This window comes from Copadichromis virginalis, linkage group LG14 (genome assembly GCF_057382275.1).
Source record: "Copadichromis virginalis isolate Kocher_CV1m ecotype Utaka linkage group LG14, C_Virginalis_male_GT1.1, whole genome shotgun sequence".
Taxonomy (NCBI): Eukaryota; Metazoa; Chordata; class Actinopteri; order Cichliformes; family Cichlidae; genus Copadichromis; species Copadichromis virginalis.
The window spans coordinates 42,570,456-42,641,519 of NC_140631.1; the positions used below are offsets into that span (position 1 = coordinate 42,570,456).

At 45.9% G+C, this 71,064-nt stretch overlaps 6 protein-coding genes and 3 pseudogenes across 10 annotated transcripts; 4 read left to right on the forward strand and 5 right to left on the reverse strand.

The window, feature by feature from the left end:
• Window positions 1-11,517: 11,517 nt before the first annotated feature.
• On the reverse strand, window positions 11,518-12,444 carry LOC146694745 (olfactory receptor 4S2-like). Its single transcript, XM_085431047.1, has one exon. The coding sequence runs from the start codon at window positions 12,442-12,444 to the stop codon at window positions 11,518-11,520; it is 927 nt and encodes a 308-aa protein (XP_085287173.1).
• Window positions 12,445-17,656: 5,212 nt separating this feature from the next.
• Window positions 17,657-26,916, forward strand: LOC146694746 (uncharacterized; annotated as a pseudogene).
• On the reverse strand, window positions 26,859-27,830 carry LOC146694747 (olfactory receptor 11A1-like). The gene has a single exon (XM_085431043.1). It carries the CDS (start codon window positions 27,828-27,830, stop codon window positions 26,889-26,891), a length of 942 nt encoding a protein of 313 aa, XP_085287169.1. The 3' UTR covers window positions 26,859-26,888.
• An 8,885-nt stretch (window positions 27,831-36,715) lies between these two features.
• Window positions 36,716-37,586, forward strand: LOC146694748 (olfactory receptor 11A1-like; annotated as a pseudogene).
• Window positions 37,587-46,431: 8,845 nt separating this feature from the next.
• On the reverse strand, window positions 46,432-47,358 carry LOC146694749 (olfactory receptor 4S2-like). The gene has a single exon (XM_085431048.1). It carries the CDS (start codon window positions 47,356-47,358, stop codon window positions 46,432-46,434), a length of 927 nt encoding a protein of 308 aa, XP_085287174.1.
• Window positions 47,359-59,053: 11,695 nt separating this feature from the next.
• On the reverse strand, window positions 59,054-62,712 carry LOC146694750 (olfactory receptor 11A1-like). Of its 3 annotated transcripts, none has more exons than XM_085431053.1 (2): window positions 62,098-62,712; window positions 59,054-59,394 (listed from the first exon to the last, which is right to left on the reverse strand). In XM_085431053.1, exons 1-2 carry the CDS (start codon window positions 62,696-62,698, stop codon window positions 59,054-59,056), a joined length of 942 nt encoding a protein of 313 aa, XP_085287179.1. In that variant the 5' UTR covers window positions 62,699-62,712. The 3 variants fall into 3 exon arrangements, with proteins under 3 accessions (XP_085287179.1, XP_085287180.1, XP_085287178.1); XM_085431054.1 differs by having other exon boundaries at window positions 59,054-59,335; window positions 62,039-62,712; XM_085431052.1 differs by having other exon boundaries at window positions 59,054-59,204; window positions 61,908-62,712.
• Window positions 60,302-61,784, forward strand: LOC146694751 (uncharacterized; the record flags this gene model as incomplete). The annotated part of the gene is made up of 1 exon (XM_085429695.1): window positions 60,302-61,784. A coding segment is annotated over one exon (876 nt), but the record flags the coding sequence as incomplete, so codon positions are not given.
• A 2,737-nt stretch (window positions 62,713-65,449) lies between the features above and the next one.
• Window positions 65,450-69,109, reverse strand: LOC146694752 (olfactory receptor 11A1-like). Of its 3 annotated transcripts, none has more exons than XM_085431050.1 (2): window positions 68,495-69,109; window positions 65,450-65,790 (listed from the first exon to the last, which is right to left on the reverse strand). In XM_085431050.1, the coding sequence occupies exons 1-2, from the start codon at window positions 69,093-69,095 to the stop codon at window positions 65,450-65,452; spliced, it is 942 nt and encodes a 313-aa protein (XP_085287176.1). In that variant the 5' UTR covers window positions 69,096-69,109. The 3 variants fall into 3 exon arrangements, with proteins under 3 accessions (XP_085287176.1, XP_085287177.1, XP_085287175.1); XM_085431051.1 differs by having other exon boundaries at window positions 65,450-65,731; window positions 68,436-69,109; XM_085431049.1 differs by having other exon boundaries at window positions 65,450-65,600; window positions 68,305-69,109.
• Window positions 66,698-68,218, forward strand: LOC146694753 (uncharacterized; annotated as a pseudogene).
• Window positions 69,110-71,064: the final 1,955 nt, after the last annotated feature.

Sequence of the window (71,064 nt, forward strand, 5' to 3'; positions counted from 1 at the left end):
ACGGTCTCCTCCACGGCTCATGATTGCAGCAAAATTAACTGTGCAACTCAAGACTCATTCTCTTAGGGCTCTGATTGACTCTGGGGCAGAACAGAACTTTATTGACGCCTTGCTGGTGCTTAAGTTAAATTTTAGCATGGAGCCTCTGCCGCATTCACTTCAAGTTACAGAGCTTAGTGGTTAGCGTCTCCCAGACATCACTCATATCACAGAACCTGTTTCCCTGACTCTCTCTGGTAAGAACTCTGAAGCCATACAGTTGTATGTGTTCAAAGCTCCTCTCACGCCGCTAGTCTTTGGTTATCCCTGGCTACATCAACATAACCCTGTGATTGACTGGAAGAAGGAGAGTATCCTGAGGTGGGGAGAAGAATGTCACATGTCCTGCTTAAAGGCCGCCACACCTTCCGTGGACCCGCTAACCAATTTCCCGTTCTCCGAGCCGCCAGACCTCTCCTCCGTACCGCCTATTTACCATGACCTTAAGCAAGTGTGTAAGGATAGGGCACGTTCGCTTCCCCCTCACCGGCCATATGATTGCAGGATTGACCTTCTACCGGCCGCACCACTCACGACCAGTCACTTATCCAGCCTGTCTCAGCCTGAGCGTGAGAGCATGGACAAGTACATCAACGAGTCACATACAGCAGCTCCGCGTTCGAGCTTCTCCAGGGGGTCACCATCTTCATTAAGTTGGACCTGTGCAACGCCCACCATCTGGTAAGAATAAGAGAAGGGGACGAGTGGAAAACAGCCTTTAACACTCACCTCAGCCATTTTGAATATCTTGTTATGCCGTTTGGTCTCACCAATGCTCCAGCTGTTTTTCAGGCCCTTGTGAACGACGTGCTCCGAGACTTCATCAACCTCTTTGTCTACCTGGATGACATCCTCATCTTCTCCCGCTCTGTCACCGAACACCACCGCCATGTCAGGCAAGTTCTTCAACCCCTCTTGAGAACCATCTCTTCGTAAAAGGGGAGAAGTGTGAGTTCCATGTCACTACTGTTTCCTTCCTGGGCTACGTCATCGAACAAGGTAATCTCAAAGCTGACCCTGTTCAAGCAGTTGTTAACTGGCTGACCCCGTCTAACCGTAAGCAACTTCAAAGTTTTCTGGGATTTGCAAACTTCTACCAACGTTTCATCTGCGACTACAGTAAACTTGCCTTGCCACTGAATCGTCTCATTTTACCCAAGGTTCCTTTCTGCTGGGATGAACCGACTCAACAGGCCTTCACTCACCTGAAAGAACGCTTTGCCTCGGCACCCATCCTCGTCCAACACAACCTCAGCCAACAGTTCATCGTGTAGGTGGACGCCTCAGATGCGGGAGTGGGGCGGTGCTCTCCCAGCAACAAGGCGGTAAGCTTCATCCATGTACTTACTTGTCTCACTGCCTCTCCCCCGCAGAGAGAAACTATGACGTGGGAGATCGAGAACTACTGGCCATCAAGCTCGCCCTGGAAGAGTGGCATCACTGGCTGGAGGGCGCTGCCCAGCTATTTGTGACGTGGACTGACAACAAGAACTTGGAGTACATTCGGTCGGCTAAACAACTCAACGCCAGGCAAGCCAGGTGGGCCCTGTTCTTTACCAGATTTACCAGGTTCCAGTAATGTCAAGCCCAACGCTCTCTCATGCCAATTCACCGCCTCCGAAGACACAGCTCAGGACTCCCCCATTCTTCCTCCCACGTGTGTTATTGGGGCCCTGACCTGGGAGATCGAGTTGGCGATTAGAGAGGCTCAACAGACTGAACCAGATCTCGGAACGGGCCCTCCAGGGCTACTCTTCATCCCCTCGTCAGTAAGGTCACGAGTGCTACATTGGGCTCACACTGCCAAGTTCACCTGTCACCCTGGGGTCCACCCTCCCGGATGGCCGAACTTCTCACCCTATCTCTAAGGGAGAGGCCAGCCACCCTTCGGAGGAAGCTCATTTCTGCCGCTTGTATCCGCGATCTCGTTCTTTCGGTCACTACCCACAGCTCGTGGCCATAGGTGGGGGTAGGGACGTAGATCGACCGGTAAATTGAGAGCTTCGCTTTTACACTCAGCTCCCTCTTCACCACGACAGACCGGTGCAGCGTCCACATTACTGCAGCTGCAGCCCCAATCCGTCTGTCGATCTCCGGCTCCCTCCTCCCATCACTCGCGAACAAGACCCCGAGATACTTGAACTCCTCCACTTGGGGCAGGAACTCATCCCCGACCCGGAGTGGGCACTCCACCCTTTTCCGGCTGAGAACCATGGCCTCAGATTTGGAGGTGCTGATCCTCATTCCCGCTGCTTCACACTCGGCTGCGAACCGTTCCAGTGCGAGCTGGAGGCCCTCACCCGATGAAGCCAACAGAACCACATCATCTGCAAAAATCAGAGATGAGATTCTGAGGCCACCTAAGCGAAAGCCCTCCGCCACTTGGCTGCGCCTAGAAATCCTGTCCATAAAAATTATGAACAGAACCGGAGACAAAGGGCAGCCCTGGCGAAGCCCATCACCCACCGGGAACGAGTCCGACTTATTGCCGGCAATGCGAACCAAGCTCTTGCAACGGTTGTATAGGGATCGAATGGCCCGTAGCAATGGGCCAGACACCCCATATTCCCGCAACACCTCCCACAGGACACCCCGAGGGACACGGTCGAATGCCTTCTCCAAGTCCACAAAACACATGTAGACTGGTTGGGCAAACTCCCATGCACCCTCAAGTATCCTGGAGAGGATAAAGAGCTGGTCCAGTGTTCCGCGACCAGGACGGAAACCGCATTGTTCCTCCTGTATCCGAGGTTCGACTAACGGACGAACTCTCCTTTCCAGCACCCTGGCATAGACTTTCCCAGGGAGGCTGAGGAGTGTGATCCCCCTGTAGCTGGAACACACCCTCCGGTCCCCTTTCTTAAAGATGGGGACCACCACCCCGGTCTGCCAGTCCACAGGTACTGCCCCTGATCTCCACGCAACATTGCAGAGGCGTGTCAACCAGGACAGCCCTACAACGTCCAGAGCCTTCAGGAACTCGGGGCGGACCTCATCAACACCAGGGGCTCTGCCACCAAGGAGTTGTTTAACTGCCTCAGTGACCTCGCCCCCGGAAATTGGCGGGTCATTCCCCTCATCCCCAGACTCTGCTTCCTCCTCAGGACCTTCTATCACTGTGCCATTGAGAGCATCCTCACTGGATGCATCACCACCTGGTATGGCAACAGCACCGCCTACAACTGCAAAGCTCTCCAGCGAGTAGTGCGGTGCTCTGAACGGATAATTGGAGGTGAGCTTCCCTCCCTCCAAGACATCTACAGGAAGCGGTGCCTGAGGAAAGCGGGGAGGATCATCAAGGACTCCAGTCACCCCAGCCATAAACTGTTCAGACTGCTTCCATCAGGAAGGAGGTTCTGCAGCATCCGGTCCCGTACCAGCAGACTGAGAGACAGCTTCTTCCACCAGGCCATCAGACTGCTGAACACGTCATAGACACCTCAGCTTCACTACTGGAACTTCAACATTATGCACTCCATACTGTACAGTAATGCCACTGTTTTGCACATATTCAACTCTGTATATTTATATATTTTATTATTATTATTATTATTATTATTATTTTACTATTTAATTTGTAAAAATGTGTATACACACACACACACACACACACACACACACACACACACACACACACACGTAGGAAAATATTTAGTATACACATCCAGAAATGCATACACTATTATATATTGTACATATATTTATTAGTTTCAGGTTGGCCATTCTTGTATTTTGCTCGTTTGTGTTGTTGTGTTTGCACATCTCTGTTGCTTGTGGGGCTCGCACACAAGAATTTCACTCGCATGTGCTGTGCCAGTGTGCCTGCACATGTGATGTGACAATAAAAGTGATTTGATTTGATTTGATTTGATTAGCATAGGGACGCTGAAGGTCACTATTCGCGTTCTTATGGGGCCGAGGCATCCCATAAGAATGTGACAAATCTTTGGTATGTTATGCGTTTAGTATGTTGCTTTGTTTTTGTTTTTTTTTTGTCTTTTTTGCTTGTTTTCTATTCAACAGGTGATCCAGGAGATTTTTATTTCTTTTCTCCCCCCCTTTCTCACTGTCCCTCTCCCCTTCTGTTTTTCCTTTCCTTCCTCTTTCTTTCTCCCTTTCCTATCCCTCACTCATGTCTAATTGGGACTAATAAAGGTTATCTTATGTCTGTCCCGTCTGTAACATCTGAAAATAAAATATAATAAATAATAAAAACAAAGATCGACCAAATGGACCAATACGGCAATGCCACGATGATCCATTTGGCAAAGTAAATCCATTGGGTATCCTTGTTGGTCTTCAGACAACAATTCTGATGGCTAAAGAACCAAATGGGACAGGCGGAAAGAAAAGGGAAAAAAAAAAGGAAAAAAAAAGAGAGAAAAAAGGAAAAAAAAAAGGAAAAAAGAGAAAAAAAAAGAGAAAAAAAGAAAGAAAAAAAGAAGAAGAAAAAAAGGGGAAAAAAAAGAAAAAAAAAGAAAAGAAAAAAAAGGAAAAAAAAAAAGAAAAAAAAAAGAAAAAAAAAGAAAAGAAAAGAAAGGAAAAAAAAAAGAAAAAAAAAAGAAAAAAAAAAGAAAGAAAAGAGAATGGTCTCGGTCAATCTGACCACTTTTCTGTGCTCCTCATCCCTGCCCACAACCCCCTCAGGAAACAGAGTGCTCCAAGCACCCAGGTCATTAAAACATGGCCAGGTTATGCTCTCCTCCAGCTACAGGACTGTTTTGATCTGACAAATTGGTCCGTCTTTGATCAGCGGAACCTGGAGACGTGATGCTTTAGCTCCGCTGATTAAGATGACCCTATTAACTGCCATTCAATCTCAAATAAGGCATTTGTTCTCAATGACCTTTTTATTCGGAATAACTTGTATTTTATGTTCCTAACCGAACCTTGGCAGCAGAATATGGAACGTGTTCATTTTAGTGAACTGTGCCCAGCAGACTGTAATTGTCTAACCACACTGCACCTTTCAGTACGTGGAGGTGGGCTGGAAGTTATTGCTAGAAACTCCTTTTTCTGTTGTCTGGTGAAAACCCCCTTCCTTTAACTCTTTTGAAATTCAGATGATGGAGCTCAATAGGACTTATCCCTTCTATGTGATCTTAATCTATAGGCCACTGGGACTAGCCAGGAGTTTCTTAGTGGAGTTTGTGGACTTTCTATCCTCAACCATCAAGCTGGAAAGAATCCTTCTGCTGGGGGATTTTAATTTCCATGTTGCTGACAGTTCATGTCACGCTGCTTCTCATTTTCTTACTCTCTTAGACTAGACTTTGCCCAACACACAGCGGAGGCCATAATTTATCTGAAACCGATGATATAGATATATGTGGCCTCCTTCAACTCGCAATGTCAAAAAATTCTAGATAAAGTGGCTCCTCTTAAATCAGAAAAGGCAGTAGTGCTTAATCCCTGCCCTGGTTCACAGAAGCTATCCGCAGCTTTAGGCAAATGTGCTGCAAAGCTGATCGCCTGTGGAAAACCACAAAACTTGAGGTTCAGAAGCTCCACTTTCTGGGCACCCACATCTCAGCTGATCTCACCTGGACCCACAACAGCATCGCCCTGGAAAAGAAGACCCAGCGGCAGCTGTACCTCCTCTGTGTCCTGAGGACGAATACCCTGGACCAGAAGCTGCTGCTGGCCTTCTACTGCTCCTCAGTGGAGAGCGTGCTCTCCTCAGGGGCCACGACTGAGAGCAGGAAGGCTGCACAGAGGGTCATTAACACTGCCAAAAACATCATTGGCTGCCCTCTGACACCCCTGGAGGTCATCACCTGATCCTCCTGTCTCAGGAAAACTAGGTCCATGTTTGCTATTTATTGCTGATGTTTGTAGTATTTATCTATATTTTTTCACTCCTGCACAGTTGGCATGGGGCAACCAAGATAATGAAGTACTATTCAATTCTATTCTATTTTATTCTATTCTATTCTAACAAAAGACAAATATACATTTTTCTGAAGGCCCATTTGCGTTTTCGAAACCACTAGTTTGGGCGGACCGGGCAAGCAGCGATGCGGTGACCGGGCCTCCCACAGTACAGACATTCTCCAGCCCGAAATCGGCGTTCCCTCTCCTCCGGAGAAAGCCGAGAGCGTCCGATCTGCATGGGTTCAGGCGGGGGCGGCGACGGAGAGCGCGCACACGCAGCTGGGGGCGGGGGCGGAGAAACGCGAAACCCGGGGCGCAATACGGAGCCCATAGGCTTAGACCGCCGCTCGGCATCCCTCTCCCGCAAGCGTCTGTCAATCCTACGGGAGAGGGAGGCCAATTCATCAAAGGATCTGGTCTCCTCGTGAAAAGCTAGTTGGTCCTTCATCTGGTCATTTAACGACCGTAAAAAAACCCCACGAAGAGCCGAATCGGGCCAACCCACGGCGACCGCTCGAGTACGGAATTCAACTAGGTACTCCGCAATACTGCGCCGCCCCTGACGGAGCCCCAGCAACTTCTGCGCGGCATCGTCCTCCGATACCGGAGGGGAAAACGTAGCCTGGAACTCCTCCAGGAAGTCATCGTAATCGCAATCACGAATGGGGTGAGAATTTAAGTAGGCTTCAGCCCATGCTAGAGCACGCCCCCGTAACAATCCCACGAAGTGGGAGATCTTAGCAGTATCCGTGGGGAACGCGTGAGGCGTGCGACTGAAAAACAAGGAGCACTGGAAAAGGAACCCCCCACACAGGTCCAGCTCCCCGTGGAAGGGTTCCAGCGGCGGAGGCGACACGCCGCGGTGCACGGGGTCGGACGGCCTAGTTTGTAATTTATTCTGAGTGTCACTGAGCTCTTGACAACGGTCTTGGAGAGACTGGAGCTGCTGATCGTGGCGACCGAGGATAGCGCCCTGTTTATTAATAGCGGAGCGGAGTGGATCTGCTGAGTTTACCAGTCTCACTGTCATGGCGTATGACCGCTACATTCAACTAATAAACTCACAACATAGAAAAGCATCAACATTTTTTTGTTTTCTCTTATCTTTTTATTTTAATTAATAATTTTTATGGAACATAAATGTATTCTTGTTGAAAGGCCATTTTTACAGTTCAAAGTTAATTACTGATTTTTAACTTTCTTCAGGTTTGATCTTTGGCATTGTTATGATCCAATGTTGTCAGTGTTTGTTTTATGTGTGGTTCCTCCCACCAGACGATGGCTGTGGGTCTTTTTCCCCTTTTCTTTCTTAGGGGTGGACACCTGGGCGTGCCTGCTGAGTAGTTGGGTGGAGTCTCTTCCTGTCCTGGGACTGGATAATTGGTTGATCACCTCCAGTATTTAACATTCCCTGATCTGTAAACGTGTATTCATAGCCTAAAAACTCTTCACCTACTAAGAACTGTTATATTTCCGTCATATATATAACTCGAAAAGCTCTTGATAAACATGTGAAGCACTAATGAGCTAACAGTGTTTTTAATGTTAGAAGTGGTTACACATCACAGTGTGTTCAGTTACATCTCTGAGAGCAACGATGTTGCATTACAAACTAAAAATGTACAAAGAATTTAGTTTCCTTTTTTAACTTTGGGGGGAATAAAATATATTTATTGATATATTATGAAATTCTTACTTGGTTCCCAGTCAGCCGAGGATTTAATATTTTTGTTTGGAAAATGGAAAAAATATGTTTTTTTATGGTTTTGAGTTGAGTGTATTTCCTATAAACATGTGGTTTGTGCCCCAGCTGCAGGGGAGGCTGGAACAGCTAGCAGCCATGAGCTAATTAAGCCTCTCCTTGTTTTACGCTGGGACTGGGCCAGAAGGAGAGAAGCTGACAGCGAGGAGGCTGGTGCTGTACACTGAAGCTGACCAGGCATTAGTGCAAAAGCACTGAGTAAAAGCTGTATAAAACAATAAAGAGTTATACTGGACTGGAAATGCTGCATCCTGTTTGTGGTCAGCCTCTAAATTTAGAAGCTCGTTACAGTGATGAAAGCTGTAGGTGCTGGCTTGCTGGTACCTTTGCTAACCTTCAGTTATCACCACACTTTATTTAGCTTCCAAGACATGATTTGTTATCATTGTTGAGCTATTTCAGAACTTGTATTTGGAATTACTTGTCACATGAAAAATGAGTTTAGGCTCTGTGGAGTCTGGAAAGAGAGTAACTGGAATTTTGTTTCTGTTGTTTTCGAGAAACTTACAAAACCTCCTCAGGCTCATCCGTGTCCTGTAACACTTTCTAGCACTGGATTTACTAACCCTGGGCAAATTTGCTTAAAAGTACAGTGAATGCAACTTTGACACCTGTACCTTGAATGCATCACCGATTAAACACTTAACAATATTATGTTATTATCTCCCTGGCATATTGAATCACTTATTTACTGAGGGGCAACCGATCCGGCTAACTTTGCCCTGAGCTGTTAATGTACATTCAGGACAGTAACTAAGACAGATGTTTATTGCTGTGGTTATATTAGGCAGAAAACACGTAAAACATAAAAAAGCCACCATGAGAATAATCATAGAAATAATCTGAGTTATTTTCCCAAACAGTCAACCCATTTTTTCAACTCCTGACAGGAACATTTAATAAAAACATATCCAATTTTGTCAATGTTCATTCTGATCTTTTTATTTCAACTTATTGAATTTATTTATTTATTTATTTTAATATATTTTGATACTAAAACATGTTTATTTTTACTCATGTACAGGTGTTAAAATTGAAATTGGCAGGTGGGGAACCCTGAGATAGATGAAGCAGTGCCAAAAGGGGGATTTTTATTTTCCCCTTTACTTACTTCCCCAGCTTATTGAATTTAAAGAAATATACCACAGTTTCCACATCAAGCATTTGCATTTTACCAAAAATCAGAATTTTACATTCGATGCGGACTTTGGTCAGATTCAGTCCGTAGAGCACAGGATTGAAGAGCGGCTGAAATGTGAGCCAATATAAAGATAAAAAAAATACGCAACAGATTTGGGACGTGTTTCATATCAAGTCTGTTTTGCACAATTTAAAAAGAAAAGTAGAGTAGAGTAGAGAAGTGAGGTGAGGTGCTGACGGCTTTCTGTCGGGTCTGTTTGGACCCAGAAAAACAGACTTTGAGGATCCTCATGTAGGTGTAAAGCAGCGGTTCCCAAACCTTTTTGCAAACATTCAGTAAACAATTAAGCAAATACAAGTAACGCTGTGGCCACGTTATTGTTTACAGGAGATGAATCACAGAATGGCAGATAGAGACGAAATACTGTTAATCTGACTGTCTGCAGGTTTTACACGCAGTTACTGTCCCTCCATCTACAAAGGCAGAGGCGTCACAGTGTGATTATTTTACTGTTTTTTCCTGTGTAATAATATTCAACATTGCTGTCAATACATTTTTCAAAAAATGCCTCTCTGTGCAAAATGGGTTTAAAAACATAAACAGCTGTGGGATCCTGTTTGTCCGTGATTTGAACGGGGGAGCAAATCGTGGCAGGATCAGCCTGATGTTATTTGTGTCCAGCTGTAACTTTACTGTATAAAGAGCAAACATCTCCAACATGTCAGGAGCAGTTAGTCATTACAACAAGTGTTTGAACTAAAGATCAAGAATGTGCGACCCCATCATAAGACCCCCACGGTGTGCTGCAAACTCTGTGTCTCTGTGTGTGTGTATGCACGTGCACGTGAGTGCCTGTGTGTCTATGTGAGTGCACGTGAGTGAGTGTGCATGTAGGTGTGGGTGTGTCGTAACAGTCAAAGCACTGTGTGTGTGTGTGTGTGTGTGTCTGTATACGTGACTTCCTGGGGTCATAAAAGTAATCTCCTCACCCAAGCTACACCAGATTCCTCTACACAACATAGAAAACACAGTTAACATATTAGAAACACTGAGACTCCCACTCTGCATCCACTGGGCCAGTGGCCTCTTGTTGTCTTACATTTACAGATAAGGTGGAGAGTCTCCTGCAAACCTGCTTCTAAGTGTAGAACAATTATGAGTTTTATTAAAGGTACAAGCATCAGCAACCCCCAACTGTAGCTTCCTGTCTCCTTCTATGGCAGGCTGACCCCAGTGTCCATAAATTCCTTTCCTTCTAAACAATTACACTCTCAGGCTACAGCTAAGCCAAACTAAAACACAGACCAATCCTTCCTTATTCCTCTGATCTAAACAAATTTAGCACATCATATTATAATAATTATTTTCTTGAGCTAATCTGAAGGCCACATGAAGTTTGGCTCTGCAAAAAGTTGGTGACCTCTGCACACTGTGCATCTCAGCATCCACTGACCCCACTCTGTGATTTTACATGGCCATCATGGCTGAGCTGCTGTTGTTCCCAATCACTTCCACTTGGTTATTATCCCACTAACATCTCACTGTGGAATTTTTAGTTGCGCAGGTGTCGTCCTATCACAGTAACACACTGGAGTTCACTGAGCTCCTGAGAGCGAACCATTCATTCACAGTGAATTCAGTGATTTGGATGGGGGAGTAAACGTGTATTAGATGTATTATTGTGTATAATTACTAACACCTCTATGTGTTATCGTAGGATTTATCTTACATTATAAAGCACTTGGACATAACTGTTATTGTGATGTGACACTATAAATAAAATGTAACTGGACTAAGTATCTATTAATGTTGTTGTGGCTACATAAGTGGAAAAAAATAAGCAATTCAATGACAGGGTCAGAGGTTTTACTCCCGGCCCAGACCTTTGTGATAAATGACTTTAATTACAACCTAACCCCATATACATGTGCCGAGCTGGAAGCTTCTACACTGTATCCCACTCCCCAGTTTTAAACCATCACAGATTTAACAGTTTTTATGGAAAACCATTTTTAAGGGAACCATCATGGATTCTTGTGATGGATGTTTCTACCAATGTTTCTGTGAGTGTCTATCAGGCCAGCTTGAACTATTGAGGTCAGCGTTGATCGCTGTTCAGCTCCACATTTGTAATCACGGTGTTGCAAGAATTCAGCTGCCTCAGCAGAGTACTGTGACCACTGATAAACCTGCAGCTGCACAATGCTGTTCATTAACACGGCATATTATAATCAGCAATTAAAAGACAAAGATGAAGGCGCTTCCAAAGAATACTTTATTGGATTTCTTTTAATTTTAAATTAAAATGTTTCCATTCATTTATCCTGTTCGTTGAGACTTTTATGGACCGTTGTTTCCTCTAGTTTACAAAATCCTTGATTCATCATTGAGACTAGAAAAGTTTTACATAAACACCACGCTATGTACCATTCTGACTAATGTGCTTAAATATGTTTTATTCTCTGTTATGTGAGAATTGATTGTGTAAATAAATGTTTCATTTATAAGATTTCTAAATATCCTTATTGTGAAAGATTAGCATTTCATATTATTCAAAGTGACAATATGTGACAAAGATTTAAATAAACTAGTTTTGTTTGAACTTGTTTTGAAAAATGTAAATGTAATGCCTGTTACAGTCACACATATTCCAAACAGTTCCAGAAATCAACTTAGTAAAGTATCTATTAACTTTTTAAATTCATATCTTACCAAATAAAAGACTTTTACATATGAGTCGGATTTTGGTTAGTTTGAGTCCGTACAGGACGGGGTTGAAAGCTGGTTGGCAAGTGAGAAAATATATTGATAGGAAAATGCGTAAAATCATGGGAGCTCTGCTCAGGTTAAACCTGCTCTGCACTATTTCAAAGAAGCAACCAAATGAAAAGTTGAGCAGAGAAGCGAGGTGAGGCGTGCAGGTGCTGACGGCTTTCTGCCGGGTCTGTTTGGATCCAGAAAAACACACTTTAAGAATCTTAACATAAGTGAACAAGTTTAGCAATGCAAGACCAATTAGTACAGTGAATGTGTACATGAGTCCATAGATGTTATTAATTGTTGTGTCAAAGCAGGCCAGTTTCACGACAGAGTAATTGTTGCAGTACAGTGTGTCAACAGTGTGTCCACAGAGCTGCAGTGAGGCATTCAGTGATATCATCACGACTATATTCAGAATAGGGAACAGCCATGTGAGAACGATGAGCTTGGCAACCTTGTTAAACGTCATATGTGTGTGATACTGTAGAGGACAGCAGATAGCAAGATACCTGTCATAAGACATGATGGCTAAGTTATAAAACTCTACATTTGCATAAGTGTACAGACAGAAGATCTGCAGGAAGCAGAGAGGAGCAGAAACAGTGTGAACATCAGAGAGGATCTGAAGCAGGAGGAATGGAAACAGCCCTGTGCTACCATACAGCTCATTCACAAACAGGCTGCACAGAAACATGTACATAGGTTCATGTAAGCTTCTGTTCACACAGATAACCACAATCAGCAGCAGGTTAGATCCAAATATAAACACATACAGAGACATGACAATAGTGAAATATAAGTATTTGAATGGCCCAGTGTCAAAGTAGGCACTGAAAGTGAAATATGAAACCTGTGAAAGGTTCGTCATGATCAACAGTTTGCTTCTCGGAACTATGAAAGTTAAACGAGGATCACAGTGTTATTTAATAGAACTGCCAAACAAAAGTAGTTTTCAGTCTACTTACAGCATGTTGCAGAAGTGAATTAGCATAAAACTGACTGACATGCAGACGTTCCTTCATTTAAACTCTTCAACCGGGTGATGTAATAGTCTGAGCTCATTGCCAACGGACACTAATTGTGTCTCACCGCTACTCTCAGCATGAAAACAACTTTTGCTGAAATACAAAAAACTGTAATTCTAAACTTATTAAAGGGTTTTATATGTGGAGCTGTTATATTTCTATAATTTTTGATCTTTTGATTGGCTGATATGTTTCAGTGTGAATGCCAAAATTATATAGTTTAACATTCAGGACTGCCCATCCGCCACCTAGTCTGGATCTTTGTAATATATCCCACTTTATACGTGAATGCCTGTTAATCCATATGAATGACTCGAGCAGAGCACTTTTTTCCAGTAATCGACTGGGGGGGGGCTAAAGGAAACATTGAACTTATAAAATGAATTCTTGGTAATACATTCATTTTAACTACAGCGATCCGAGCTGGCACTGACGCATGCGTCCATCTATTAACATCCTTTTCTATCTTTATAAAAATATCACAGCAGTTGTTCTTAACAATAGAGGCTACAGACATCACTACCTAAGTACCTAAATAATTAACCTGTCCTACAATGTTTATATCTGGTGGGGTATTGAGAGTGTTCCAGTCTAATTTGAGTAACATAAGAGCAGATTTCCCGAGGTTAATCTTAAAACCTGATAGCTTACCAAAAGTATCTATTAAGTTCAATAGTGTGGGTAAGGTCGACTGGATAGCCGACATGTCGTCCGACAGACATCATCGGCATATAATGAAATATGGTGTTTTGTACACCCTATAGAAACAGGGATGAAGGTGTTGTTTTGCCATGTTGACTGTGCTAAGGGTTCTATAAAAAGGTTAAAGGAGTGGGGAGAGTTGACATCTGTTAGGTTTATATTGCTGGATTGTCATTTATGCTTAGAAATATTTACTCATATATGCTTACAGTTATATAATCAATTGCATATTGATAGGATGTCTGATCCTTAGCAGCCTGCAAAGACTCTGTGTGCCTCCCAGAGCACTCTGGCATACACACACATCTTAAGGTCACAAGAGAGGTCGTACCTTCTCTTACTGCAGGCATGTCCAAAGTCCGGCCCGCGGCCCAATCACGGCCCACAGCTTCAGTCTAATTATGTGTAATTTATGGCTCACTTTCTAAGTCTGAATAAATAAATCCTGGCTTTAAAGGTGTAGTTCCTTTTTTCACCACATGGTGGCTGCACATTTTTTCTGCTACTTGCGCCTGTGCGGCGAGCCCGCCCTTTTCTGCTCATTTCTGCCATGGCGACTGTACAAAAAAAGAGAAAGGTTGATGGTGAGGGCCGCTGCTTTCAGGAGCGGTGGGAATTGCAGTATTTTTTTACTGAAATTCGAGGCAATTGTGTTTGCCTGATTTGTAAAGACACTGTTGCCTTGTTTAAGGATTTTAACATTAGGAGACACTACGAGACTAAACATGCTGCAACATATAACAAGCTAACAAGGAGTGAGCGCGCTGAAAAAGTGAAGCAACTCCAAGCTGCTCTGGCTTCGCAACAGCGGTTTTTCATGCGGGCCTGTGAGACACATGAAAATATCATGAAAGCCAGCTACGAAGTGGCTATGTTAATAGCGAAACATGGCAAACCTTTCACTGAAGGTACGTTTGTCAAAGACTGTGTCATGAAAATGGTGGAGAACATTTGCCCCGAGTGGAAGCAAGAATTTCTGAATGCTTGCTTGGCACGCAACACTGTGGCACGAAGAGGTGAGGATATATCGTCAGACATTCACAGACAGCTGCGGGACAGAGGAGTGGATTTTGATTATTTCTCATTAGCCTGTGATGAAAGCACCGATGCATCTGACACCGCGCAACTGCTGATTCTTTTATGAGGAGTCGACGACAAGATGAACGTGACAGAGGAGCTGCTGGATCTCAAAAGCCTTAAGGGTCAAACCAGAGGATTGGATTTATTCATTTCTGTTTGTGAAGCTGTTGATGATATGAAGCTACCATGGAGTGAAGTTTCTGGGATCATTACTGATGGTGCACCTGCCGTGGCTGGTGAGCGAAGCGGATTGTCCACACTGATCTGCAATAAAGTCAGCAAACAAGCAGGTAACGGTGTTAAACTTCACTGTATCATTCATCAGCAGGCTCTCTGTGCCAAACATCTCAAATTTGATGATGTTATGAAACCAGTAGCAAAGACAGTCAACTGTATTCGCTCTAAAGCTCTGTACCACCGACAGTTTCAGGAGTTTCTGCACGACATCCAGGCTGAATATGGTGACTTAATTTATTACAATGATGTGAGGTGGCTCGCATCAAGTCCTTTGGAACCAAACTGCAACTTTTCCAAAGACACTTGTCCCTAACAGAGCCACTTCCCAGCTTTGAAAGAGGTTATTGACAGTTTCCCAGAGGACATTAATGTTCAAATGAAGAGGTACGCAACAGCTATCGCGTCTCTTTCTGGAGAATTTAACAAACGCTTTCAGGACTTTGCAGCTATTGAAAAAGACATGCTGCTTTTCTCATCTCCCTTCTCCGTGGACCCTGATGATGCTCCAGCTGCAGCTGGAGCTCATTGAACTGCAGTGTGACGATGAGTGGAAAACACCGGCAGTCTTCTCTTGTTGACTTTTATCGGCAGCTAGACAAAGACAGGTTTCCTGAAGTGCGATCTCTTGCCAAGAAAATGCTGAGCTTATTTGGTTCCACATATTTGTGTGAGCAAACTTTCTCTGTCATGAACTTAAACAAGAACCGATTGAGATCAAGGATGAGTGACTCCCACTTGCGTGATATTTTACGCATCTCAACCACTGCCCTCAAACCAGACCTAATTGCTTTACTAAAATCTAGATCTCAGTATCACCCCTCTCATTAGTCCAGGGATGCCCAAATTCTGTGCTGGAGAGCTGCTATGCATGTTTTAGTTCCTTCTGGTTTAGCACAGTTGAATCAAATGAAGAGCAGGCCTCCAGGAGTGACATCCCTGTATTAGTCATGTGTTCCTGAACAGTAAAAAGCATAAAGCATGCTAATGCAATCCACAAAAGGAAACGTATTTTGTTAAACTCTTAAGATTTGGTTTTAACTGTTGATGTTATGCTCTTAATTCATAGTTGAGTGTGTTGTGTACATATTGTGTAAAATTACAAATGTGGTTATTTCTTGCGGCAAGTGAACTTCCAGTTGTGCAATCTTCCAGTAGATGTGAAAAACCTTGGCTTCCTGAATAGTCTTGCAAAAGTCAAGGGCGAAATTCACTTTAAAAAAACGTTATTGATAACAGAACACTTTGCATTACTTATAACTCCTGTTTAAATGTTCATTAGGCAAAGATATGGCAAACTCATGGAAATTTAGGGTATTCTATACAGTTTGTTCACTGTTGTCTGACTCTCCAGATATAAATGAAAGGCGGAATTGTGTCTTTAGAGTTGTAAATGCTTGAGTGTCTTTTATTTAGGTACATTTCTATTTTAAAAATAAAGGTAATTGTGACTATTAAAACTGTTCTTCATTATATTTTCATGTAACTTTGTTATGAAAAAGAAAGTCAAAAGGAACCATTGGCCCCCAGGCATCTTAACTTTATAAAATTTGGCCCTCTTTGCAAAAAGTTTGGACACCCCGTCTTACTGATTTATGGTATTGGAGGCCACCTACTCTGTGTCTGGTTAAGTATAAGAGCCCTTTGTTTAGGTGGACGGATGGACTCCTGGCACCAGCTTTAGGGAGTCCAGCGTCATATCTTGACACACACACACACACACACACACACAAACACACACGCATCCCTACACGACATACGGACAAGGTACACTCTCTTCACATGTATGCCTATGTAAGACGTCATATGTTAATGAACTTATGCATAGTCATGAAACTGCAATACAGAGCAGTGCTACGAGGGAGCAGACGGGAGCAACTGGGGTCAAGCGAAGGAACAGCGCTCGTCAGCCCTCCCTCGTGCACGAGTAACACAAAGAACTTTGGTGACTTGCGTCCTGCTTTTGCTGTTGTAGTAGAATTGTCTCGTTCCAGCGGTGGGACAGAACCATCAACATCCCTGTCTTGTCCTGTGAAATATACTAAATGTAGATGAGGGACTTTCACCAATACAGACATTGGCTGAAGGCTCGGTGTATAAAATTTTTATCATCTTAATAACTTTTGGGCCAAAGTTAAATTTTCTAATACTTTCTACAAAAACCTCCACTCCACTTGGTCAAATGCATTCTGGACGTTCATAAAGAAAAGACCAATCAGAGATCGGGACCTACTAGATTCATCAGTAATATGGCCTTAGTCGGAAATAGGTCGATAGTTATTGCACTCCAGGGGATCCTTGCCTTACCAGACTTTGGCAAGACTGTTATTAAGGCTGTACTAAAGGTTGTTTAGTCCCACACATGGGAAATTTGTTTTGTTACAGCAGACAGTGGACAGTGCATAGTTAGATCGCAAAAATAAGTAAAACACTGGAATAGGATAAGAATAAGATACTGTACACAATACATTAGAATAAAATAAAATAAAATACTATATACAACTGAGTATAATACAACATTGTCAGAAAAAGAATATTGCACTTAGTGTTATTGCTATTGCACATGTGGAGTCTGACAGTAGCTGGAAGGAGACCTGCGTCCCACATGCCAGGTGGGTGCCGCAGTCTCCCACTGAAGGAGCTGCTCAGTGCTGTCAGAGTCTGCTGCATGGGCTGGGAGATGTTGTCCAACAGGGATGACAGCTTAGCCGCCATTCTCCTGTCACTCACCACCTCCACTGGGTCCAGAGGGCACCTGTGTTCCACAGTGTCCCCCTGTGTCACCCTGTGTTCCACGGTGTCCTGTTCCTCGTCTGCGTCTCTCTGCTTCTCATCCCTTTATCGTATGCTCCCAGGTCTGTTATTTTTAGTTCCCCCAGTTTAGGTGTCTTCAGTTATTTGTCATGCCCCACTGCTTGTTTGCCACTACACCTTTGTAAATAAACCTCACTAGCATTTCATCCACTGCCTGCATCTTGGGTCCTTCTTCCAACTCCACACGGCTCGCCTCGGCAGCCGTGACAGTACGAACCGGCCACAATGGACCCAGCAGCATTCAACCCGCCCGAGGAGCTCCGGGAGGATATTATTTATTCTGTGGACCGTCTAATTAATTTATGGCTGGGGCATGAGGAGAAGGGATTCCGCCAAGCCATAACTAATCGATTGGAGCGACTGGTTTCCGGTCTCCCCAGGCTGCTCAGCTCACTCCACCCACTTGTTCAGAATTTCTTTCTGAACGAGCTGCACCTTCACCCCCCTACCGCTCGTCTGCTCAGCCCACCGGAGGATAAGCAGTCTGAACTGCCGGATGTGGAGTTACCCGGCCTGTCGGAGCGTTCTCCGAGGAGGAAGCAACGTTCGCGTTGTAGGCGCCTCACCCCACAGCCGGGTGGTGGGACTTCAGAACTGCCAGCTGTGGTGAGTGAAAAAGACACTCTTTCTGTTTCTCCAGACTTTGGGACTGTTAATTCTGGGGCTGTGTTTATTCAGTTAGCCGCCCGGCCTCAAGCTCAGTTAGCCGCCCGGCCTCAAACTCAGTTAGCCGCCCGGCCTCCAGCTCAGTCTCCAATTCCACCACCGTCGTCATCCCAACCATTATTTCAGTCACCCTCAGTTCAGCCTCCTGTTCAGCAGCCACTAGCCCTGCATCCTGTGTCACTTGCTACTCCGGTACGACAAGCTCAGTCAAATCAATCTGAAAGGAACTGTGTTTCGTCCGTTTGTTCTAAGCAGAGAGACGAACCTAATAATAACGTAATCATTCCTAAAAAGCTGGCTAGTTCAGAGACTGTGATGCGCTCCAGGGCCTCCCCAGAGGCTGAGTTTCAGCCCTCAGCCCACTCTGGACCCCTGGAGGCTAGGAACCCAGCTGAGGACTGCACCCGTCTGTCACTGCCTGAGCAGAGTCAATGCTCTGCGCAGCTGCAGTCTGCTATGTGTTTGCCAGAGGCCACTGTGGCTGCTGGTCCTGTTCTGTCCCTGCCAGAGGCCCGTGCGCCTGCTGGTTTTGTCCTGTGTGTTCCAGGGGCCCCTGTACCCACTGGTCCTGAGACTGTTCTCGCTGGAGGGCCCGAGGAGCCCGTCCAGCCTTTTGCCTCGTCAGCTGGAGGGCCCGAGGAGCCCGTCCAGCCACCAGCTGCTCCACCAGCAGCCTCATCCACGCTTGCAGTGCCTCCGTCTCCAGCTTCCACGCCGCCGCCAGCTGCAGCCTCATCAGCGCCGCCTGGTCCAGCTTCAGCATCCTCATCAGCGTCGCCTGGTCCAGCTTCAGCAGCTTCATCCTCACCTGGTCCGGCCTCAGCAGCTTCATCCTCGCCCGCCTCGCCTGGTCCGGCTTCAGCCTCCGCCTCAGCTTCTGCCTTGTCTGGTCCAGCCTCCGCCTCGCCTGGTGCCGCAGGGATCACGCTACCTTCAGGTCCCAAACTGCCGCCTCAACATCATCGAGCATTTGTCAGGCCGCTTGTTGGGCATCATCACCACCGTGGCCGCCCTCCGGACTTCTGTTGCCGCCCCCGCCTTCTGCGTGGACGACCTCCTACACGCCGCCACTGCCTTCCGCATGGCCGGCCTCCAGACTTGCATTCCCGCCGCCGTTGCCGTCCGCACGGTCGGCCCCCAGAACTGCATTCGCGCCGCTGTTGCCGTCCGCACGGTCGGCCCCCAGAACTGTTTCCACGCCACTGCCTACTGCGTGGCCGGCCTCCGGACCTGCCCCACTGCCGCTGCCATTCGCATGGTCGGCCTCCGGAACTGAACTGTTTTGGCCTCCTGCACTGTCGGCTCCCTGAACTTGGCCATCTGGGCCTTTTTTGGACTCTGTCCCTCCGTCCTGGACCCTCTCCGCCCGCCCTGGTCGGGTCGTTTTCTGTTTTGTTTTGGTCCGTTTTTGTGTTTCTGCTGGGCTGTCTGGAGCCAGCCCTTGAGGGGGGGGGGGGGGGGGGGGTACTGTCATGGTCCTGGGTCGGTGACCCAGTGCTTTTAGTTTGTTATCATTTTCTAGTTTATTATGATGATGATGATGATTATTGTTTGAGTTCTATGTGTTATATTCGGTCTGCCTTTGAGTCTGAGTCTGTATCTCTGTCTATCTATGGTGTCACCCCGTCTGTTTGTGAATCTGTCTGTTTAGTTCTGTGTCTTGTTTGGTTCCCCGTGTTTGAGTTTCCTGTTTTATTGTGAAGGTCTCTGTCTGATGTGAGTGTGTTCAGTTTATGTTTCCCCTGTCCCGTCAGCTCCGATTCCTCCCAGCTGTGTTGCCCTCCTGTCTCTCATCCCCTGATTACTGGAGTGTGTATTTAAGCCCTGTGTGTTCTCCTGCCTGTTGCCCGTTCGTCTGTGTTACTTCGTGTCAGTCTGTGTTACCCGGTGTCCTGTTCCTCGTCTGCGTCTCTCTGCTTCTCATCCCTTTGTCGTATGCTCCCAGGTCTGTTATTTTTAGTTCCCCCAGTTTAGGTGTCTTCAGTTATTTGTCATGCCCCACTGCTTGTTTGCCACTACACCTTTGTAAATAAACCTCACTAGCATTTCATCCACTGCCTGCATCTTGGGTCCTTCTTCCAACTCCACACGGCTCGCCTCTGCAGCCATGACATTTTCAGTCTCTTCCTGTCCACAGCAGAGATACTGCCACACCAGCAGACCACACCTTAAAAGATGGCTGAGGCCACCACAGAGTCATAGAAGCTCTTCAGGAGTGGGCCCTTCACTCCAAAAGACCTAAGCCTCCTCTCCAGGAACAGCCTGCTCTGCCCTTTGCCAGCAATATGGACTAAGCTATCACAACAGTTAAACACAGGGATTGATGGACACCAAAGCTGAATGAGATTGTATCTTTTCACCAACTCCATAAAACATGTAGACTGGTTCGGCAAACTCCCACACACCCTGAAATATCCTTTACAGAACAAAGAGCTTGTCCATTGTTCCATGACCAGGATGAAAACTCCATTGTTTGTCTTTCTTCCCAGTACCCTGCCATCAAAATTCCCAGGAGACTGAGGAGACTGAGGAGTGTGATGCCGCTGTAATTAGAGTGCAGAGTGTGAAGATGGCGCCCGTGCGGTCGGCTGCCGTCACGACTGCTCCGACCACCTTTTCTTTGTTTTTGTTTTTTAAGTTAGTTTTCAGCGTTTTTAAATGAGCAAAATCATCACCATGCGGTACATTAGGTATGACAGAGACACTCTTGTTTCTATTGGTATACAATGTACTCACAATTTAAAGTTTTTAACTCTGGATCCGAGCTGGCCGAGTGAGATCTTGAGGGAGAACAAAGGACGCGACGCGAAGCGGCAGCCTCGAGGGAAACGAGCCGGCGTCAGGAACAGGCTGAGAGCTCGTGCACACCGCACACCTCTGCCTAGCATCCTGCTCGCCAACGTCCAGTCACTGGAGAACAAGCTTGACGACCTCAGGGCCAGGATAAAGTTCCAGAGAGACATTCGGGACTGCAATCTCCTCTGCTTCACCGAGACATGGCTGAACCCAGCGGTGCCGGACCACGCCATCCAGCCGGCCGAGTTCTTCTCGGTTCACCGCATGGACAGGACACGGGACTCGGGGAAGTCAAGGGGAGGCGGCGTGTGTTTAATGGTGAACAACAACTGGTGCAACAGTGCGAACGTTGTTCCTCTCACACGCTCCTGCACACCAAATCTGGAACTACTGTCCATCATGTGTCGTCCTTTTTATCTACCTCGGGAATTTACATCGGTCATTGTAAGTGCCGTTTATATTCCACCACAAGCGGACACGGTCACCGCCTTATGCGAGCTGCATGAGGCACTCACACAGCACCAGACACAACACCGGGACGCTGCGCTTATTGTGACGGGGGACTTTAATAGCGCCAACCTCAAACGCGCAGCGCCGAACTTTTATCAACACATCACCTGCCCCACCAGGGGTGAAAGGACACTGGACCACTGCTACACTACGGTCAAGGACGGCTACAAGGCACAATCCCGCCCTCCGTTTGGCAAATCCGATCACGCCGCCATCTTCCTCATGCCAAAATACAAACAAAGGCTGAAACAGGAAGTTCCGGTTCAGAGGAAGGTCGCGCGCTGGACGGACCAATCGGTGGCCGCGTTACAGGACGCACTCGATGACGCAGACTGGGGCATGTTCAGAAACAGCTCCAATGATGTCAACGTGTTTACGGAAGCGGTTGTGGGATTCATCGGGAAACTAGCGGATGATACCGTGGAGACAAAGACTATCACAACGTTTCCCAACCAGAAGCCGTGGGTGGATAAAACCATCCGCGACGCTCTGAGATCCCGCACCGCTGCCTACAACACGGGACTCATGACGGGGGACATGGACCCGTACAAAGCCGCGTCATATAACGTGCGGAGGGCGGTGAAAGAGGCGAAGCAGCGCTACGGGAGGAAACTAGAGTCACAACTCCAACAGAGTGACTCTAGGAGCCTGTGGCGGGGACTAAGGACAATAACGGACTATAAAGCACCAACAACCGGTATGACGAACGTGGCCGTGACTCTGGCAGACGAGCTGAACGCTTTCTATGCTCGCTTCGAGGCTGCAGCTAAGGTCTCCAACAATGCTAGTGTTAGCGGCGCTAACGGCTGCAGACAGGAAGATACTGCCAGCACCGGAAACGTGCTCGTCATCTCCGAGCATGAAGTAAGGAGAGCCTTCAAGAGAGTGAACACCAGGAAAGCAGCAGGACCAGACGGCATCCCAGGTCGTATCCTCAGAGACTGCGCATACCAGCTAGCTCCTGTGTTCACTGAGATATTCAACATCTCTTTATCTCAGTCGGTGATCCCCACATGCTTCAAAGAGTCCATCATTGTTCCTGTCCCGAAGAAACCCCACCCTGCTTCTCTCAATGACTATCGCCCTGTAGCCCTCACCTCAGTAGTGATGAAGTGCTTTGAACGCCTGGTCAGAGACTTCATCATTTCTTCACTACCAGACACACTGGACCCACTACAGTTCGCTTACCGTCCAAATCGTTCCACAGACGATGCCATCTCTCATCTCCTCCACACATCACTCACTCACTTGGACACTAGAAGGGGGAATTATGTTAAAATGCTCTTCATAGACTACAGCTCTGCATTTAACACCATAATTCCCTCCACACTCACCACCAAGCTGGAGCATCTGGGACTCAGCTCATCTATGTGTCAGTGGATCTCCAACTTCCTAACTGGCAGACCACAGGCAGTAAGGATGGGCGGACATGTCTCAGCTTCCACCACTCTCAGCACTGGAGCCCCCCAGGGGTGTGTTCTGAGCCCCCTGCTGTACTCTTTGTACACATATGACTGTGTGGCCACTACCAGCTCCACCACCATCATCAAGTTTGCTGACGACACCGTCGTGGTGGGCCTGATCTCTGATAACAACGAGACGGCCTACCTGAAGGAGATTAGGAATCTGGAGAACTGGTGCCAGAGGAACAACCTCCTTCTAAACGTCAGTAAGACAAAGGAGCTGATAGTGGACTTCAGCACTAAGCAGAAGAGGAACTACCAGACCCCCGTCATCAACGAGTGCCCAGTGGAGAGAGTGGACAGCTTCAAATACCTCGGAGTTCACATCACGCAGGACCTGTCATGGTCCTGTCACATCAACACCGTGGTGAAAAAGGCCCGACAGCGTCTCTACCACCTCAGACGCTTGAGAGACTTCCAACTGCCCTCCAAGGTGCTCAGGAACTTTTACTCGTGCACCATAGAGAGCATCCTGGCGGGAAACATCTTAACCTGGTTCGGGAACAGCACCATGCAGGACAGACGAGCTCTACAGAGGGTTGTGCGGTCAGCTGAGCGCACCATCCGCTCCGAGCTCCCTGACCTGCACTCAATCTACAGCAGGCGGTGCTGGACCAAGGCCAGGAAGATGGTGAAGGACCTCAGCCATCCCAACAACAGACTGTTCTCTCTGCTGAGGTCAGGAAAGCGATTCCGCTTCCTGAAGACCAACACAGAGAGACTGAGGAGGAGCTTCTTCCCGCAGGCGATACGGTCTCTCAATCACACCACCACACAGTACTGACCCACACATATGGTTCTTACACACACACTGGACTTTCTGGACATTTATTTACACTTGTGGCCACTGCACAACTACACTGTGTGGTCATCTAATCGAATCCCTTTATCACAAGTTACTTAAATAAATCACTTTAAGCATATTTGCACTGCACAAGACACTTACACATGTGGATTGCACAACCCTGGACATTATATTTCTTCATTAGCATTTAGTATTTGTACAGCTGCTGTTACTGTTCTATATTTCCTCATATATTCTTATATATGTTCTATATTGTGTATTTGTGTATTTTGTTGTACAGTTATTTTATTTTTAACTTAAATTTTTGAGAAAAATGAGAAAAAGAGAATAAACAAAGCAAAAATGAAAGTATTTGAAACATAGTTTTACGTTCTAAAATTATTTTATAGGCTAACAGTAAACTGTTTTCAAACACAGAGCATGAGCATATACAGAAGACAGAAGGAGCCTGGATCCTCTCCACATTTCCTCTCTGCTGTTGCACTGACTGGTCCAAGTTCTAACATCAAGCATTTAGACTTTACTTAAGATTAGACCTTTATATATGATCCGGATTTTGGTCAGACTCAGTCCATAAAGTAAAGGATTACAGAGCGGTGGGCATATGAGCCAATATAATGATAAAAAAATACGCACCATATTTGGGACATGTTTCATGTTAAGTCTGCTTTGTGCAATTTCAAAAAAGGCACTGCATGAATAGTTGAGCAGAGAAGCGAGGTGAGGCGTGCAGGTGCTGATGGCTTTCTGTCGGGTCTGTTTGGATCCAGAAAAACAGACTTTCAGGATCCTCATGTAGGTGTAGAGAATCAGAGAGACAGCCGATATTGTGGTGAGAGAAGTGGAAATAAGTCTGGCTGGCAGCCAGTATCAGCAGCTCCGACCTGAACAAATCCTTCTTTTTCTCTTTAATATATGTTTCTTTGTTGTTTGTGTTTATTGTTTTTGTTTTTCTATTGTGGACTGCTGTCCCCCACAATGGAGCTCAGAATTCTATGGACAATGGTGTTCGTTATTACATTTTTTACAGCGTCTTTGTCCGGAGAGCGCGTGGAGGTCCGACCTCCCATTGTTTACAGCAGCTGTTAGCCCTCGGAGCCTCCGCTGCCCTGCCTACCGCCGAGCAAGCTAACATCCCCCGTGAGGTGAGGAGGAAAAGACGCGGTACTCGGGCCGGGATCGGGCGTCGCAGTAAAGTTAGGAGGTACCGGCCAGCGATTCCATCTGTTATTATGGGGAATGTGAGATCTCTCCCCAATAAAGTAGATGAACTGGCAGCCCTTACCCGACATCAGAGGAGCTACAGGGAGTGCAGCCTGATGTGCTTCACAGAGTCGTGGCTAACTGCGCTAACTCCGGACTCACACGTAAACATGGATGGTTTTCATCTGATCCAGGCCGACAGAACAACGGAGAGTGGTAAGAAGAGAGGAGGGGGTCTGGCTGTGTTTGTGAACGATAGATGGTGTAACTCTGGTCATTTATCTATCAAAGAGACGCTATGCTGTAAGGACATTGAGCTGCTAGCGGTTAGCATGAGACCGTACCGCGAGAGTTTTCATAGCTAATAGCTGTGTATGTCCCACCCTCTGCTAACGCTGCAGCAGCCTGTGAGGTCCTGCACACTGTAACCAGCAGACTCCAAACACAGCACCCTCAGGCCCTTTTCCTGATCTCTGGGGACTTTAATCACATCTCCCTGTCCTCCACTCTCCCCACCTTCACCCAGTATGTTACCTGCCACACCAGAGACAATAAAACATTGCCAACACCAAGGAGGCATACAGCTCATCACCTCTCCCTCCCCTGGGGGGCTCAGATCACAATCTGGTTCATCTCCAGCCTGTGTATAAACCTCTAGTACACAGGGAACCAGTAGTGAAACGCACAGTAAGGAAATGGTCGGCAGAGACTGAAGAGGCCCTGAGGGACTGTTTCCGCTCTACTGTGTGGGACAACCTCTGCAGCCCCCTGGAGGATGACCTCAGCAGCATCACAGACTGCATTACAGATTACATGAACTTCTGCGTGGACAACACCGTACCCATCAAAAAGGTACGGTGTTTTTCTAACAACAAGCCATGGATAAATCCTGAAATTAAGGCTCTCCTCAAGGAGAATAAGAGTCTTTAGATCTGGAGACAAACAGGAGCTGAGAGTTGTTCAGAAGAAGCTGAAATGGAAGATAAGGCAAGGAAAGGAAAACTACAGGAGGAAGATGGAAGAGCAGCTGCAACAGGACAACATCAGAGGGGTTTGGAACAGCCTGAAGACAATCTCAGGACAAAAACCAACCCCCCAGGCTGCAGGAGACTTGGGGTGGGTGAATGACCTAAATAAATATTTTAAAAGGTTTGATCAAACACCCACCCCTCCCACAGCATCGTCCCCCCCTGCTGCAATCTCCTTCATCTTCAGGGACGTCCTGTCCTTCATCTCAGGACTTCACACCTCCCAGCTCCCAGCCATTACACCCACCCCAGGCTTCTGTGGACTCCAACATACACACCACTCCCCCAAAATCCACTCTTACTATCTCAGCACTTCAAGCGAGGAACGAGCTTCGCAAGATCAAGGTGAGGAAGGCTGCAGGTCCAGATGGCGTCAGCTCCAGGCTCCTGAGGTGCTGCGCAGATGAACTGTGTGGCATCCTAGGTTATCCCTTCAACCTGAGCCTGTCACTGGGGAAAGTACCACAGCTGTGGAAGACCTCCTGTGTGGTACCGGTACCAAAGACCTCCCATCCCAAGGACCTCAGCAGCACTGTACTGCCCTATATTGCATCTTAATTTGTTTTTATATAATTGCGTGAAATGAGTCTTGAGTTGAATGTTTTTTAATAGGCAAAAAATACTTAAATAAGAAAATGGCGAATTACATTTTTGTCTTCTTTTTTTTTCTGCTGATCTGAAAATTGATCCGATCAGTGACGAAAAAAACGTGATCCAATCCAAACTATGAGACTTTTGATCCTTTGCACCACTAAACATCACTCACTGTAACAGTTCAAAATGAAACAGATTACCAGAGTTACTGTACCACATATTAAAACCCTTATTTGTAGCGCACCTGCAGAATTTTGCCTGTTTTTGTTTTGTTTCATTTTTTAACTATGAAGACATCAAAGGTTTTACTGTGTTCAGTTCATGAAATCTGTTCATACATCAAGATTTGCTGCAGTTAGTTTTACTATTAGCACGGATATAATAACAGGGTGTTACATGTCAGCACAGAGTAGTTTTTTGCAGGTGAGAGAGATTTTGGACAGGGTCAGTCCATACATTAAAGGGTTGAATACAGGTTGACATGTTAGAAAGTATAATGATAGAAATATCCTCAGCATGCTGGTTACACTGTTCATGTTAAACCTGCTCTGCAGAATTTCAAAAAAGCAGCCGAAAGAGAAGTTGAGCAGAGAAGCGAGGTGAGGCGTGCAGGTGCTGACGGCTTTCTGTCGGGTCTGTTTGGATCCAGAAAAACAGATTTTAAGGATCCTCATGTAGGTGTAGAGAATCAGAGATACAGGGCATAGGATAACGAGAGGAGTGGAAATGAGTCCATAGATGTTATTGACTGTGGTGTCAGAACAGGCCAGTTTAACAATGGAGTAGTTGTCACAGTACACTTTGTTAATGATGTTCCCACACAGCTGCAGAGGAGCACTCAGAGAAATCAAAACAGTGATTACAAGAAATGAGGAAAACCACGTTAGAACAATGAGCATGGATACCTTGCATGGACTCATACGTGTGTGATATTGAAGAGGAAAACATATTGCAAGATATCTGTCATAAGACATGACGGCTAAGTTAGCAAGCTCTGCAGTTCCATATGTGTGCACACAGAAGATCTGCAGGAAGCAGAGAGGAGCAGAAACAGTGTGAACATCAGAGAGGATCTGAAGCAGGAGGAATGGAAACAGCCCTGTGCTACCATACAGCTCATTCACAAACAGGCTGCACAGAAACATGTACATAGGTTCATGTAAGCTTCTGTTCACACAGATAACCACAATCAGCAGGACATTGGCAGTAATGATTAAAAAATATAAAGACATAACGATCACAAAAAATAAATATTTCAAATGCCCGCTGTCAAAATAGGCACTGAACACCAAGAATGAACTCTGAGATGAGTTTACCGTCATCCTCCTCTCCATTCAAAAAACAAAGGTAATACTGTTTGCAGGATCCATATTATTTATCATCACATCATATAACCACAGGTTTTCAAAACAGTGAAACTCCAACAAAGCAACAGACATGAAACAGTTGGGGAAGAATTTCACTGATGATAATCCATCATGGTAAATGTCCAGCACTTACCATTCAACAGAGTGCTTAGGCAACGTGGGTTATGACATTGTACTCAGACCCCTGAATCACTCCCCACTGAGCTAAAGTTCTGCTTCTGCTTCTTCACAAACTCTGTTCTGAAAACACGCCCACTGTGGCACACTGACCTCATGACTGAAAGAATGCCCCAAGGGTCAGAAAAAAAATCCTTCATGAAAACACAGGTGGAAAAATTATCAGGTCGCCCAATCTTTTAAGCTATGAGTGCTCAATTCACCTCCTCAGAGACTTCATATGATCACAAGAAATCAATGTGTAAACTACAATTCAATAAATAATTAGATCAAACACATGTGAGACTAGGAAAAGTCAAACAATCAGCTGTACTCATTTATGAAGGAACAAAAATGAATTCACACAAGTCACTGAAGGTGTTTACATCACGACATTTGAATATTTATTGTATAGACTTTATTCGAAATGGCGCCATGAAAGGGAGCCGGAGATCGACAGACGGATTGGGGCTGCAGCTGCAGTAATGTGGATGCTGCACCGGTCCATCGTGGTGAAGAGGGAGCTGAGTGTAAAAGCGAAGCTCTCAATTTGCCGGTCGATCTACGTCCCTACCCTCACCTATGGCCACGAGCTGTGGGTAGTGACCGAAAGAACGAGATTGCGGATACAAGCGGCAGAAATGAGCTTCCTCTGAAGGGTGGCTGGCCTCTCCCTTAGAGATAGGGTGAGAAGGTCGGCCATCCGGGAGGGGCTCAGAGTAGAGCAGCTGCTGCTCCACATCGAAAGGAGCCAGCTGAGGTGGTTGGGGCATCTGACAAGGATGCCCCCTGGGCGACTCCTGGGTGAGGTGTTCCAGGCATGTCCCACCGGGAGGAGGCCCCGGGGCAGACCCAGGACACGCTGGAGAGATTATATCTCTCGGCTGGCCTGGGAACGCCTTGGTGTTCCCCCGGATAAGCTGGAGGAGGTGGCTGGGGAGAGAGAGGTCTGGGCCTCTTTGCTTAGGCTGCTGTCCCCGCGACCCGGCCTCGGATAAAGCGGATGAAGATGGATGGCGCCGTGAAAGAAAACTTGCCTTTACATTTGGTCTCAACACGCCATTTAACTAGTCACCTGACCTCTCCGCTGATTCTGTTTCACTATAACTTCAGTGTTTTGAATGAAGTTGTGCAAAACACTCAGAAGACATTAGAGCATCTCAAAGGAATCATTTTTACCATTTGTGATATCAGGATCATCTTCAAGCATTGGATGGTGGTGGAAAAGCTAGGAGGCAGGTGCACAGAACTGAGCTTGTCCCTGCTACCTGGCACTGACGAGTGGGTGGAGCTAAAAAGTACGCAGTAGCTTTTTCAATTGGAGCTTTCATTTGCTTCTGCATGAAGAAGACTTTGGATTAACATTTGGTTAAGTAGGTTAAGAAGCAGTTGAAACCGAGCTACTCTGGAGACCTTACGTAAGCGTGGGTACAGCGTGGCTTCTGGGTCCTGTGTTGGCATCCGTTGGCTTTTCGGCTAACTGGCCCGGCCAGTGGGCCTGTTTCCGAGCAATGTGAGTGGAGCTGTGAGCTTTGCTGGTGGTTGATCTTGCTGAACTTCGTGGAGGTGGTGAGCAGCTGGAGTTACTTCATAAATGGATTTAGCAGAAAGGAGATGACTAGATGGATCAACGAAGCAGACTGGATTGTTGTGCGGCGAGAAAACTGCTCGAAAGTTTCCCTCGATGGTCTGCAGCATTCAGCACTCCCTGAAGCACCGCAATGACATTCATTGTGTTCGATATTCTTGGACTGCCTGAAAGGGATGCGATGAAGCAGAGCTGAGCAAAGCAAATGGAAGGGTGGATGACTGGATATGTAAAGCGCTTTGGGGTCCTTAGGGACTAGAAAAGCGCTATATAAATACAGGCCATTTACCATTTACCAAATAATGTTACTCTTGTGAGATAAGCTGTGTTAAAAACCTTCTCAAAAGGTGTACGTGGGAGAACGAACAGCTTCCTAGGGGGATCATATAGATAAGAACCGGAAGGCACTTGTTTGGAGGCATGGTCTCACTCCTGAAATTCAGATATTTTATCTCCAATTCTGGTTCTCTGGATTCTGATTTATATTCATTATATTATTCCTGCCTCTCTTGTGTTCCCGATTTGTAATTAACTTGATTGTGACTACCTTCATTATTCCTGGAATTCTTAGTCTTCTCTGTTTCTTTTGGATTGTGGGCTTTGCTTGCCTCTGTCTTTAGATTTATTTTTAGGACCTAAACAACCTTAACAAAGGCTCACCTTTAATCACGAACTTGATTAATGAAAACATTCTTTTTTTTTTTCTTTTTTTTTTGCCTGTCCCATTTGGCTCTTTTGCCATCAGAATTATTGTCTAAAGGCAAAGAAAGATGCCCAACGGATTTACTTTACCAAACTGACCATCCCAGCCTTGCCGTAATGGTCCATTTGATTCACCTTTTATTGTTTATTTTATTTTCACTTACTGAATACGGGACAGACTTGACTGGGGGAAAGAGAAACAGCTGAGAAGAGGGACGGGGGAGAAGGGCAAAAACCAAAAACCAACAGAATGAGCAGAAAAAGAAAAAAAAAGAAAAAAAATGCATCTATCAATCACCTGGATCACCTGCTGAGAAAGAAAAAAGAAAACAAGCAGAAGAGAACAAGAGTAATAGAATAAACAACATCACGATGATATATGGGAATATGACAGTAAATACTAAATATTAAACATTATTGTGCAGCACATAAGATCAACAGAACACAGTGTGCTTTGAGGTAGGAGCCAAAAACGGTGTAGTTTGTGGGTGTGATCACCCGTGTGTACACCTGTGAGCATGGACGCGCTTGTTTTTTGTTTTTTTAAAAGGTTCCTTCATGTAATGATCTGCTAGAGGGTGTGGGGGGGGCCACAGCCCCGTCCTCCAGGGTATGAAGCAGGTATGGAGGAGATCAAAACTCCAGACATCCAGAGGCCCCCAGAACACAAGAGACCAAGGAAGACCAACAGAGGGGCAGCCGCGCCACTGTCCCAGAAAGAGCTGAGGAGAGTCCCAGATGAGGGCTCACTCAGCAGCCGCGGAGCAGAAGCCAGGGGGAGTTGCAGTGACGCGCCCGTGAGCTCCGCCGGCAGCCAGCTGTGTCTGAGTGACCGAAGTTACCGTGTCTGAGTTACCCGCCAGGGAAAGGGGGCCCAGGCCCATCCAGACCGGGGCCCAGTACAGCAGCGCCTCCCGGCCCCACAGAGCCCGGGACAGTCCACCCGACCCCACCACAGAGAAAACTGCACCCACCCCACCATCCACTCATCTTCCAGACTACATAAGACAATAAACACCCATGCTGAGATCTTCCTCCACCTCTCCTGTATCTCCCCCTCCTGCAGAGGGAGCCCCTGAGGGGAGGAAAGCTCCTGCAAGATGTGACAATCTCCCCCACCAGTTGAAGAGCCCCCCAGGTGGCTCGATGCACCGGCGGCATCCTGCTCCAGGGCTGGGCCCCCATGCACCCACCCGCCCACAACCCCAGCAACACACAAACCAGGACCCAAGGCCCCGATGCCCAGCCAGAGCCCCAGCCCAGAGACGGAGCGCCCCCAGAACCTCACGCCCATCCCGGACCCACCCAGGGGCAGCCAGGCTACCAGGTCAGTAACCCACGTCCGTCAGCACAGACCCTCCCCTAGCCCCGCTGCATGCAGCCGCGAGGAAACAGTCACCTGAGAGCCAACAGAGCCCCTAACCGGACATGACCGCTACCCCGGGTTGAGCCCCGCAAGGAAGATGCCTCCGGGGAACCCCCCGACGCCCTAAGCCTGTCCCTACCCCCACACCAATCACAACAGTGAAGGCGGGACCAAACTATGACCCCCCCACCCCACCCCCACTAGGTGATGGAGCTGATCAAAGGAGCCCAGAGCAATTGATCTGATGTGGTGGCAGAGGCTGTATCAAGACTAATGTAATCTAATAGATAATTTCTATATTGGTTAGAATTAAGATTATTTTTATTTTTCCAGTTCATGAGGACTGTTTTCTTGGCTATGCATAGGGCAGTGAAAACCATATGGGCGATATTCTTTTCTGAAGTGACATTATCTAAGCTGCCCAACAAACACACTAAGGGGGAAGTTGGAATGTTACATTTCAGACACTTCGATAAGTCTTCACATATCTCGCGCCAAAACTTCTGAACTGGTGGACAGAACCAAAGAGCGTGGATATAATTGTCCGGTGAATTGGTTTGGCAGTGTGAGCAGTTGTTGGTAGACGTAAAGCCCATCTTGAACATCCGATGACCTGTATAGTGCACTCTATGTAATATTTTGTATTGAATTAATTGAAGACTGGGATTTCTGATTAGATGAAAAGTTTTTAAGCAAGTCTGAGACCAGAAGTTTAGGTCTAAGTTAACTGATAAATCCGCTTCCCATTTTGCAATAGGAAGTGATATTGATTCATCTGTTTTAGAAAGCATTCTGTATATTTTAGATAGTAATTTGGGGGGTTTAAGAGTAAGAAATTGAACCACACTTGGTGGTGTTTGTAGTTCAACTTGACCCGGTTTAAATTTCTTTTTTACTATGGATTTAATTTGTTGATATTCTAAAAATCTTTTCTTGTTGATCCCATATTGTGTAACTAGTCCGTCAAATGAAATAAATTCTGTTCCTTCTAGTATATGTTCTAAATATTTGATTCCTTTACCACTCCAATCTGAAAAGTTTATCATATTATTGTTTTGTAATATGTCAGGGTTGTTCCAGATAGGTGTACGTTTGCATGGGATTAATGAAGACGCCGTCAATTTTAGAAACTCCCACCATGCTGTCAGAGAAGAGCTGATGTTGATGCTTTTAAAGCATTCATGTCGTTGGATGTTTGAGCTGATAAATGGTAGGTCTGAGATCTCTAGATTATTGCAGAGTGCTTGTTCTACATCTAGCCAAGGTTCATCTAAGAGGGTGTGTTTTAGCCATCCTGAGATAAACTGAAGCCTGTTGGCTAAGAAGTAGTGCTGAAAGTTAGGCAGTTCTAGTCCTCCTTTATCCTTGGTCTTTTGTAGTGTTTTTAAGCTTATACGTGGGGGTTTATTTTTCCAAAGGAATTTGGACATACATGAATCTAGAGATCTGAACCAATCTTGTGGCGGTTTAGTTGGGATCATTGAGAATAAATAATTTATTTTTGGTAAGACCATCATTTTTATAGCGGCAACCCTTCCCATGAGTGATATGGGTAGACATTTCCATCTAGCCAGATCATCTTCTACCTTCTTTAAAAGTGGGATATGGTTTAATTTAGTTAGATCTGCAAGCTTGGGAGAAACATTAATACCTAAATATTATATATTTCCCGATTGCAGTGGTGTAGAAGAGGAATTATGGAGGGAGCAATTAATCGGTAGGACTGTAGATTTTGACCAGTTAATTGAGTAATCTGATATTCTTGCAAAAGAGTTTATCAATTCAATCACCCCAGAGATATTGGTTTGTGAATTTTGGAGAAAGAGTAACACATCATCCGCATAAAGGCTGATTTTATGTTCCACATTCTTGCATTTTATGCCCTTAATTACTGAATTCTGTCTAATTGCTGCTGCTAGTGGTTCAATAAAAATTGCAAACAGTGAAGGGGAGAGTGGGCATCCCTGCCTGGTGCCCCTCAAGAGACAGAAGCTGGAGGATGTCTGGTCATTTGTTCTAACACAAGCTGTTGGGGGATTATACACTGAACAAAAATATAAACGCAACACTTTTGTTTTTGCTCCCATTCCCCATGGGATGGACGTAGAGACCTAAAATTCATTCCAGATACACAATATAACCATCCCTCCCAAACAGTGGTCACAAATCAGTCCAAATGTGTGGTAGTGGGCACATCTGCTATATTGAGATAATCCATCCCACCTCACAGGTGTGCCACATCAGGATGCTGATCTGACATCATGAGTAGTGCACAGGTGTACCTCAGACTGCCCACAACAAAAGGCCACCCTGGAATGTGCAGTTTTGTCTCACAGCAAAATGCCACAGATGCCACAAGCAATGAGGGAGCTTGCAATTGGCATGCTGACAGCAGGAATGTCAACCAGATCTGTCGCCCGTGCATTGAATGTTCATTTCTCAACCATAAGCCGTCTCCACAGGCGTTTCAGAGAATATGGCAGCACATCCAACCGGCCTCACAACCGCAGACCTCGTGTAACCACACCAGCCCAGGACCTCCACATCCAGCAGGTTCACCTCCAAGATCGTCTGAGACCAGCCACCCAGACAGCTGCTGGAACAATTGGTTTGCACAACCAAACAATTTCTGCACAAACTGTCAGAAACCGTCTGAGGGACGCTCAACTGCATGCCCGTCGTCCTCATCGGTGCCTTGACCTGACTCCAGCTCGTCGCCGTAACAGACTTGTGTGGGCAAATGCTCACATTCGATGGCGTCTGGCACGTTGGAGAGGTGTGCGCTTCACGGATGAATCATGGTTCACATTGTTCAGGGCAGATGGCAGCTGAGAATGTCCCAGTTCTTGCATGGCCAGCATACTCACCGGACATGTCACCCATTGAGCATGTTCGGGATGTGCTTGACCGGCGTATACGACAGCGTGTACCAGTTCCCACGAATATCCAACAACCTCGCACAGCCATTGAAGTGGAGTGGACCAACATTCCACAGGCCACAATTGACAATCTGATAGACTCCATGCGACGATGTGTTGCACTGCATGAGGCAAATGGTGGTCACACCAGATACTGACCGGTTCTGGGTCCCCAGACCCCCAATAGCGCAAAAAACTGAGACCTTTTTATTCGGAATAACTTGTATTTTATGTTCCTAACCGAACCTTGGCAGCAGAATATGGAACGTGTTCATTTTAGTGAACTGTGCCCAGCAGACTGTAATTGTCTAACCACACTGCACCTTTCAGTACGTGGAGGTGGGCTGGAAGTTATTGCTAGAAACTCCTTTTTCTGTTGTCTGGTGAAAACCCCCTTCCTTTAACTCTTTTGAAATTCAGATGATGGAGCTCAATAGGACTTATCCCTTCTATGTGATCTTAATCTATAGGCCACCGGGACTAGCCAGGAGTTTCTTAGTGGAGTTTGTGGACTTTCTATCCTCAACCATCAAGCTGGAAAGAATCCTTCTGCTGGGGGATTTTAATTTCCATGTTGCTGACAGTTCATGTCACGCTGCTTCTCATTTTCTTACTCTCTTAGACTAGACTTTGCCCAACACACAGCGGAGGCCATAATTTATCTGAAACCGATGATATAGATATATGTGGCCTCCTTCAACTCGCAGTGTCAAAAAATTCTAGATAAAGTGGCTCCTCTTAAATCAGAAAAGGCAGTAGTGCTTAATCCCTGCCCTGGTTCACAGAAGCTATCCGCAGCTTTAGGCAAATGTGCTGCAAAGCTGATCGCCTGTGGAAAACCACAAAACTTGAGGTTCAGAAGCTCCACTTTCTGGGCATCCACATCTCAGCTGATCTCACCTGGACCCACAACAGCATCGCCCTGGAAAAGAAGACCCAGCGGCAGCTGTACCTCCTCTGTGTCCTGAGGACGAATACCCTGGACCAGAAGCTGCTGCTGGCCTTCTACTGCTCCTCAGTGGAGAGTGCTCTCCTCAGGGGCCACGACTGAGAGCAGGAAGGCTGCACAGAGGGTCATTAACACTGCCAAAAACATCATTGGCTGCCCTCTGACACCCCTGGAGGTCATCACCTGATCCTCCTGTCTCAGGAAAACTAGGTCCATGTTTGCTATTTATTGCTGATGTTTGTAGTATTTATCTATATTTTTTCACTCCTGCACAGTTTGTCATGAACCGAAGTTCCGAGCGCAGGCAGGACCCAGTAGCAGAACACACACACTAGGGTAGGAGCGAATAAAGAAAGTAATTTTTATTGCAACTAAAGGTGTCCCGTGAGGGTAGCCAGAAAAACAACGTATGAAACCAGAAGAAACCGAGGGACCGCACAGGGAACGCCGAGAGCGGGGCTGTGAGAGGCTGTAAAACAAAAAGAGAGACAGATTACTGGGGTGCGGAAAAAAGGCAGCATACGAGGGAAGGTGGAGTGTGCGTCTCACGGTGATAGCCGGGCCGAGTGAACCAGAGGGGGGTGGAGCTCCAAAAGGGGTCGAGACGGCGAAGCTGAATGTGAACCAAATCTCAGGCGGACAGGTGGACAGGCAGGTGGCTCGAAAACAAAAACACGCCAAGTTGTGATCGCTGAGAGGCGACTACGGACTGGCGTGGAGCAGCAGGTAGGGCAGGATTAAATAGTCCACCTGGTGATCGCCTGGGATGGGATGCAGGTGTGGGGTTAGCAGCCACGCTCGTGGGCGTGGACATCCCAGCAGCACCCCGGACGCCGGGCCGCGGACCATGACACAGTTGGCATGGGGCAACCAAGATAATGAAGTACTATTCAATTCTATTCTATTTTATTCTATTCTATTCTAACAAAAGACAAATATACATTTTTCTGAAGGCCCATTTGCGTTTTCGAAACCACTAGTTTAAAATCTCTCCGGTGTGTCCCCTGATGATGACGTCATACTGCTGCAGTGAAAAGGATAAAACAAGAAGTGATTCAGTGCAGTTGGGAGGGACTTACAATCAGGCCGCTGTTGGGTGATTCTCATCCTTAAATGTAGCTCCGTTTGTGCACAGTTTAAGTGATGTATGGTAAAAACAAAAAGAGGATCATGATGAACTCTTCACAGGTTTCATATTTCACACTCACTGCCTACCTCGACAGCGGGGCTTTGAAATATTTATATTTCACAGTTGTTGCATTTTTATATATTGTTATTGTTACTGCCAATGTCCTGCTGATTGTGGTTATCTGTGTGAACAGAAGCTTACATGAACCTATGTACATGTTTCTGTGCAGCCTGTTTGTGAATGAGCTGTATGGTAGCACAGGGCTGTTTCCATTCCTCCTGCTTCAGATCCTCTCTGATGTTCACACTGTTTCTGCTCCTCTCTGCTTCCTGCAGATCTTCTGTGTGTACTCTTATGCAAATTTGCAGCTCAGTAACTTAGCCGTCATGTCTTATGACAGATATCTTGCAATATGTTTTCCTCTTCAATATCACACACGTATGAGTCCATGCAAGGTATCCATGCTCATTGTTCTAACGTGGTTTTCCTCATTTCTTGGAATCACTCTTTTGATTTCTCTGAGTGCTCCTCTGCAGCTGTGTGGGAACATCATTAACAAAGTGTACTGTGACAACTATTCTGTTGTTAAACTGGCCTGTTCTGACACCACAGTCAATAACATCTATGGAATACTTGGTGCTATTTTCATAACCATATCCTCTGTCACTCTGATTCTCTACACCTACATGAGGATCCTCAAAGTCTGTTTTTCTGGATCCAAACAGACGCGACAGAAAGCCGTCAGCACCTGCACGCCTCACCTCGCTTCTCTGCTCAACTTTTCATGTGGTTCCTTCTTCGAAACTGCACAAAGTAGATCCAACATGAAACACGTCCCAAATATGGTGCGTATTTTTTTATCATTATATTGGCTCATATGCCCACCGCTCTGTAATCCTTTACTTTATGGACTGAGTCTGACCAAAATCCGGATCATATATAAAGGTCTAATCTTTGTAAAATGCAGGTGCTTGATGTTGAAACTTAGACAAGGCAGTGCATTAGTAAAGAGGAAATGAGAGTAAGAGGGTTGTGGGCTGCTGGCTCATGCTCAATTTACTGTTGACAGTTTATGAGAATAAAGTCATCTCTTATTATCGCTTTATTTATCATAACTCACTATTAATTTATTGTTTAAATCCTTTGATCATTTGCTCTCATGTCAGCTACCATAAAGACACCTGCTTACAGACTAAATCTGAACAAAACTGAAACAAATGCAAACTTTAACCTGTAATTCTTTGCTAAAATATACATCGGTACTTTAGTCATTAAATATGTGACCTCAGTTTTTAAAAAAATATTTTTTCTTTTCCTGAATTTTCTGAGTTTAAGACTTTGAAGCGTGTCACATCTTGTTTAAGAAATCACTGTGATCATTTCATTTTGCTGCTATCATCAAACACAATGTTTGAATAATTTATTTTTTTATGAATAAAAATTTGTTGTAACTATGTGCCTGAAAACAAAAGCAGAATTACATTTTACTTTCGATTTGTAGCTCAAATGCAATTATATTTAAAGCAGTGTCATTGGTAGGCAGCTACTAGGCCAAATGATTTAAGTTTTATTCAGTCATCACAAATTACACATATTGCTCTTTAGTTTGAAGCCTAATCTTGAAAGTAGAGATAGTGTCTGTCTCCTGAATCCAAACTGAAGCTGGTTCCACAGAAGAGGGGCCTGAAAAACTTAAAATGGCGCCGGTGAGGTCGGCTGCCGTGCTGGATGCTCTGCCCTAACTTCTCCACTTTTTGCAGTTTTTCGTCACTTTTTGCTATATCTGCGATAATCTTGCATGGGCATCATGCAAAACACACGAATCCGCTACAGTAGAGACACTTTGGTTTCTATTGGTCTGCAGTACACGAACATTTCACCATGTTTAACTCCGGACCCAAACTGGCCAAAGGAGATCCTGAGAGAGAACAAAGGACGCGACCCTAAGCGACGGCCTCGAGGTAAAAGAGCCGGCATCAGGAACAGGCTACGGGCTCGCGCACACCGCGCACCCATGCCCAGTATCCTGCTAGCCAATGTTCAATCCATCGAGAACAAGCTTGATGACCTCAGAGCCAGAATCAAGTTCCAGAGAGACATTCGGGACTGCAACCTCCTCTGCTTCACCGAGACTTGGCTGAACCCAGCGATACCAGACCACGGCGTGCAGCCGACGGGGTTCTTTTCGGTTTACCGCATGGACAGGACAATGGAGTCGGGGAAGAAAAGAGGTGGTGGAGTGTGTTTGATGGTGAACAACAGATGGTGCAACAGCACAAACATCTCCCCACTCACACGCTCTTGCTCGCCCAATCTGGAGCTTTTGATCGTTAAGTGTCGCCCTTTCTATCTCCCTCGGGAATTCACTGCGGTCATTGCCTGCACTGTTTACATTCCGCCTCACGCGGACTCGGACACTGCCTTATGTGAGCTACATGAGGCTCTCACACATCAACAAACACTTCACCGAGATGCCGCACTCATTGTTATGGGAGATTTTAACAGAGTGAATCTCAAACGGACATTTCACAACCTTCACCAGCACATCAACTGCCCCACCCGGGGCACGAGGACATTAGACCACTGCTACACCCCGTTCAAGAACTGTTACAAGGCTCAGCCCCTGCCGGCATTTGGAAAATCAGACCATGCCGCCATCTTCCTCATGCCTGCTTACAAACAAAGGCTAAAGCAGCAACCGCCAATCAGGAGGGAGGTCGCTCGCTGGACGGACCAATCGGTGGCCGCGCTGCAGGACGCACTGGATGACGCAGACTGGGACATGTTTCGGCGCAGCTCTGATGACATCAACATGTTTGCGGAAGCGGTTGTGGGATTTATCGGGAAACTAGCGGACGACACAGCAGAAAGAACTATCATCCGAACGTTTCCCAACCAGAAGCCGTGGGTGGATAAAAACATCCGCGACGCTCTGAGATCACGCACCGCTGCCTACAATGAAGGGCTTGTCTCCGGTAATATGGACCTATACAAGGCTGCGTCCTACAACGTGCGCAGCGCGGTCCGAAAGGCAAAGCGGAGCTACGGGGAAAAACTAGAGTCACAGCTACGACAGTGCGACTCTAGGAGCCTGTGGAAAGGACTGCGGACTATAACGGACTATAAACGACCAGCTTCTTCAATGATGAATGCCGATGCTTCACTGGCTGATGAGCTGAACACGTTTTATGCTCGCTTCGACGCCGCAGCAATTAAAACAACAAACGGCTGCGCGCGCTCGGAGTGCACCAGTGAAGAAAATGCATTCGTCATCACAGAGCATGCCGTGAGGAACACCTTCAGGAGGGTGAACACCAGGAAGGCAGCAGGACCAGATGCAATCCCTGGCCGGGTCCTTAGAGCCTGCGCTGATCAACTAGCACCGGTGTTCACGGAGATCTTCAACCTCTCCCTGGCCCAAGCTGTGGTTCCCACGTGCTTCAAACGGTCCATTATTGTCCCTGTTCCAAAGAAACAACAGCCCGCTTGCCACAATGACTACCGTCCAGTAGCACTGACTTCAATTGTGATGAAGTGTTTTGAAAGACTGATGAGAGATCACATCACTTCTTCACTTCCTCCCACCATCGACTCACTTCAGTTTGCTTACCGGACTAATCGTTCCACAGACGATGCCATATCTCACCTGCTCCACACATCCCTGAGTCACCTGGACACTGGCAGAGGGAATTATGTTAGGATGCTGTTCGTGGACTACAGTTCAGCATTCAACACAATAATTCCCTCTAAGCTTTTCACCAAGTTGACGGATCTAGGACTCAGCTCAGCACTGTGTCAGTGGATCCTCAACTTCCTCACAGACAGACCCCAATCAGTGAGGGTAGGAAAACAAGTCTCCCCCTCCATCTCACTCAGCACTGGAGTGCCTCAGGGCTGTGTTTTAAGCCCCCTGCTGTACTCACTGTACACTTATGACTGTGTAGCCACATCCGACACCACCTCCATTGTCAAGTTTGCTGACGACACTGCTGTTGTGGGCCTGATCTCCGACAACATCGAGACGGCCTACCTGGAGGAGATTAGGAACCTGGAGACCTGGTGCCAGGAGAATAACCTCCTCCTAAACATCAGCAAGACTAAGGAGCTGATCGTGGACTTCACTACAAAGCAGGCGAGGAATTACAAACCCCTCATCATCAGTGGCACGCCAGTGGAGAGAGTGGACAGTTTCCGATACCTGGGTGTCCACATCACTCAGGACCTGTCATGGTCCTGTCACATCAACACCCTGGTTAAGAAAGCCCGTCAGCGTCTGTTCTTCCTCAGAAGACTTAGAGACTTCCATCTGCCACTGAAGGTGCTCAAGAACTTCTACTCCTGCACCATCGAGAGCGTCCTGACGTCAAACATCTGCACCTGGTTTGGGAACAGCACCAAGCAGGACAGACGAGATCTGCAAAGGGTGGTGCGCTCGGCAGAACGCATCATTCAATCAGAGCTCCCTGACCTGCTGTCCATCTACACCAAGCGGTGCAAGTCCAAAGCTAGGAAGATTATGATGGACCTCTCCCATCCCAACAATGGACTCTTCTCACTGTTGAGGTCTGGGAAGCGCTTCCGCTCCCTTAAAGCCAAAACAGAGAGAATGAGGAGGAGCTTCTTCCCCCAGGCTATTCGGGCCCTGAACCAGGTGTAGGACTGGACTCTCACACACGTCACCACACGCACCACCACACATTTCCTATAATTCTATAATTCCTATAATTTATAATCCTTATCTTTATAATCTCTTCTGCTATTTGCACATTCTTTACTGTAAATTCCTAAGTTAATTTGTAAATTTTGTAGTAAATTGTAAATATTGTAAAACTTTCTTCTGTCATTTAATGGTCGGGCATTGTACAGCTACAAGCATTTCACCCCCATGTCATACTGTGTATGGCTGTGTGTGTGTGACAAATAAAATTTGAATTTGAAATTTGAATTTGAAAACTGAAGGCTCTGCCTCCCATTCTACTTTTAAATACTCTAGGAACAATTCTCACTGTTAAAGGCCTTAAAGGTGTTTGGGTGACAATCATTCCACCCCAGAAAAACAACAGCTCAAAGAATCATTAAACACTCGTGCCAGTGTGTGGCACTGATAGGAAAGAGGCCAAAAGTGCTGCAGAGATGGATTTGCTGCAGCAGTATCTGATTTCTGAGAGCTTGTGGGAAATTTGCAATAATTTTTTAAAATTCAACTAATAAACTCACAACATAGAAAAGCATCAACAATTTTTTGTTTTCTCTTATCTTTTTATTTTAATTAATAATTTTTATGGAACATAAATGTATTCTTGTTGAAAGGCCATTTTTACAGTTCAAAGTTAATTACTGATTTTTAACTTTCTTCAGGTTTGATCTTTGGCATTGTTATGATCCAATGTTGTCAGTGTTTGTTTTATGTGTGGTTCCTCCCACCAGACGATGGCTGTGGGTCTTTTTCCCCTTTTCTTTCTTAGGGGTGGACACCTGGGCGTGCCTGCTGAGTAGTTGGGTGGAGTCTCTTCCTGTCCTGGGACTGGATAATTGGTTGATCACCTCCAGTATTTAACATTCCCTGATCTGTAAACGTGTATTCATAGCCTAAAAACTCTTCACCTACTAAGAACTGTTATATTTCCGTCATATATATAACTCGAAAAGCTCTTGATAAACATGTGAAGCACTAATAAGCTAACAGTGTTTTTAATGTTAGAAGTGGTTACACATCACAGTGTGTTCAGTTACATCTCTGAGAGCAACGATGTTGCATTACAAACTAAAAATGTACAAAGAATTTAGTTTCCTTTTTTAACTTTGGGGGGAATAAAATATATTTATTGATATATTATGAAATTCTTACTTGGTTCCCAGTCAGCCGAGGATTTAATATTTTTGTTTGGAAAATGGAAAAAATATGTTTTTTTATGGTTTTGAGTTGAGTGTATTTCCTATAAACATGTGGTTTGTGCCTCAGCTGCAGGGGAGGCTGGAACAGCTAGCAGCCATGAGCTAATTAAGCCTCTCCTTGTTTTACGCTGGGACTGGGCCAGAAGGAGAGAAGCTGACAGCGAGGAGGCTGGTGCTGTACACTGAAGCTGACCAGGCATTAGTGCAAAAGCACTGAGTAAAAGCTGTATAAAACAATAAAGAGTTATACTGGACTGGAAATGCTGCATCCTGTTTGTGGTCAGCCTCTAAATTTAGAAGCTCGTTACAGTGATGAAAGCTGTAGGTGCTGGCTTGCTGGTACCTTTGCTAACCTTCAGTTATCACCACACTTTATTTAGCTTCCAAGACATGATTTGTTATCATTGTTGAGCTATTTCAGAACTTGTATTTGGAATTACTTGTCACATGAAAAATGAGTTTAGGCTCTGTGGAGTCTGGAAAGAGAGTAACTGGAATTTTGTTTCTGTTGTTTTCGAGAAACTTACAAAACCTCCTCAGGCTCATCCGTGTCCTGTAACACTTTCTAGCACTGGATTTACTAACCCTGGGCAAATTTGCTTAAAAGTACAGTGAATGCAACTTTGACACCTGTACCTTGAATGCATCACCGATTAAACACTTAACAATATTATGTTATTATCTCCCTGGCATATTGAATCACTTATTTACTGAGGGGCAACCGATCCGGCTAACTTTGCCCTGAGCTGTTAATGTACATTCAGGACAGTAACTAAGACAGATGTTTATTGCTGTGGTTATATTAGGCAGAAAACACGTAAAACATAAAAAAGCCACCATGAGAATAATCATAGAAATAATCTGAGTTATTTTCCCAAACAGTCAACCCATTTTTTCAACTCCTGACAGGAACATTTAATAAAAACATATCCAATTTTGTCAATGTTCATTCTGATCTTTTTATTTCAACTTATTGAATTTATTTATTTATTTATTTTAATATATTTTGATACTAAAACATGTTTATTTTTACTCATGTACAGGTGTTAAAATTGAAATTGGCAGGTGGGGAACCCTGAGATAGATGAAGCAGTGCCAAAAGGGGGATTTTTATTTTCCCCTTTACTTACTTCCCCAGCTTATTGAATTTAAAGAAATATACCACAGTTTCCACATCAAGCATTTGCATTTTACCAAAAATCAGAATTTTACATTCGATGCGGACTTTGGTCAGATTCAGTCCGTAGAGCACAGGATTGAAGAGCGGCTGAAATGTGAGCCAATATCAAGATAAAAAAAATACGCAACAGATTTGGGACGTGTTTCATATCAAGTCTGTTTTGCACAATTTAAAAAGAAAAGTAGAGTAGAGTAGAGAAGTGAGGTGAGGTGCTGACGGCTTTCTGTCGGGTCTGTTTGGACCCAGAAAAACAGACTTTGAGGATCCTCATGTAGGTGTAAAGCAGCGGTTCCCAAACCTTTTTGCAAACATTCAGTAAACAATTAAGCAAATACAAGTAACGCTGTGGCCACGTTATTGTTTACAGGAGATGAATCACAGAATGGCAGATAGAGACGAAATACTGTTAATCTGACTGTCTGCAGGTTTTACACGCAGTTACTGTCCCTCCATCTACAAAGGCAGAGGCATCACGCTGTGATTATTTTACTGTTTTTTCCTGTGTAATAATGTTCAACATTGCTGTCAATACATTTTTCAAAAAATGCCTCTCTGTGCAAAATGGGTTTAAAAACATAAACAGCTGTGGGATCCTGTTTGTCCGTGATTTGAACGGGGGAGCAAATCGTGGCAGGATCAGCCTGATGTTATTTGTGTCCAGCTGTAACTTTACTGTATAAAGAGCAAACATCTCCAACATGTCAGGAGTCGTTAGTCATTACAACAAGTGTTTGAACTAAAGATCAAGAATGTGCGACCCCATCATAAGACCCCCACGGTGTGCTGCAAACTCTGTGTCTCTGTGTGTGTGTATGCACGTGCACGTGAGTGCCTGTGTGTCTATGTGAGTGCACGTGAGTGAGTGTGCATGTAGGTGTGGGTGTGTCGTAACAGTCAAAGCACTGTGTGTGTGTGTGTGTGTGTGTGTGTCTGTATACGTGACTTCCTGGGGTCATAAAAGTAATCTCCTCACCCAAGCTACACCAGATTCCTCTACACAACATAGAAAACACAGTTAACATATTAGAAACACTGAGACTCCCACTCTGCATCCACTGGGCCAGTGGCCTCTTGTTGACTTACATTTACAGATCAGGTGGAGAGTCTCCTGCAAACCTGCTTCTAAGTTTAGAACAATTATGAGTTTTATTAAAGGTACAAGCATCAGCAACCCCCAACTGTAGCTTCCTGTCTCCTTCTATGGCAGGCTGACCCCAGTGTCCATAAATTCCTTTCCTTCTAAACAATTACACTCTCAGGCTACAGCTAAGCCAAACTAAAACACAGACCAATCCTTCCTTATTCCTCTGATCTAAACAAATTTAGCACATCATATTATAATAATTATTTTCTTGAGCTAATCTGAAGGCCACATGAAGTTTGGCTCTGCAAAAAGTTGGTGACCTCTGCACACTGTGCATCTCAGCATCCACTGACCCCACTCTGTGATTTTACATGGCCATCATGGCTGAGCTGCTGTTGTTCCCAATCACTTCCACTTGGTTATTATCCCACTAACATCTCACTGTGGAATTTTTAGTTGCGCAGGTGTCGTCCTATCACAGTAACACACTGGAGTTCACTGAGCTCCTGAGAGCGAACCATTCATTCACAGTGAATTCAGTGATTTGGATGGGGGAGTAAACGTGTATTAGATGTATTATTGTGTATAATTACTAACACCTCTATGTGTTATCGTAGGATTTACCTTACATTATAAAGCACTTGGACATAACTGTTATTGTGATGTGACACTATAAATAAAATGTAACTGGACTAAGTATCTATTAATGTTGTTGTGGCTACATAAGTGGAAAAAAATAAGCATTTCAATGACAGGGTCAGAGGTTTTACTCCCGGCCCAGACCTTTGTGATAAATGACTTTAATTACAACCTAACCCCATATACATGTGCCGAGCTGGAAGCTTCTACACTGTATCCCACTCCCCAGTTTTAAACCATCACAGATTTAACAGTTTTTATGGAAAACCATTTTTAAGGGAACCATCATGGATTCTTGTGATGGATGTTTCTACCAATGTTTCTGTGAGTGTCTATCAGGCCAGCTTGAACTATTGAGGTCAGCGTTGATCGCTGTTCAGCTCCACATTTGTAATCACGGTGTTGCAAGAATTCAGCTGCCTCAGCAGAGTACTGTGACCACTGATAAACCTGCAGCTGCACAATGCTGTTCATTAACACGGCATATTATAATCAGCAATTAAAAGACAAAGATGAAGGCGCTTCCAAAGAATACTTTATTGGATTTCTTTTAATTTTAAATTAAAATGTTTCCATTCATTTATCCTGTTCGTTGAGACTTTTATGGACCGTTGTTTCCTCTAGTTTACAAAATCCTTGATTCATCATTGAGACTAGAAAAGTTTTACATAAACACCACGCTATGTACCATTCTGACTAATGTGCTTAAATATGTTTTATTCTCTGTTATGTGAGAATTGATTGTGTAAATAAATGTTTCATTTATAAGATTTCTAAATATCCTTATTGTGAAAGATTAGCATTTCATATTATTCAAAGTGACAATATGTGACAAAGATTTAAATAAACTAGTTTTGTTTGAACTTGTTTTGAAAAATGTAAATGTAATGCCTGTTACAGTCACACATATTCCAAACAGTTCCAGAAATCAACTTAGTAAAGTATCTATTAACTTTTTAAATTCATATCTTACCAAATAAAAGACTTTTACATATGAGTCGGATTTTGGTTAGTTTGAGTCCGTACAGGACGGGGTTGAAAGCTGGTTGGCAAGTGAGAAAATATATTGATAGGAAAATGCGTAAAATCATGGGAGCTCTGCTCAGGTTAAACCTGCTCTGCACTATTTCAAAGAAGCAACCAAATGAAAAGTTGAGCAGAGAAGCGAGGTGAGGCGTGCAGGTGCTGACGGCTTTCTGCCGGGTCTGTTTGGATCCAGAAAAACACACTTTAAGAATCTTAACATAAGTGAACAAGTTTAGCAATGCAAGACCAATTAGTACAGTGAATGTGTACATGAGTCCATAGATGTTATTAATTGTTGTGTCAAAGCAGGCCAGTTTCACGACAGAGTAATTGTTGCAGTACAGTGTGTCAACAGTGTGTCCACAGAGCTGCAGTGAGGCATTCAGTGATATCATCACGACTATATTCAGAATAGGGAACAGCCATGTGAGAACGATGAGCTTGGCAACCTTGTTAAACGTCATATGTGTGTGATACTGTAGAGGACAGCAGATAGCAAGATACCTGTCATAAGACATGATGGCTAAGTTATAAAACTCTACATTTGCATAAGTGTACAGACAGAAGATCTGCAGGAAGCAGAGAGGAGCAGAAACAGTGTGAACATCAGAGAGGATCTGAAGCAGGAGGAACGGAAACAGCCCTGTGCTACCATACAGCTCATTCACAAACAGGCTGCACAGAAACATGTACATAGGTTCATGTAAGCTTCTGTTCACACAGATAACCACAATCAGCAGCAGGTTAGATCCAAATATAAACACATACAGAGACATGACAATAGTGAAATATAAGTATTTGAATGGCCCAGTGTCAAAGTAGGCACTGAAAGTGAAATATGAAACCTGTGAAAGGTTCGTCATGATCAACAGTTTGCTTCTCGGAACTATGAAAGTTAAACGAGGATCACAGTGTTATTTAATAGAACTGCCAAACGAAAGTAGTTTTCAGTCTACTTACAGCATGTTGCAGAAGTGAATTAGCATAAAACTGACTGACATGCAGACGTTCCTTCATTTAAACTCTTCAACCGGGTGATGTAATAGTCTGAGCTCATTGCCAACGGACACTAATTGTGTCTCACCGCTACTCTCAGCATGAAAACAACTTTTGCTGAAATACAAAAAACTGTAATTCTAAACTTATTAAAGGGTTTTATATGTGGAGCTGTTATATTTCTATAATTTTTGATCTTTTGATTGGCTGATATGTTTCAGTGTGAATGCCAAAATTATATAGTTTAACATTCAGGACTGCCCATCCGCCACCTAGTCTGGATCTTTGTAATATATCCCACTTTATACGTGAATGCCTGTTAATCCATATGAATGACTCGAGCAGAGCACTTTTTTCCAGTAATCGACTGGGGGGGGCTAAAGGAAACATTGAACTTATAAAATGAATTCTTGGTAATACATTCATTTTAACTACAGCGATCCGAGCTGGCACTGACGCATGCGTCCATCTATTAACATCCTTTTCTATCTTTTTAAAAATATCACAGCAGTTGTTCTTAACAATAGAGGCTACAGACATCACTACCTAAGTACCTAAATAATTAACCTGTCCTACAATGTTTATATCTGGTGGGGTATTGAGAGTGTTCCAGTCTAATTTGAGTAACATAAGAGCAGATTTCCCGAGGTTAATCTTAAAACCTGATAGCTTACCAAAAGTATCTATTAAGTTCAATAGTGTGGGTAAGGTCGACTGGATAGCCGACATGTCGTCCGACAGACATCATCGGCATATAATGAAATATGGTGTTTTGTACACCCTATAGAAACAGGGATGAAGGTGTTGTTTTGCCGTGTTGACTGTGCTAAGGGTTCTATAAAAAGGTTAAAGGAGTGGGGAGAGTTGACATCTGTTAGGTTTATATTGCTGGATTGTCATTTATGCTTAGAAATATTTACTCATATATGCTTACAGTTATATAATCAATTGCATATTGATAGGATGTCTGATCCTTAGCAGCCTGCAAAGACTCTGTGTGCCTCCCAGAGCACTCTGGCATACACACACATCTTAAGGTCACAAGAGAGGTCGTACCTTCTCTTACTGCAGGCATGTCCAAAGTCCGGCCCGCGGCCCAATCACGGCCCACAGCTTCAGTCTAATTATGTGTAATTTATGGCTCACGTTCTAAGTCTGAATAAATAAATCCTGGCTTTAAAGGTGTAGTTCCTTTTTTCACCACATGGTGGCTGCACATTTTTTCTGCTACTTGCGCCTGTGCGGCGAGCCCGCCCTTCTCTGCTCATTTCTGCCATGGCGACTGTACAAAAAAAGAGAAAGGTTGATGGTGAGGGCCGCTGCTTTCAGGAGCGGTGGGAATTGCAGTATTTTTTTACTGAAATTCGAGGCAATTGTGTTTGCCTGATTTGTAAAGACACTGTTGCCTTGTTTAAGGATTTTAACATTAGGAGACACTACGAGACTAAACATGCTGCAACATATAACAAGCTAACAAGGAGTGAGCGCGCTGAAAAAGTGAAGCAACTCCAAGCTGCTCTGGCTTCGCAACAGCGGTTTTTCATGCGGGCCTGTGAGACACATGAAAATATCATGAAAGCCAGCTACGAAGTGGCTATGTTAATAGCGAAACATGGCAAACCTTTCACTGAAGGTACGTTTGTCAAAGACTGTGTCATGAAAATGGTGGAGAACATTTGCCCCGAGTGGAAGCAAGAATTTCTGAATGCTTGCTTGGCACGCAACACTGTGGCACGAAGAGGTGAGGATATATCGTCAGACATTCACAGACAGCTGCGGGACAGAGGAGTGGATTTTGATTATTTCTCATTAGCCTGTGATGAAAGCACCGATGCATCTGACACCGCGCAACTGCTGATTCTTTTATGAGGAGTCGACGACAAGATGAACGTGACAGAGGAGCTGCTGGATCTCAAAAGCCTTAAGGGTCAAACCAGAGGATTGGATTTATTCATTTCTGTTTGTGAAGCTGTTGATGATATGAAGCTACCATGGAGTGAAGTTTCTGGGATCATTACTGATGGTGCACCTGCCGTGGCTGGTGAGCGAAGCGGATTGTCCACACTGATCTGCAATAAAGTCAGCAAACAAGCAGGTAACGGTGTTAAACTTCACTGTATCATTCATCAGCAGGCTCTCTGTGCCAAACATCTCAAATTTGATGATGTTATGAAACCAGTAGCAAAGACAGTCAACTGTATTCGCTCTAAAGCTCTGTACCACCGACAGTTTCAGGAGTTTCTGCACGACATCCAGGCTGAATATGGTGACTTAATTTATTACAATGATGTGAGGTGGCTCGCATCAAGTCCTTTGGAACCAAACTGCAACTTTTCCAAAGACACTTGTCCCTAACAGAGCCACTTCCCAGCTTTGAAAGAGGTTATTGACAGTTTCCCAGAGGACATTAATGTTCAAATGAAGAGGTACGCAACAGCTATCGCGTCTCTTTCTGGAGAATTTAACAAACGCTTTCAGGACTTTGCAGCTATTGAAAAAGACATGCTGCTTTTCTCATCTCCCTTCTCCGTGGACCCTGATGATGCTCCAGCTTCAGCTGGAGCTCATTGAACTGCAGTGTGACGATGAGTGGAAAACACCGGCAGTCTTCTCTTGTTGACTTTTATCGGCAGCTAGACAAAGACAGGTTTCCTGAAGTGCGATCTCTTGCCAAGAAAATGCTGAGCTTATTTGGTTCCACATATTTGTGTGAGCAAACTTTCTCTGTCATGAACTTAAACAAGAACCGATTGAGATCAAGGATGAGTGACTCCCACTTGCGTGATATTTTACGCATCTCAACCACTGCCCTCAAACCAGACCTAATTGCTTTACTAAAATCTAGATCTCAGTATCACCCCTCTCATTAGTCCAGGGATGCCCAAATTCTGTGCTGGAGAGCTGCTATGCATGTTTTAGTTCCTTCTGGTTTAGCACAGTTGAATCAAATGAAGAGCAGGCCTCCAGGAGTGACATCCCTGCATTAGTCATGTGTTCCTGAACAGTAAAAAGCATAAAGCATGCTAATGCAATCCACAAAAGGAAACGTATTTTGTTAAACTCTTAAGATTTGGTTTTAACTGTTGATGTTATGCTCTTAATTCATAGTTGAGTGTGTTGTGTACATATTGTGTAAATTTACAAATGTGGTTATTTCTTGCGGCAAGTGAACTTCCAGTTGTGCAATCTTCCAGTAGATGTGAAAAACTTTGGCTTCCTGAATAGTCTTGCAAAAGTCAAGGGCGAAATTCACTTTAAAAAAACGTTATTGATAACAGAACACTTTGCATTACTTATAACTCCTGTTTAAATGTTCATTAGGCAAAGATATGGCAAACTCATGGAAATTTAGGGTATTCTATACAGTTTGTTCACTGTTGTCTGACTCTCCAGATATAAATGAAAGGCGGAATTGTGTCTTTAGAGTTGTAAATGCTTGAGTGTCTTTTATTTAGGTACATTTCTATTTTAAAAATAAAGGTAATTGTGACTATTAAAACTGTTCTTCATTATATTTTCATGTAACTTTGTTATGAAAAAGAAAGTCAAAAGGAACCATTGGCCCCCAGGCATCTTAACTTTATAAAATTTGGCCCTCTTTGCAAAAAGTTTGGACACCCCGTCTTACTGATTTATGGTATTGGAGGCCACCTACTCTGTGTCTGGTTAAGTATAAGAGCCCTTTGTTTAGGTGGACGGATGGACTCCTGGCACCAGCTTTAGGGAGTCCAGCGTCATATCTTGACACACACACACACACACACACACACAAACACACACGCATCCCTACACGACATACGGACAAGGTACACTCTCTTCACATGTATGCCTATGTAAGACGTCATATGTTAATGAACTTATGCATAGTCATGAAACTGCAATACAGAGCAGTGCTACGAGGGAGCAGACGAGAGCAACTGGGGTCAAGCGAAGGAACAGCGCTCGTCAGCCCTCCCTCGTGCACGAGTAACACAAAGAACTTTGGTGACTTGCGTCCTGCTTTTGCTGTTGTAGTAGAATTGTCTCGTTCCAGCGGTGGGACAGAACCATCAACATCCCTGTCTTGTCCTGTGAAATATACTAAATGTAGATGAGGGACTTTCACCAATACAGACATTGGCTGAAGGCTCGGTGTATAAAATTTTTATCATCTTAATAACTTTTGGGCCAAAGTTAAATTTTCTAATACTTTCTACAAAAACCTCCACTCCACTTGGTCAAATGCATTCTGGACGTTCATAAAGAAAAGACCAATCAGAGATCGGGACCTACTAGATTCATCAGTAATATGGCCTTAGTCGGAAATAGGTCGATAGTTATTGCACTCCAGGGGATCCTTGCCTTACCAGACTTTGGCAAGACTGTTATTAAGGCTGTACTAAAGGTTGTTTAGTCCCACACATGGGAAATTTGTTTTGTTACAGCAGACAGTGGACAGTGCATAGTTAGATCGCAAAAATAAGTAAAACACTGGAATAGGATAAGAATAAGATACTGTACACAATACATTAGAATAAAATAAAATAAAATACTATATACAACTGAGTATAATACAACATTGTCAGAAAAAGAATATTGCACTTAGTGTTATTGCTATTGCACATGTGGAGTCTGACAGTAGCTGGAAGGAGACCTGCGTCCCACATGCCAGGTGGGTGCCGCAGCCACTGAAGGAGCTGCTCAGTGCTGTCAGAGTCTGCTGCATGGGCTGGGAGATGTTGTCCAACAGGGATGACAGCTTAGCCACCATTCTCCTGTCACTCACCACCTCCACTGGGTCCAGAGGGCACCTGTGTTCCACAGTGTCCTGTTCCTCGTCTGCGTCTCTCTACTTCTCATCCCTTTATCGTATGCTCCCAGGTCTGTTATTTTTAGTTCCCCCAGTTTAGGTGTCTTCAGTTATTTGTCATGCCCCACTGCTTGTTTGCCACTACACCTTTGTAAATAAACCTCACTAGCATTTCATCCACTGCCTGCATCTTGGGTCCTTCTTCCAACTCCACACGGCTCGCCTCGGCAGTACGAACCGGCCACAATGGACCCAGCAGCATTCAACCCGCCCGAGGAGCTCCGGGAGGATATTATTTATTCTGTGGACCGTCTAATTAATTTATGGCTGGGGCATGAGGAGAAGGGATTCCGCCAAGCCATAACTAATCGATTGGAGCGACTGGTTTCCGGTCTCCCCAGGCTGCTCAGCTCACTCCACCCACTTGTTCAGAATTTCTTTCTGAACGAGCTGCACCTTCACCCCCCTACCGCTAGTCTGCTCAGCCCACCGGAGGATAAGCAGTCTGAACTGCCGGATGTGGAGTTACCCGGCCTGTCGGAGCGTTCTCCGAGGAGGAAGCAACGTTCGCGTTGTAGGCACCTCACCCCACAGCCGGGTGGTGGGACTTCAGAACTGCCAGCTGTGGTGAGTGAAAAAGACACTCTTTCTGTTTCTCCAGACTTTGGGACTGTTAATTCTGGGGCTGTGTTTATTCAGTTAGCCGCCCGGCCTCAAGCTCAGTTAGCCGCCCGGCCTCAAACTCAGTTAGCCGCCCGGCCTCCAGCTCAGTCTCCAATTCCACCACCGTCGTCATCCCAACCATTATTTCAGTCCCTCAGTTCAGCCTCCTGTTCAGCAGCCACTAGCCCTGCATCCTGTGTCACTTGCTACTCCGGTACGACAAGCTCAGTCAAATCAATCTGAAAGGAACTGTGTTTCGTCCGTTTGTTCTAAGCAGAGAGACGAACCTAATAATAACGTAATCATTCCTAAAAAGCTGGCTAGTTCAGAGACTGTGATGCGCTCCAGGGCCTCCCCAGAGGCTGAGTTTCAGCCCTCAGCCCACTCTGGACCCCTGGAGGCTAGGAACCCAGCTGAGGACTGCACCCGTCTGTCACTGCCTGAGCAGAGTCAATGCTCTGCGCAGCTGCAGTCTGCTATGTGTTTGCCAGAGGCCACTGTGGCTGCTGGTCCTGTTCTGTCCCTGCCAGAGGCCCGTGCGCCTGCTGGTTTTGTCCTGTGTGTTCCAGGGGCCCCTGTACCCACTGGTCCTGAGACTGTTCTCGCTGGAGGGCCCGAGGAGCCCGTCCAGCCTTTTGCCTCGTCAGCTGGAGGGCCCGAGGAGCCCGTCCAGCCACCAGCTGCTCCACCAGCAGCCTCATCCACGCTTGCAGTGCCTCCGTCTCCAGCTTCCACGCCGCCGCCAGCTGCAGCCTCATCAGCGCCGCCTGGTCCAGCTTCAGCATCCTCATCAGCGTCGCCTGGTCCAGCTTCAGCAGCTTCATCCTCGCCTGGTCCGGCCTCAGCAGCTTCATCCTCGCCCGCCTCGCCTGGTCTGGCTTCAGCCTCCGCCTCAGCTTCTGCCTTGTCTGGTCCAGCCTCCGCCTCGCCTGGTGCCGCAGGGATCACGCCACCTTCAGGTCCCAAACTGCCGCCTCAACATCATCGAGCATTTGTCAGGCCGCTTGTTGGGCATCATCACCACCGTGGCCGCCCTCCGGACTTCTGTTGCCGCCCCCGCCTTCTGCGTGGACGACCTCCTACACGCCGCCACTGCCTTCCGCATGGCCGGCCTCCAGACTTGCATTCCCGCCGCCGTTGCCGTCCGCACGGTCGGCTCCCAGAACTGCATTCGCGCCGCTGTTGCCGTCCGCACGGTCGGCCCCCAGAACTGTTTCCACGCCACTGCCTACTGCGTGGCCGGCCTCCGGACCTGCCCCACTGCCGCTGCCATTCGCATGGTCGGCCTCCGGAACTGAACTGTTTTGGCCTCCTGCACTGTCGGCTCCCTGAACTTGGCCATCTGGGCCTTTTTTGGACTCTGTCCCTCCGTCCTGGACCCTCTCCGCCCGCCCTGGTCGGGTCGTTTTCTGTTTTGTTTTGGTCCGTTTTTGTGTTTCTGCTGGGCTGTCTGGAGCCAGCCCTTGAGGGGGGGGGGGGGGGGGGTACTGTCATGGTCCTGGGTCGGTGACCCAGTGCTTTTAGTTTGTTATCATTTTCTAGTTTATTATGATGATGATGATGATTATTGTTTGAGTTCTATGTGTTATATTCGGTCTGCCTTTGAGTCTGAGTCTGTATCTCTGTCTGTCTATCGTGTCACCCCGTCTGTTTGTGAACCTGTCTGTTTAGTTCTGTATCTTGTTTGGTTCCCCGTGTCTGAGTTTCCTGTTTTATTGTGAAGGTCTCTGTCTGATGTGAGTGTGTTCAGTTTACGTTTCCCCTGTCCCGTCAGCTCCGATTCCTCCCAGCTGTGTTGCCCTCCTGTCTCTCATCCCCTGATTACTGGAGTGTGTATTTAAGCCCTGTGTGTTCTCCTGCCTGTTGCCCGTTCGTCTGTGTTACTTCGTGTCAGTCTGTGTTACCCGGTGTCCTGTTCCTCGTCTGCGTCTCTCTGCTTCTCATCCCTTTATCGTATGCTCGCAGGTCTGTTATTTTTAGTTCCCCCAGTTTAGGTGTCTTCAGTTATTTGTCATGCCCCACTGCTTGTTTGCCACTACACCTTTGTAAATAAACCTCACTAGCATTTCATCCACTGCCTGCATCTTGGGTCCTTCTTCCAACTCCACACGGCTCGCCTCTGCAGCCATGACATTTTCAGTCTCTTCCTGTCCACAGCAGAGATACTGCCACACCAGCAGACCACACCTTAAAAGATGGCTGAGGCCACCACAGAGTCATAGAAGCTCTTCAGGAGTGGGCCCTTCACTCCAAAAGACCTAAGCCTCCTCTCCAGGAACAGCCTGCTCTGCCCTTTGCCAGCAATATGGACTAAGCTATCACAACAGTTAAACACAGGGATTGATGGACACCAAAGCTGAATGAGATTGTATCTTTTCACCAACTCCATAAAACATGTAGACTGGTTCGGCAAACTCCCACACACCCTGAAATATCCTTTACAGAACAAAGAGCTTGTCCATTGTTCCATGACCAGGATGAAAACTCCATTGTTTGTCTTTCTTCCCAGTACCCTGCCATCAAAATTCCCAGGAGACTGAGGAGACTGAGGAGTGTGATGCCGCTGTAATTAGAGTGCAGAGTGTGAAGATGGCGCCCGTGCGGTCGGCTGCCATCTTCACGACTGCTCCGACCACCTTTTCTTTGTTTTTGTTTTTTAAGTTAGTTTTCAGCGTTTTTAAATGAGCAAAATCATCACCATGCGGTACATTAGGTATGACAGAGACACTCTTGTTTCTATTGGTATACAATGTACTCACAATTTAAAGTTTTTAACTCTGGATCCGAGCTGGCCGAGTGAGATCTTGAGGGAGAACAAAGGACGCGACGCAAAGCAGCAGCCTCGAGGGAAACGAGCCGGCGTCAGGAACAGGCTGAGAGCTCGTGCACACCGCACACCTCTGCCTAGCATCCTGCTCGCCAACGTCCAGTCACTGGAGAACAAGCTTGACGACCTCAGGGCCAGGATAAAGTTCCAGAGAGACATTCGGGACTGCAATCTCCTCTGCTTCACCGAGACATGGCTGAACCCAGCGGTGCCGGACCACGCCATCCAGCCGGCCGAGTTCTTCTCGGTTCACCGCATGGACAGGACACGGGACTCGGGGAAGTCAAGGGGAGGCGGCGTGTGTTTAATGGTGAACAACAACTGGTGCAACAGTGCGAACGTTGTTCCTCTCACACGCTCCTGCACACCAAATCTGGAACTACTGTCCATCATGTGTCGTCCTTTTTATCTACCTCGGGAATTTACATCGGTCATTATAAGTGCCGTTTATATTCCACCACAAGCGGACACGGTCACCGCCTTATGCGAGCTGCATGAGGCACTCACACAGCACCAGACACAACACCGGGACGCTGCGCTTATTGTGACGGGGGACTTTAATAGCGCCAACCTCAAACGCGCAGCGCCGAACTTTTATCAACACATCACCTGCCCCACCAGGGGTGAAAGGACACTGGACCACTGCTACACTACGGTCAAGGACGGCTACAAGGCACAATCCCGCCCTCCGTTTGGCAAATCCGATCACGCCGCCATCTTCCTCATGCCAAAATACAAACAAAGGCTGAAACAGGAAGTTCCGGTTCAGAGGAAGGTCGCGCGCTGGACGGACCAATCGGTGGCCGCGTTACAGGACGCACTCGATGACGCAGACTGGGGCATGTTCAGAAACAGCTCCAATGATGTCAACGTGTTTACGGAAGCGGTTGTGGGATTCATCGGGAAACTAGCGGATGATACCGTGGAGACAAAGACTATCACAACGTTTCCCAACCAGAAGCCGTGGGTGGATAAAACCATCCGCGACGCTCTGAGATCCCGCACCGCTGCCTACAACACGGGACTCATGACGGGGGACATGGACCCGTACAAAGCCGCGTCATATAACGTGCGGAGGGCGGTGAAAGAGGCGAAGCAGCGCTACGGGAGGAAACTAGAGTCACAACTCCAACAGAGTGACTCTAGGAGCCTGTGGCGGGGACTAAGGACAATAACGGACTATAAAGCACCAACAACCGGTATGACGAACGTGGCCGTGACTCTGGCAGACGAGCTGAACGCTTTCTATGCTCGCTTCGAGGCTGCAGCTAAGGTCTCCAACAATGCTAGTGTTAGCGGCGCTAACGGCTGCAGACAGGAAGATACTGCCAGCACCGGAAACGTGCTCGTCATCTCCGAGCATGAAGTAAGGAGAGCCTTCAAGAGAGTGAACACCAGGAAAGCAGCAGGACCAGACGGCATCCCAGGTCGTATCCTCAGAGACTGCGCATACCAGCTAGCTCCTGTGTTCACTGAGATATTCAACATCTCTTTATCTCAGTCGGTGATCCCCACATGCTTCAAAGAGTCCATCATTGTTCCTGTCCCGAAGAAACCCCACCCTGCTTCTCTCAATGACTATCGCCCTGTAGCCCTCACCTCAGTAGTGATGAAGTGCTTTGAACGCCTGGTCAGAGACTTCATCATTTCTTCACTACCAGACACACTGGACCCACTACAGTTCGCTTACCGTCCAAATCGTTCCACAGACGATGCCATCTCTCATCTCCTCCACACATCACTCACTCACTTGGACACTAGAAGGGGGAATTATGTTAAAATGCTCTTCATAGACTACAGCTCTGCATTTAACACCATAATTCCCTCCACACTCACCACCAAGCTGGAGCATCTGGGACTCAGCTCATCTATGTGTCAGTGGATCTCCAACTTCCTAACTGGCAGACCACAGGCAGTAAGGATGGGCGGACATGTCTCAGCCTCCACCACTCTCAGCACTGGAGCCCCCCAGGGGTGTGTTCTGAGCCCCCTGCTGTACTCTTTGTACACATATGACTGTGTGGCCACTACCAGCTCCACCACCATCATCAAGTTTGCTGACGACACCGTCGTGGTGGGCCTGATCTCTGATAACAACGAGACGGCCTACCTGAAGGAGATTAGGAATCTGGAGAACTGGTGCCAGAGGAACAACCTCCTTCTAAACGTCAGTAAGACAAAGGAGCTGATAGTGGACTTCAGCACTAAGCAGAAGAGGAACTACCAGACCCCTGTCATCAACGAGTGCCCAGTGGAGAGAGTGGACAGCTTCAAATACCTCGGAGTTCACATCACGCAGGACCTGTCATGGTCCTGTCACATCAACACCGTGGTGAAAAAGGCCCGACAGCGTCTCTACCACCTCAGACGCTTGAGAGACTTCCAACTGCCCTCCAAGGTGCTCAGGAACTTTTACTCGTGCACCATAGAGAGCATCCTGGCGGGAAACATCTTAACCTGGTTCGGGAACAGCACCATGCAGGACAGACGAGCTCTACAGAGGGTTGTGCGGTCAGCTGAGCGCACCATCCGCTCCGAGCTCCCTGACCTGCACTCAATCTACAGCAGGCGGTGCTGGACCAAGGCCAGGAAGATGGTGAAGGACCTCAGCCATCCCAACAACAGACTGTTCTCTCTGCTGAGGTCAGGAAAGCGATTCCGCTCCCTGAAGACCAACACAGAGAGACTGAGGAGGAGCTTCTTCCCGCAGGCGATACGGTCTCTCAATCACACCACCACACAGTACTGACCCACACATATGGTTCTTACACACACACTGGACTTTCTGGACATTTATTTACACTTGTGGCCACTGCACAACTACACTGTGTGGTCATCTAATCGAATCACTTTATCACAAGTTACTTAAATAAATCACTTTAAGCATATTTGCACTGCACAAGACACTTACACATGTGGATTGCACAACCCTGGACATTATATTTCTTCATTAGCATTTAGTATTTGTACAGCTGCTGTTACTGTTCTATATTTCCTCATATATTCTTATATATGTTCTATATTGTGTATTTGTGTATTTTGTTGTACAGTTATTTTATTTTTAACTTAAATTTTTGAGAAAAATGAGAAAAAGAGAATAAACAAAGCAAAAATGAAAGTATTTGAAACATAGTTTTACGTTCTAAAATTATTTTATAGGCTAACAGTAAACGGTTTTCAAACACAGAGCATGAGCATATACAGAAGACAGAAGGAGCCTGGATCCTCTCCACATTTCCTCTCTGCTGTTGCACTGACTGGTCCAAGTTCTAACATCAAGCATTTAGACTTTACTTAAGATTAGACCTTTATATATGATCCGGATTTTGGTCAGACTCAGTCCATAAAGTAAAGGATTACAGAGCGGTGGGCATATGAGCCAATATAATGATAAAAAAATACGCACCATATTTGGGACATGTTTCATGTTAAGTCTGCTTTGTGCAATTTCAAAAAAGGCACTGCATGAATAGTTGAGCAGAGAAGCGAGGTGAGGCGTGCAGGTGCTGATGGCTTTCTGTCGGGTCTGTTTGGATCCAGAAAAACAGACTTTCAGGATCCTCATGTAGGTGTAGAGAATCAGAGAGACAGCCGATATTGTGGTGAGAGAAGTGGAAATAAGTCTGGCTGGCAGCCAGTATCAGCAGCTCCGACCTGAACAAATCCTTCTTTTTCTCTTTAATATATGTTTCTTTGTTGTTTGTGTTTATTGTTTTTGTTTTTCTATTGTGGACTGCTGTCCCCCACAATGGAGCTCAGAATTCTATGGACAATGGTGTTCGTTATTACATTTTTTACAGCGTCTTTGTCCGGAGAGCGCGTGGAGGTCCGACCTCCCATTGTTTACAGCAGCTGTTAGCCCTCGGAGCCTCCGCTGCCCTGCCTACCGCCGAGCAAGCTAACATCCCCCGTGAGGTGAGGAGGAAAAGACGCGGTACTCGGGCCGGGATCGGGCGTCGCAGTAAAGTTAGGAGGTACCGGCCAGCGATTCCATCTGTTATTATGGGGAATGTGAGATCTCTCCCCAATAAAGTAGATGAACTGGCAGCCCTTACCCGACATCAGAGGAGCTACAGGGAGTGCAGCCTGATGTGCTTCACAGAGTCGTGGCTAACTGCGCTAACTCCGGACTCACACGTAAACATGGATGGTTTTCATCTGATCCAGGCCGACAGAACAACGGAGAGTGGTAAGAAGAGAGGAGGGGGTCTGGCTGTGTTTGTGAACGATAGATGGTGTAACTCTGGTCATTTATCTATCAAAGAGACGCTATGCTGTAAGGACATTGAGCTGCTAGCGGTTAGCATGAGACCGTACCGCGAGAGTTTTCATAGCTAATAGCTGTGTATGTCCCACCCTCTGCTAACGCTGCAGCAGCCTGTGAGGTCCTGCACACTGTAACCAGCAGACTCCAAACACAGCACCCTCAGGCCCTTTTCCTGATCTCTGGGGACTTTAATCACATCTCCCTGTCCTCCACTCTCCCCACCTTCACCCAGTATGTTACCTGCCACACCAGAGACAATAAAACATTGCCAACACCAAGGAGGCATACAGCTCATCACCTCTCCCTCCCCTGGGGGGCTCAGATCACAATCTGGTTCATCTCCAGCCTGTGTATAAACCTCTAGTACACAGGGAACCAGTAGTGAAACGCACAGTAAGGAAATGGTCGGCAGAGACTGAAGAGGCCCTGAGGGACTGTTTCCGCTCTACTGTGTGGGACAACCTCTGCAGCCCCCTGGAGGATGACCTCAGCAGCATCACAGACTGCATTACAGATTACATGAACTTCTGCGTGGACAACACCGTACCCATCAAAAAGGTACGGTGTTTTTCTAACAACAAGCCATGGATAATCCTGAAATTAAGGCTCTCCTCAAGGAGAATAAGAGTCTTTAGATCTGGAGACAAACAGGAGCTGAGAGTTGTTCAGAAGAAGCTGAAATGGAAGATAAGGCAAGGAAAGGAAAACTACAGGAGGAAGATGGAAGAGCAGCTGCAACAGGACAACATCAGAGGGCTTTGGAACAGCCTGAAGACAATCTCAGGACAAAAACCAACCCCCCAGGCTGCAGGAGACTTGGGGTGGGTGAATGACCTAAATAAATATTTTAAAAGGTTTGATCAAACACCCACCCCTCCCACAGCATCGTCCCCCCCTGCTGCAATCTCCTTCATCTTCAGGGACGTCCTGTCCTTCATCTCAGGACTTCACACCTCCCAGCTCCCAGTCATTACACCCACCCCCGGCTTCTGTGGACTCCAACATACACACCACTCCCCCAAAATCCACTCTTACTATCTCAGCACTTCAAGCGAGGAACGAGCTTCGCAAGATCAAGGTGAGGAAGGCTGCAGGTCCAGATGGCGTCAGCTCCAGGCTCCTGAGGTGCTGCGCAGATGAACTGTGTGGCATCCTAGGTTATCCCTTCAACCTGAGCCTGTCACTGGGGAAAGTACCACAGCTGTGGAAGACCTCCTGTGTGGTACCGGTACCAAAGACCTCCCATCCCAAGGACCTCAGCAGCACTGTACTGCCCTATATTGCATCTTAATTTGTTTTTATATAATTGCGTGAAATGAGTCTTGAGTTGAATGTTTTTTAATAGGCAAAAAATACTTAAATAAGAAAATGGCGAATTACATTTTTGTCTTCTTTTTTTTTCTGCTGATCTGAAAATTGATCCGATCAGTGACGAAAAAAACGTGATCCAATCCAAACTATGAGACTTTTGATCCTTTGCACCACTAAACATCACTCACTGTAACAGTTCAAAATGAAACAGATTACCAGAGTTACTGTACCACATATTAAAACCCTTATTTGTAGCGCACCTGCAGAATTTTGCCTGTTTTTGTTTTGTTTCATTTTTTAACTATGAAGACATCAAAGGTTTTACTGTGTTCAGTTCATGAAATCTGTTCATACATCAAGATTTGCTGCAGTTAGTTTTACTATTAGCACGGATATAATAACAGGGTGTTACATGTCAGCACAGAGTAGTTTTTTGCAGGTGAGAGAGATTTTGGACAGGGTCAGTCCATACATTAAAGGGTTGAATACAGGTTGACATGTTAGAAAGTATAATGATAGAAATATCCTCAGCATGCTGGTTACACTGTTCATGTTAAACCTGCTCTGCAGAATTTCAAAAAAGCAGCCGAAAGAGAAGTTGAGCAGAGAAGCGAGGTGAGGCGTGCAGGTGCTGACGGCTTTCTGTCGGGTCTGTTTGGATCCAGAAAAACAGATTTTAAGGATCCTCATGTAGGTGTAGAGAATCAGAGATACAGGGCATAGGATAACGAGAGGAGTGGAAATGAGTCCATAGATGTTATTGACTGTGGTGTCAGAACAGGCCAGTTTAACAATGGAGTAGTTGTCACAGTACACTTTGTTAATGATGTTCCCACACAGCTGCAGAGGAGCACTCAGAGAAATCAAAACAGTGATTACAAGAAATGAGGAAAACCACGTTAGAACAATGAGCATGGATACCTTGCATGGACTCATACGTGTGTGATATTGAAGAGGAAAACATATTGCAAGATATCTGTCATAAGACATGACGGCTAAGTTAGCAAGCTCTGCAGTTCCATATGTGTGCACACAGAAGATCTGCAGGAAGCAGAGAGGAGCAGAAACAGTGTGAACATCAGAGAGGATCTGAAGCAGGAGGAATGGAAACAGCCCTGTGCTACCATACAGCTCATTCACAAACAGGCTGCACAGAAACATGTACATAGGTTCATGTAAGCTTCTGTTCACACAGATAACCACAATCAGCAGGACATTGGCAGTAATGATTAAAAAATATAAAGACATAACGATCACAAAAAATAAATATTTCAAATGCCCGCTGTCAAAATAGGCACTGAACACCAAGAATGAACTCTGAGATGAGTTTACCGTCATCCTCCTCTCCATTCAAAAAACAAAGGTAATACTGTTTGCAGGATCCATATTATTTATCATCACATCATATAACCACAGGTTTTCAAAACAGTGAAACTCCAACAAAGCAACAGACATGAAACAGTTGGGGAAGAATTTCACTGATGATAATCCATCATGGTAAATGTCCAGCGCTTACCATTCAACAGAGTGCTTAGGCAACGTGGGTTATGACATTGTACTCAGACCCCTGAATCACTCCCCACTGAGCTAAAGTTCTGCTTCTGCTTCTTCACAAACTCTGTTCTGAAAACACGCCCACTGTGGCACACTGACCTCATGACTGAAAGAATGCCCCAAGGGTCAGAAAAAAAATCCTTCATGAAAACACAGGTGGAAAAATTATCAGGTCGCCCAATCTTTTAAGCTATGAGTGCTCAATTCACCTCCTCAGAGACTTCATATGATCACAAGAAATCAATGTGTAAACTACAATTCAATAAATAATTAGATCAAACACATGTGAGACTAGGAAAAGTCAAACAATCAGCTGTACTCATTTATGAAGGAACAAAAATGAATTCACACAAGTCACTGAAGGTGTTTACATCACGACATTTGAATATTTATTGTATAGACTTTATTCGAAATGGCGCCATGAAAGGGAGCCGGAGATCGACAGACGGATTGGGGCTGCAGCTGCAGTAATGTGGATGCTGCACCGGTCCATCGTGGTGAAGAGGGAGCTGAGTGTAAAAGCGAAGCTCTCAATTTACCGGTCGATCTACGTCCCTACCCTCACCTATGGCCACGAGCTGTGGGTAGTGACCGAAAGAACGAGATTGCGGATACAAGCGGCAGAAATGAGCTTCCTCTGAAGGGTGGCTGGCCTCTCCCTTAGAGATAGGGTGAGAAGGTCGGCCATCCGGGAGGGGCTCAGAGTAGAGCAGCTGCTGCTCCACATCGAAAGGAGCCAGCTGAGGTGGTTCGGGCATCTGACAAGGATGGCCCCTGGGCGCCTCCTGGGTGAGGTGTTCCAGGCATGTCCCACCGGGAGGAGGCCCCGGGGCAGACCCAGGACACGCTGGAGAGATTATATCTCTCGGCTGGCCTGGGAACGCCTTGGTGTTCCCCCGGATAAGCTGGAGGAGGTGGCTGGGGAGAGAGAGGTCTGGGCCTCTTTGCTTAGGCTGCTGTCCCCGCGACCCGGCCTCGGATAAAGCGGATGAAGATGGATGGCGCCGTGAAAGAAAACTTGCCTTTACATTTGGTCTCAACACGCCATTTAACTAGTCACCTGACCTCTCCGCTGATTCTGTTTCACTATAACTTCAGTGTTTTGAATGAAGTTGTGCAAAACACTCAGAAGACATTAGAGCATCTCAAAGGAATCATTTTTACCATTTGTGATATCAGGATCATCTTCAAGCATTGGATGGTGGTGGAAAAGCTAGGAGGCAGGTGCACAGAACTGAGCTTGTCCCTGCTACCTGGCACTGACGAGTGGGTGGAGCTAAAAAGTACGCAGTAGCTTTTTCAATTGGAGCTTTCATTTGCTTCTGCATGAAGAAGACTTTGGATCTGATCTCTGATAACAACGAGACGGCCTACCTGAAGGAGATTAGGAATCTGGAGAACTGGTGCCAGAGGAACAACCTCCTTCTAAACGTCAGTAAGACAAAGGAGCTGATAGTGGACTTCAGCACTAAGCAGGAGAGGAACTACCAGACCCCCGTCATCAACGAGTGCCCAGTGGAGAGAGTGGACAGCTTCAAATACCTCGGAGTTCACATCACGCAGGACCTGTCATGGTCCTGTCACATCAACACCGTGGTGAAAAAGGCCCGACAGCGTCTCTACCACCTCAGACGCTTGAGAGACTTCCAACTGCCCTCCAAGGTGCTCAGGAACTTTTACTCGTGCACCATAGAGAGCATCCTGGCGGGAAACATCTTAACCTGGTTCGGGAACAGCACCATGCAGGACAGACGAGCTCTACAGAGGGTTGTGCGGTCAGCTGAGCGCACCATCCGCTCCGAGCTCCCTGACCTGCACTCAATCTACAGCAGGCGGTGCTGGACCAAGGCCAGGAAGATGGTGAAGGACCTCAGCCATCCCAACAACAGACTGTTCTCTCTGCTGAGGTCAGGAAAGCGATTCCGCTCCCTGAAGACCAACACAGAGAGACTGAGGAGGAGCTTCTTCCCGCAGGCGATACGGTCTCTCAATCACACCACCACACAGTACTGACCCACACATATGGTTCTTACACACACACTGGACTTTCTGGACATTTATTTACACTTGTGGCCACTGCACAACTACACTGTGTGGTCATCTAATCGAATCACTTTATCACAAGTTACTTAAATAAATCACTTTAAGCATATTTGCACTGCACAAGACACTTACACATGTGGATTGCACAACCCTGGACATTATATTTCTTCATTAGCATTTAGTATTTGTACAGCTGCTGTTACTGTTCTATATTTCCTCATATATTCTTATATATGTTCTATATTGTGTATTTGTGTATTTTGTTGTACAGTTATTTTATTTTTAACTTAAATTTTTGAGAAAAATGAGAAAAAGAGAATAAACAAAGCAAAAATGAAAGTATTTGAAACATAGTTTTACGTTCTAAAATTATTTTATAGGCTAACAGTAAACTGTTTTCAAACACAGAGCATGAGCATATACAGAAGACAGAAGGAGCCTGGATCCTCTCCACATTTCCTCTCTGCTGTTGCACTGACTGGTCCAAGTTCTAACATCAAGCATTTAGACTTTACTTAAGATTAGACCTTTATATATGATCCGGATTTTGGTCAGACTCAGTCCATAAAGTAAAGGATTACAGAGCGGTGGGCATATGAGCCAATATAATGATAAAAAAATACGCACCATATTTGGGACATGTTTCATGTTAAGTCTGCTTTGTGCAATTTCAAAAAAGGCACTGCATGAATAGTTGAGCAGAGAAGCGAGGTGAGGCGTGCAGGTGCTGATGGCTTTCTGTCGGGTCTGTTTGGATCCAGAAAAACAGACTTTCAGGATCCTCATGTAGGTGTAGAGAATCAGAGAGACAGCCGATATTGTGGTGAGAGAAGTGGAAATAAGTCTGGCTGGCAGCCAGTATCAGCAGCTCCGACCTGAACAAATCCTTCTTTTTCTCTTTAATATATGTTTCTTTGTTGTTTGTGTTTATTGTTTTTGTTTTTCTATTGTGGACTGCTGTCCCCCACAATGGAGCTCAGAATTCTATGGACAATGGTGTTCGTTATTACATTTTTTACAGCGTCTTTGTCCGGAGAGCGCGTGGAGGTCCGACCTCCCATTGTTTACAGCAGCTGTTAGCCCTCGGAGCCTCCGCTGCCCTGCCTACCGCCGAGCAAGCTAACATCCCCCGTGAGGTGAGGAGGAAAAGACGCGGTACTCGGGCCGGGATCGGGCGTCGCAGTAAAGTTAGGAGGTACCGGCCAGCGATTCCATCTGTTATTATGGGGAATGTGAGATCTCTCCCCAATAAAGTAGATGAACTGGCAGCCCTTACCCGACATCAGAGGAGCTACAGGGAGTGCAGCCTGATGTGCTTCACAGAGTCGTGGCTAACTGCGCTAACTCCGGACTCACACGTAAACATGGATGGTTTTCATCTGATCCAGGCCGACAGAACAACGGAGAGTGGTAAGAAGAGAGGAGGGGGTCTGGCTGTGTTTGTGAACGATAGATGGTGTAACTCTGGTCATTTATCTATCAAAGAGACGCTATGCTGTAAGGACATTGAGCTGCTAGCGGTTAGCATGAGACCGTACCGCGAGAGTTTTCATAGCTAATAGCTGTGTATGTCCCACCCTCTGCTAACGCTGCAGCAGCCTGTGAGGTCCTGCACACTGTAACCAGCAGACTCCAAACACAGCACCCTCAGGCCCTTTTCCTGATCTCTGGGGACTTTAATCACATCTCCCTGTCCTCCACTCTCCCCACCTTCACCCAGTATGTTACCTGCCACACCAGAGACAATAAAACATTGCCAACACCAAGGAGGCATACAGCTCATCACCTCTCCCTCCCCTGGGGGGCTCAGATCACAATCTGGTTCATCTCCAGCCTGTGTATAAACCTCTAGTACACAGGGAACCAGTAGTGAAACGCACAGTAAGGAAATGGTCGGCAGAGACTGAAGAGGCCCTGAGGGACTGTTTCCGCTCTACTATGTGGGACAACCTCTGCAGCCCCCTGGAGGATGACCTCAGCAGCATCACAGACTGCATTACAGATTACATGAACTTCTGTGTGGACAACACCGTACCCATCAAAAAGGTACGGTGTTTTTCTAACAACAAGCCATGGATAAATCCTGAAATTAAGGCTCTCCTCAAGGAGAATAAGAGTCTTTAGATCTGGAGACAAACAGGAGCTGAGAGTTGTTCAGAAGAAGCTGAAATGGAAGATAAGGCAAGGAAAGGAAAACTACAGGAGGAAGATGGAAGAGCAGCTGCAACAGGACAACATCAGAGGGCTTTGGAACAGCCTGAAGACAATCTCAGGACAAAAACCAACCCCCCAGGCTGCAGGAGACTTGGGGTGGGTGAATGACCTAAATAAATATTTTAAAAGGTTTGATCAAACACCCACCCCTCCCACAGCATCGTCCCCCCCTGCTGCAATCTCCTTCATCTTCAGGGACGTCCTGTCCTTCATCTCAGGACTTCACACCTCCCAGCTCCCAGTCATTACACCCACCCCAGGCTTCTGTGGACTCCAACATACACACCACTCCCCCAAAATCCACTCTTACTATCTCAGCACTTCAAGCGAGGAACGAGCTTCGCAAGATCAAGGTGAGGAAGGCTGCAGGTCCAGATGGCGTCAGCTCCAGGCTCCTGAGGTGCTGCGCAGATGAACTGTGTGGCATCCTAGGTTATCCCTTCAACCTGAGCCTGTCACTGGGGAAAGTACCACAGCTGTGGAAGACCTCCTGTGTGGTACCGGTACCAAAGACCTCCCATCCCAAGGACCTCAGCAGCACTGTACTGCCCTATATTGCATCTTAATTTGTTTTTATATAATTGCGTGAAATGAGTCTTGAGTTGAATGTTTTTTAATAGGCAAAAAATACTTAAATAAGAAAATGGCGAATTACATTTTTGTCTTCTTTTTTTTTCTGCTGATCTGAAAATTGATCCGATCAGTGACGAAAAAAACGTGATCCAATCCAAACTATGAGACTTTTGATCCTTTGCACCACTAAACATCACTCACTGTAACAGTTCAAAATGAAACAGATTACCAGAGTTACTGTACCACATATTAAAACCCTTATTTGTAGCGCACCTGCAGAATTTTGCCTGTTTTTGTTTTGTTTCATTTTTTAACTATGAAGACATCAAAGGTTTTACTGTGTTCAGTTCATGAAATCTGTTCATACATCAAGATTTGCTGCAGTTAGTTTTACTATTAGCACGGATATAATAACAGGGTGTTACATGTCAGCACAGAGTAGTTTTTTGCAGGTGAGAGAGATTTTGGACAGGGTCAGTCCATACATTAAAGGGTTGAATACAGGTTGACATGTTAGAAAGTATAATGATAAAAATATCCTCAGCATGCTGGTTACACTGTTCATGTTAAACCTGCTCTGCAGAATTTCAAAAAAGCAGCCGAAAGAGAAGTTGAGCAGAGAAGCGAGGTGAGGCGTGCAGGTGCTGACGGCTTTCTGTCGGGTCTGTTTGGATCCAGAAAAACAGATTTTAAGGATCCTCATGTAGGTGTAGAGAATCAGAGATACAGGGCATAGGATAACGAGAGGAGTGGAAATGAGTCCATAGATGTTATTGACTGTGGTGTCAGAACAGGCCAGTTTAACAACAGAATAGTTGTCACAGTACACTTTGTTAATGATGTTCCCACACAGCTGCAGAGGAGCACTCAGAGAAATCAAAACAGTGATTACAAGAAATGAGGAAAACCACGTTAGAACAATGAGCATGGATACCTTGCATGGACTCATACGTGTGTGATATTGAAGAGGAAAACATATTGCAAGATATCTGTCATAAGACATGACGGCTAAGTTAGCAAGCTCTGCAGTTCCATATGTGTGCACACAGAAGATCTGCAGGAAGCAGAGAGGAGCAGAAACAGTGTGAACATCAGAGAGGATCTGAAGCAGGAGGAATGGAAACAGCCCTGTGCTACCATACAGCTCATTCACAAACAGGCTGCACAGAAACATGTACATAGGTTCATGTAAGCTTCTGTTCACACAGATAACCACAATCAGCAGGACATTGGCAGTAATGATTAAAAAATATAAAGACATAACGATCACAAAAAATAAATATTTCAAATGCCCGCTGTCAAAATAGGCACTGAACACCAAGAATGAACTCTGAGATGAGTTTACCGTCATCCTCCTCTCCATTCAAAAAACAAAGGTAATACTGTTTGCAGGATCCATATTATTTATCATCACATCATATAACCACAGGTTTTCAAAACAGTGAAACTCCAACAAAGCAACAGACATGAAACAGTTGGGGAAGAATTTCACTGATGATAATCCATCATGGTAAATGTCCAGCGCTTACCATTCAACAGAGTGCTTAGGCAACGTGGGTTATGACATTGTACTCAGACCCCTGAATCACTCCCCACTGAGCTAAAGTTCTGCTTCTGCTTCTTCACAAACTCTGTTCTGAAAACACGCCCACTGTGGCACACTGACCTCATGACTGAAAGAATGCCCCAAGGGTCAGAAAAAAAATCCTTCATGAAAACACAGGTGGAAAAATTATCAGGTCGCCCAATCTTTTAAGCTATGAGTGCTCAATTCACCTCCTCAGAGACTTCATATGATCACAAGAAATCAATGTGTAAACTACAATTCAATAAATAATTAGATCAAACACATGTGAGACTAGGAAAAGTCAAACAATCAGCTGTACTCATTTATGAAGGAACAAAAATGAATTCACACAAGTCACTGAAGGTGTTTACATCACGACATTTGAATATTTATTGTATAGACTTTATTCGAAATGGCGCCATGAAAGGGAGCCGGAGATCGACAGACGGATTGGGGCTGCAGCTGCAGTAATGTGGATGCTGCACCGGTCCATCGTGGTGAAGAGGGAGCTGAGTGTAAAAGCGAAGCTCTCAATTTACCGGTCGATCTACGTCCCTACCCTCACCTATGGCCACGAGCTGTGGGTAGTGACCGAAAGAACGAGATCGCGGATACAAGCGGCAGAAATGAGCTTCCTCTGAAGGGTGGCTGGCCTCTCCCTTAGAGATAGGGTGAGAAGGTCGGCCATCCGGGAGGGGCTCAGAGTAGAGCAGCTGCTGCTCCACATCGAAAGGAGCCAGCTGAGGTGGTTCGGGCATCTGACAAGGATGCCCCCTGGGCGCCTCCTGGGTGAGGTGTTCCAGGCATGTCCCACCGGGAGGAGGCCCCGGGGCAGACCCAGGACACGCTGGAGAGATTATATCTCTCGGCTGGCCTGGGAACGCCTTGGTGTTCCCCCGGATAAGCTGGAGGAGGTGGCTGGGGAGAGAGAGGTCTGGGCCTCTTTGCTTAGGCTGCTGTCCCCGCGACCCGGCCTCGGATAAAGCGGATGAAGATGGATGGCGCCGTGAAAGAAAACTTGCCTTTACATTTGGTCTCAACACGCCATTTAACTAGTCACCTGACCTCTCCGCTGATTCTGTTTCACTATAACTTCAGTGTTTTGAATGAAGTTGTGCAAAACACTCAGAAGACATTAGAGCATCTCAAAGGAATCATTTTTACCATTTGTGATATCAGGATCATCTTCAAGCATTGGATGGTGGTGGAAAAGCTAGGAGGCAGGTGCACAGAACTGAGCTTGTCCCTGCTACCTGGCACTGACGAGTGGGTGGAGCTAAAAAGTACGCAGTAGCTTTTTCAATTGGAGCTTTCATTTGCTTCTGCATGAAGAAGACTTTGGATTAACATTTGGTTAAGTAGGTTAAGAAGCAGTTGAAACCGAGCTACTCTGGAGACCTTACGTAAGCGTGGGTACAGCGTGGCTTCTGGGTCCTGTGTTGGCATCCGTTGGCTTTTCGGCTAACTGGCCCGGCCAGTGGGCCTGTTTCCGAGCAATGTGAGTGGAGCTGTGAGCTTTGCTGGTGGTTGATCTTGCTGAACTTCGTGGAGGTGGTGAGCAGCTGGAGTTACTTCATAAATGGATTTAGCAGAAAGGAGATGACTAGATGGATCAACGAAGCAGACTGGATTGTTGTGCGGCGAGAAAACTGCTCGAAAGTTTCCCTCGATGGTCTGCAGCATTCAGCACTCCCTGAAGCACCGCAATGACATTCATTGTGTTCGATATTCTTGGACTGCCTGAAAGGGATGCGATGAAGCAGAG

What these genes read in the sequence shown, in the direction of transcription:
- LOC146694752 (XM_085431050.1), bottom strand. Translation starts at nt 69,095, where the DNA reads ATGGAGAGGAGGATGACGGTAAACTCATCTCAGAGTTCATTCTTGGTG. An exon ending in CACAGTCAATAACATCTATG is followed by an intron (nt 65,791 to 68,494) that starts GACTCATTTCCA and finishes GGCTGCCAGCCA; the next exon opens with GACTTATTTCCACTTCTCTC.
- LOC146694747 (XM_085431043.1), bottom strand. Translation starts at nt 27,830, where the DNA reads ATGGAGAGGAGGATGACGGTAAACTCATCTCAGAGTTCATTCTTGGTG.
- LOC146694750 (XM_085431053.1), bottom strand. Translation starts at nt 62,698, where the DNA reads ATGGAGAGGAGGATGACGGTAAACTCATCTCAGAGTTCATTCTTGGTG. An exon ending in CACAGTCAATAACATCTATG is followed by an intron (nt 59,395 to 62,097) that starts GACTCATTTCCA and finishes GGCTGCCAGCCA; the next exon opens with GACTTATTTCCACTTCTCTC.
- LOC146694749 (XM_085431048.1), bottom strand. Translation starts at nt 47,358, where the DNA reads ATGACGAACCTTTCACAGGTTTCATATTTCACTTTCAGTGCCTACTTT.
- LOC146694745 (XM_085431047.1), bottom strand. Translation starts at nt 12,444, where the DNA reads ATGACGAACCTTTCACAGGTTTCATATTTCACTTTCAGTGCCTACTTT.